At 32.1% G+C, this 72,089-nt stretch overlaps 5 protein-coding genes and 1 pseudogene across 5 annotated transcripts; 1 reads left to right on the top strand and 5 right to left on the bottom strand.

The window, feature by feature from the left end:
- Positions 1-5,131: 5,131 nt before the first annotated feature.
- LOC133198143 (uncharacterized) lies at positions 5,132-5,970 on the bottom strand. Its single transcript, XM_061334285.1, has 2 exons — positions 5,553-5,970; positions 5,132-5,502 (listed from the first exon to the last, which is right to left on the bottom strand). Exons 1-2 carry the CDS (start codon positions 5,968-5,970, stop codon positions 5,132-5,134), a joined length of 789 nt encoding a protein of 262 aa, XP_061190269.1.
- A 30-nt stretch (positions 5,971-6,000) lies between these two features.
- LOC133198142 (E3 ubiquitin-protein ligase TRIM17-like) lies at positions 6,001-6,786 on the bottom strand. Its single transcript, XM_061334284.1, has one exon. It carries the CDS (start codon positions 6,784-6,786, stop codon positions 6,001-6,003), a length of 786 nt encoding a protein of 261 aa, XP_061190268.1.
- A 1,996-nt stretch (positions 6,787-8,782) lies between these two features.
- LOC133198141 (3-oxoacyl-[acyl-carrier-protein] reductase FabG-like) lies at positions 8,783-19,774 on the bottom strand (annotated as a pseudogene).
- A 16,858-nt stretch (positions 19,775-36,632) lies between these two features.
- LOC133198140 (acid-sensing ion channel 4-A-like) lies at positions 36,633-52,773 on the bottom strand. Its single transcript, XM_061334283.1, has 8 exons — positions 52,532-52,773; positions 45,293-45,854; positions 40,241-40,339; positions 38,971-39,151; positions 38,225-38,281; positions 37,875-38,025; positions 37,310-37,401; positions 36,633-36,792 (listed from the first exon to the last, which is right to left on the bottom strand). Exons 1-8 carry the CDS (start codon positions 52,771-52,773, stop codon positions 36,662-36,664), a joined length of 1,515 nt encoding a protein of 504 aa, XP_061190267.1. The 3' UTR covers positions 36,633-36,661.
- Positions 52,774-52,900: 127 nt separating this feature from the next.
- On the bottom strand, positions 52,901-62,314 carry LOC133198139 (gastrula zinc finger protein xLCGF3.1-like). Its single transcript, XM_061334282.1, has 3 exons — positions 62,185-62,314; positions 61,870-62,039; positions 52,901-52,909 (listed from the first exon to the last, which is right to left on the bottom strand). Exons 1-3 carry the CDS (start codon positions 62,312-62,314, stop codon positions 52,901-52,903), a joined length of 309 nt encoding a protein of 102 aa, XP_061190266.1.
- A 3,904-nt stretch (positions 62,315-66,218) lies between these two features.
- On the top strand, positions 66,219-70,411 carry LOC133198673 (rRNA 2'-O-methyltransferase fibrillarin-like). The gene is made up of 3 exons (XM_061334709.1): positions 66,219-66,246; positions 68,230-68,343; positions 70,106-70,411. The coding sequence occupies exons 2-3, from the start codon at positions 68,230-68,232 to the stop codon at positions 70,319-70,321; spliced, it is 330 nt and encodes a 109-aa protein (XP_061190693.1). The 5' UTR covers positions 66,219-66,246; the 3' UTR covers positions 70,322-70,411.
- Positions 70,412-72,089: the final 1,678 nt, after the last annotated feature.

The raw sequence follows: 72,089 nt of genomic DNA, 5'->3' as shown, positions 1-72,089 counted from the left end.
ATCCATTTTCTGTATCATAGCTTTCAGTTCGTCCATCTGTGGATTACTGGCTATAGTTTGGATTGTTGTTTTCTTGATGTCCTTTTTTCTTAGTTTGTCTTGTTCCACTTTCCTTATTGCTCGTCTTAATTCATCAAAATCTGTTGACTCCTTGAAGATATGACCAGTAATGTCCTTCAAGTTTTCAGATAAACCATTCCAGAACATGTTTCGCAGCATCTGATCTGTGTTGGTTGGAATGATTTTATCATTCTGGATGACTTTATTTAGGAGATCTTCTAATCGACAACTCCACTCTGACACATCTTCATTATCTCTTTGAGCTGCACTGTAGAACTGAGAAAGCAGGTTTTCATTGTCATCTACAGTTCCATAAACACTTTCAAATCTGTGCATTATTTCCTCTAATGATGCATCAGGTCCAAGTCTCATAAGCACTCTGGCTGCATTTCCACGCAATGACCTCCTCATGCTCTGCAGAAGTATGGCTGGTTTTACATCACTCTTCTTTAAACACTCTACTTCGTACCGCCATAAATCATATGAGGTGTCACTTTTCTTATCTCCAGAGAAGGCTGGGAGTTTTGGAAGATGAGATGAAATGGTCGCAAATTCCGGTGAACTATTGCTTGCACCTGAAGTTGTGTCTCCTTGAGATAATCTTGGTGCTGTCCAGTGTGTATAACTTGTCATCCAAACTTTTAGTTCCTTGGCAGACTTTGCCTTAGGTTTTACTCCTAACTCCTTGAAAGCTTTTGCTAGTTGTTGAAGTTCCTCAGAAGACATATCTTCTGTTGTTTCTGGATCTACACTCATGATGATGATTGAGTTGTGAGATTATCTCTAATTTCTGAGTACTTCACTTAACTAAATGTATACTTACTATCTATATTACACTAGTACTATATTACTGTCTATTGCTAGCTAACTACTCCTAATCTAATCTTAAGTTAATTGAACTACATGCTGATCATCAATATTTCAAATAATTTCTGAAATGAAGAGATAATGAGAGGCTGAAAAAAAAAACTGATTAAATTTTTAATTCCCTGAAAAAAAATAATAATTAACAGATTCTGAAATATATACTACTACCAGCAGTTTATAAACTATTTTTCAAATGCTATTTAAGAAGACAAAATTATACTGAATAAATGAACTAAATAACTTAAATAAACTTGACTTCAATAAATAATCTAACTTGTACTCTATAAATTGACTGTAAGTTCAACTAATCAATATCTAGTACTTAAAGAAATACTCTAAGTCTAAATCTAAATTAACTAAACTAAGTCTAATTAAAGCTAACTTAAAAAAAAAATAAAAATGACGCGTAATTCAAGAAAAGAAGAAACCGAAGCGCTGAGTTACAGAAAAAGAAACCGACACGTTGACCTATTGGTCAATGAACCTGAAAAAAAAATTAATATATATATCACCAAATTAATCAACACATGATTTCAGAATGTTTGTTCAACAAGTGAAGGGAAATACCAATACTATATTGGAGTATAATGACAACAGACAATATGCCTCAGAAAAGCTCACTTGAAAATTTCAATCTACAAGAAGTGGAATATTTCTTACACCTTTACCTGTAGTCGCTTATAGCCTAGTTACATGTATAATTCAGCAGTAAACTGACAAATCAGCAAGTCTGTATAAGACTGAAAACTCAAATGCAGTTGTAATATAAAATTACTTCTTACTAATTGATGATGATGAAATGAATGATGTGTTGTCGCTGCAAGCAAAGCGCAGTGTAAGTAAACATAAATATCTAAATGGGGAATTGAATTGAATATTGACCTACATTTTACTTGTAAGCTGAAATGAAGAATTTATCTTGATATTAAATTATTACCAAATGCAAGATGGTCAGGTCGCTTCCAAGAAATGAATAAACGAACCAAATACAAAACACCAGCAACTCTAGTTTATGAATACCAGCTGAAAATAAACCAACAACTCCTTTTGCTAAAACGTGGTATTGTTTACCGGATGTTGTTATCTGGATGTCAAGGTCAATGGAACTGGTTTAGTTTAATTTAGAAAATACCTTCCGGATATTTCCGGATGTGCTTTTAGCGCGTTATTTAGTAAACTTTTAAGTTTTAAGCACACTCAAATGTCTCTTTTTCACTGACTATGTAAATACTAAATGACGCAAAAATATGAATTCATACAGAATAAACAAAACAAAATGAGATGACCTACTGTACAAAATAGAACAGCTGATATCGATCACGTGATCAAAAATTTAGGCCAAGTCTAAATATAGTTTTTGCATTCACAGAACATGAGAAACTAATGGTAAAACAATCTTACCGTTCCATGCATGGTAGTAAATAGTCCAAATACACAAATACAACACAACACAATTTCACAAATATAGTGTCACAAAGCACAACACAAACACAGCACATCACAAACACAAATAGACATGTACATGGCACTTGCGCAATCCCTGGAAAGATACTTCCGGTGACGTCACAAAGCGCGGAATACGAATGATGAATAGGAATTGAAGTTCAAGTTAGTGCACCTCTGGAGCGCGTGGGAAAAACCACCAGTTCTTATCTCCAATTCACGTTGGGCGCCATTTTTGTAACCGGTTCTTGTAGAAATTAAAAAATGACTGCAAGATGGTATATAGGGTTGGATTCTTAGTATTTATTCCGTGGAGATATATAGTTGATTTCAAGATGAATTAAATGTTTTAAATCAACCCTAAAATAACAATAACAACATATAAATACATAGACAACATATAAACAAGCACATTCACTTTACAACACAAAACGATCACAATTTAAACACATAAAACATTTATTTTGGCCATTACTTTACACTTTATACAGACGCATTCAAAGGGCGATAACTCTTTGAAACTCTTACTGAATTAATGATGTAAATTATATTTCTCTATACTGAAATATTTACAATACTTTAAAAATATGAGTTTAACATACCAGTGTATGGAACTGAGTGATTTATCTCTTGATCAGGATGACTTTAAAGAGTTATTACATGATGACCTAATGGATCAATAAATTATAAAATCATAATAGTTCAAACCCAGATCTTAATCCAAAGATCTACATGAATTAGATTAAAACATATAACTTGCTCTTACTTTACAATATCAATCTTAACTTTAATAACTTTAGAACTTTCACTCTGGCACATTCATACTCATTTAGCAAGTTTATATTAAAATACTTTATTTTCATTCATTATCTTTAATTTTAGTTTATAATCATTAGATGTGTTTATAAAGGGTTTACTTACAGTTTATGGGTGTTTAATATACTCCAAAATATCAAATATTAAATTTTAAGCAATCACAAATCTCTAGCTACACCCTTCTCAGACAGTATCTTTGAATGGAATATTAAAACAAAGGTTTCCCGCCTGAATGGACAACTTTGACCAAACAATACCAACTGACCAATAGAATGTAGGAAAACAGACAATACCCTTATTTATAAATGGACTAATCCTTATATCTACCTTAACCCATAGTCTTTGGGTTAAACCATTATTTAAATAGGGATGTTTATGATTTAAACATATAAATAAATAATATATTATTAATGCAGGCGCAGCGCTTGGATAGATGTATGGATGAATGAATGAATGATATTCCTGAAATAAAATATATAGCATTAATTAAAATAAAATAAAACTAAGTACAACTACCACATTATTATTATTCATTTATTTATAATTTATGAAATTGGGTATTAGAAATTAACTTTAGCTTTATTCGAACTTCGGGGGTCCTGTAAATCTAGCAAGTGACGTGCAACTGTTACGAATTGGGCATTCTCCACTATCATCTATGGTTATGAACAAGTAAACAAATGACAAGTTATTTCTTGTGGAATGAGTCATTAAAATAATGATTGGATGAATAACATATATACTGATGTTTTATTTTCATTTAGTAATTTTTATTATTAATGAAAGCCAGTACCTTTAAAAAGAAAATGTCGTATAGTGTACATCCCATTCCGAATTTCCTGAAATTGATATTATAACTCCTGACATTATTATTATTAACAGATGCATGGTGCATTGTACTGAATTTTACTGAGAAATTAGCATAACTGTTTGTCCCTATACAAATAGTTGTTTGCTATAACCTCTGGTATTTCATATTTTATACTCACTAGTGAAGAAATCACTGATTCAATCTTTTAACTAAGACCTGAAGGTATATAAGTCTATTTGTGTTTACTAAAGGGTTTGTTTAAGGGTTGTGTAAGAATTAACATTCGGTGGAAAGGGTGGTTGGTTTATTTTTATTTCAGATGCAGAGAGCCAAAGAAAAGTTTTGTGTATATTTATTTGAATAAAATCTAATAAAATAATAAAAACAATTTATATCCTGTTGTCTTTCGTACAACATTCAGATTAAGGAGCCCCACAATGTTACGCTGCTAAACATAGGCAGGCGTAAGTCGTAAAACAACGATATATGTAAATATATACTGTTGTTGATTTTGTTATCTATAATAAATTTTTGAATAACAGAATATAATTTTTGAAAACTTTATTATCTTTTGTTGATTTCTTTCGTAAAAACCGCTACCAGGTTTATTCATAATTATATTCGCTACCAGAAATTATGAGACCGGATCTTAGCCGCAAACAAACTTAACCATACCATATTTAGTAATTATTATATTTATCCTATCTTACGAACTCATAACGGCGAAAACTTTACACTACTATACACGTCAGCCAAGAGTTACTGTTGTGTATTCGGGTATAAAGAATGCGAAGGGTACATATATCCTAGTGCTTATGTCGGAGAGGCGTATGGCCTTTTTTAATTCTGTTCAGCTTTAAAATTTGTTAATGGCTTAATTACAGTTGTATGTTATGCATTGTAATGGTATATGACAAAGACATTCTCAATCATAAATACTTGTCTAAAATAAAACAGAAAAGAATAAAGTGGTCCATATGTAGAGTTTATGAATAAAATTACAATTTTTCTAATTTTCTAAATGATTTCCATTAGTTTTCAAAAATGTATTCCATGAACTCAATCACGTAATGAATCCTTTGTTCGTTACTTTCCTCTGGTGACAAGAATTTCTGAATCAAACTCTTCTTCTAATTAATTCTTTTTTAACATATATCTGATTTTCTTCACTTTACCATTGCAACACTCAACAACAAAGAGATTGTCTCTAGTGTCTATACATAAATCCCATGGAAGCTTTACAACACCATTATCAATGCAACTGAGGAACTCTCCATCCTGGTCCAGGATGTGGATACAGTTGTTGTCACAGTCTGCTGTCAGGATCTGACTCTGATTGTCTGTTGTGATGCCGACTGGACCAAATGATCCCTTAGTAGTAGAGGGAGGACCATCATATCCAAATCGGAGTTTTCCTGCCTGATTGACCACCACATCTGCCTTTGCTGTATTGTCAGCAACACAGATATCCAGGTTTCTGTTCTCACTAATGCATTTACAGTACCCTAGTGAGAACAGAGATTTATGGTTTGTATCTTTGTAGAGGCAGAGTAACGGACAACTTTAGCTTGTTCTCCATCTTCACTGACCATGGAAACCAAGATGTCACCAGAGGAGGTAATACAGACATTATAAGGTATCCACCATTGTAGTCTGATCACTTCCAGTATCTGTTCATTCTTCACTATGTTCACAGTTCTTGTATCAGGGTCAGAATAAACAAGATCTCCCTTCCTTGTCACCGCTATGTCACGTGGTGTCTTTCCTGACTGGGTTCTGATTGATTTAAGTAGTTTGCCCTGGAGGTTGTAGAGTTTCATGACTTTGTCAGCTCCACCTGTCCAGATTTCATCATCACTGAGACAGGTAACACTATGTAGTAAGTATTCATTCCAAGTGTCTATACTGGTGATCAGCTCTGGTTCTTCAAGCAGTGGTTTCAATGGAGGACAGGATACAGCTTCTGTCTTCATTGTGTGGCCATGATCTTCTGTTGAAATCGATCATGGCGATGAAGAACCAAATAAATGAGAAAATTGATCTTGATTAATATTTTCAGTAAACACCGGAATCTCAACTTTCGGATGGGAAGGAAGTTTGGTGAATTTTTCTGATTTTATCTCATATGAAAGTGATTTGGAAACTTCCTTGGATTGTAAAATGTCCTCAATTTTTGGAAAATAGAGTTTGACGCCAGTAATGAGTTTCTTTGTATCGTCTAGATTTTTATTCAGTGTGTCCCTGTGTTGGATTTTCATCTCATTAATTTCGTCTTTGTTTTTCTGTATAGCAATGTCAACTTTTCTTTGCCATTCCTCTCCATGTTGTGTGACCTTCGATGTAAGTTTTTCATATTTTCCGTCTATTTCATCTATCTGAGTTTCTATTTCAGTAACTGTTTCCTTCAACTTTGAATAAACCGTTTCCTGCAATCTTTTTCTTTCCTTTTCAATGCTTTCATTCTTTGCGTATACTAAATCCTGTAAGCTTTTAATATGATGTCTTTTATGTTTCTCAGACATAACACATTTGGGACACGTTGGGATGTTGCAATCATCACAATGCATTTCGCAATTCTCTTCAGAATGGGTTTGGCACTGAGGGTACACAAGTCTGGATCTTCTCAAATCAAAAGGCACCACATCATGCTTTTTAGAGGTATCAAAGACATGCTTTCCAACACAATCCATGCACAAATTCATTGGACACAAATTACAGAACATTTGTACAACACTGTTTTCACAGATATTGCATCGAATGATTTCCTGGGCACGATTTTCTGGATCCATTTTGTAAATTTTGGCTTTGAATCTGTTGCATAATATGTAAATGTATTAGTAAAAGGACTATAGAAATTCACCAAAAACTGAGAAGTATATAAGGTATACAAGTTAGAAAAAAAAATAAGAAAGAACATTGTACAGTATAAATATGTAATGTAATTTTACCTGCTTTAACAGTGGAACTCCTCGCAATTGAAAATAAAACAACAATTTAATCTTATCATCATTATTATCTATCTTAAATATAAAATTATACCAGTGATTTAATTAATCATTGTACAAGGTTTATAGGGACACTGTGTACTTTGAAGTTGGTGTCAACTCAATTGTGAATTGATAAAAAATGATATTGCACTTTTTAACATTTCAAACTGTTAATATCGATACATTATTACTGTATTGACATCAGCTTTAAATATAGGATACCCGGTTCCCATAATCAGAAGACCACACAAAAATTTTATGAAAGTGGCAAAAACATTGTCATACTGTATGTGTAATATAAAAAAAAGCGTGCTTCATGTTTTAGAGCTTTTGCTGCAGACAATGTCACGCCAATTCATGATTACCGTTAATAAATGAATACAATATACGATCTTTGTCAAATCATGCGTCCGACTATATCCAATCGGCCATTTTTAGGAGTTCAAAATCGATCCCGATTCATGTAGCTTATATTCACCTTAATACATGTGTATGATTCTACATTGTATGTAATATTAAATTTGTTTTAAATTCAATTCAAAAAATGAAAATTGTTATTTATAAAACAAATCCACCTATCATTTACCTTGCAATGTAGTAGCTACAAAACGCTAGTAAAACGTAGTAAAAACATGATTCATCCTTCTTCATTAAATGTTCGTAACATACGGTAAATACAAAAATATATTGCTTGGTCGCCTTTTAAAAAAGATAGAGAATTTAAAAAAAAAAATGGAAACTTGGATTCATTGCAGAAATATATAATTGCTGCTTGTGTACACATCGTGCCTTGATTTTCTCACGAATTTCATCAAAAGTTAGACAACTCTTACGATCAACTGCACGTGACACCTGTAAACAATGTATAATACACTTCCGATGTTAACTTACTTAGATAAATAACACTTTGAGTGATAACGAGCCTTTTTTGTCGTGATTGCTTTAATTAAGGTTGCTAAAATTGCCAATCGATTTCATCTTACCCAATGCTAAATTCGACGAAGTGGACAAGCTTTATTAAACAGTGATATTTATACCCGAATGCTTGAAATATTCGTATAGATTATCTTCAAAAAATTAAAAAAAAAATAAATAAATAAATAAAACCCTTTTTCTATTTATTTAAGCGGTGCATTAGTAGCGCTAAATCATGATTACACTGACCACTCAAAACCTGGTGACTACGCTAAATTTTGAATACGTCAATTTAAGAAGACGTACAGTACTATATCAATGTACATGTATCTTATTTTAGTTGAATGTTAAGAAATGTATTTTAAATTCCAAGTTTGAACCAGTTATTCCTTGTTGTTACATGATTTATTTTTATGCAGTTTTGATTAAAGAGTTGTGAGCTACATCCGATGTTTCACCTTGTGTTCTTTGTTAATGTACAAAAGGAAATTTATGTAATCCAGTTGAATCGTAGCCCACTTTTTTATGGAAAATAATATTGATAGTATTAATTGTATAGCAAAGTAAGATAAAATATTAAATTTTGTTATACAGTTGAACTTCGGTATCTCGAACACGGATATCTCGAGTATCATGGATATGTCGAAGTGATTATTTTGACGTCCAAAGCGCTTACTTCTTAGATGTTTTACCCTGGATATCTCGAAAAATTTTCTTGGTCCCTTGAAGTTCGAGATATCATTCGAAAAGTGCTTAAGCAATTTAATATCTACCCTAGAAAGAACACTGGAAGAGCTGGACATTGACCGATTCCAGGTACAAAAAGTCATGCAATGTGGAGAACTTATTGGAGAGGATCAGAAAGTTCTCTTTCTCTTTGATCCTAGAATGCAACACCTTCCTCTGGGGTTCCTGTCAGAATCATTAGCTCCTGGCTAGAAATCAGACATCACAGGTATGGATAATAATGAGATTGTAAGAAATATTTATCATAAAATCGCACTTCATCTGGTACACAGGCCTTTAGATCGTTTTAATCTGACTGACAAAACGGGGTATAAAAAAAATTAAGCTGGGAAGCTCCTCAGAGTACTCACTTTCGCTAATAAAATACTGAAGAATCAAATGATTTAAAACTATACTTTCTATTCTTATCTATTTATATATAATCCGTCTACATTACTACCTGCTGATGGTTGCTGAATTATAAAGAAAATGTAAATTATGTTATAATAGAGGGATAATTTTACTTATACTCCGACCAAAGAACATATTATAGTACCTAACCCATGACTTCATAATTGTTGATCAAATATTGGCCGAGTGAAAAGGAAACATAACGAGAATCCATGTAAACAAATGTATAAAATGGTTCAAAAGCATATACTGTGAATATTGTGTATGAATTACAAGGAAATAAAGATTAAGAATCAGGTACGCTGATTTCTTTCTATCACTTTCCTGTTATATATAAGGCAGACAACGATTTGAAATCCCGATCAGCCTTTCCTCTGTCGTTTTTAACAACAAAGATGGTAATATGGGGGCGCAATTGGTACCCATGAGAATTGCAACAGGTTGTTGGAAGACCTGACCCCAAGATCATAAACTGCGAACAGACTTAAGTCAAAATTTTGATCTTTAATATCTTGAGTTTTATTTCATGCTTTTGCTTAAAAATTGCAATTTTGTATAACATTTTAATTCAAACATATACATGTATTGAAAATTATGTCTGATCATCTAAATTATTTCAAAAGTTATATTGGTTTGAAATTTTGACCTAAGTCTGTTCTCAGTTTATGGTCTTGGAGCCTGATCTCCAAAAACTACATACTAGATATTGTCATTCAAAATAATTTTGCAAATGACCAATGAAAATGTAAGTATATCATGAGTTCCATTTTTATTGAAAAAGAAGCTGTATATGATATCAAAAAGCCTGGACTTTAATTTATCGTAAGGAATGATTGTATAAAGTGTTGAAAAGTCGTACGTTTTGATGTTATTGATTTTGGCAAAATTTTGTGACATTAAACTTTCCAAAGGTTCCTTGGAGTTTTAGAAGTTTCCACATCTGATTTACACCACTTCTCGGAAATACGGTTGTACAACACTCCTGAAGTTTCTCATTAACCGCTGTAAATATTTTAGTGAGGAGTAAAGAAAGAGGCTCAGTAGAACATTTAATGGAACCCGCTATGTATCGTTGTTTGTAATGATTTTTATGGAGTTTTGGAATCCAGTATAGGTATGCTATTTCAAATTCATTTTGATTGTTGGAAATCTTTGAAATGTTTAAAACTGACATATGGTTTAGAAGAATTTTTCCTTAGAAAGGGAGCTATGGGTACAAGTTGGATTATCATGTAATTGAATCAAATATGTCTCTGGACAACTTTTGTATTGTTTTTCGATGAATTACTTGTAAACATTTTTCGTATGAAATGAATATTTGTTTCAACAAATTAGTTTTTCATATACATGTAGTCAAAATGGATTTTGTTTTCTGCATTAGATACATCATTCGTCTACTAAAGAAGCGGATCCAGCAAAATAAGGATGTTATATGTATTAGAAATATTAATGGGAAACACATTAGGAATAGGAGGATGGTTTTCCAGATGTCATTTGTGAGACATTGCTTTGCAGCTGCTTGGGTTTCATTGATCTTCGTATCTTTTTAATGCATGTGATAACCTGATGTTATTTGCTTCATTGTCACACATATCTGTAGATACAATGATTGCCCTACAATATATTTAAACTTTAATAAATTACGGTTTTTTGTACACACCTGTAAGAGGTAATTCACCACTTATAAACATGTTCACCACTTATAAACAATGGCTCCGAACAAAATACATCGTCCATGTAGACGGTGAAAAATAAAATACTCTTTGGAAGGCATAAGACAATGTAGCCACGCGTTTTACATGACATATCATTAAAATGATGCCACGCCTATTTCACGGTATATCCTTAATCCTTAAAATGTCACACCTATTTCATGTGGCATTCTCACAATGTAGCCATGCCTACTTTGCTGAATATCCTCCATCTACGGGGATAACTGTTCCCGTCATGTTGTCTGCAGCTGGTGAGCAAAGGAAAGTTACTAATTCAGCAACCTGTGAAAAAAAAATTAAAAACTTAGGAACATAGGAAATCAACATCATAGGCAGTAATCAGCACCTAGCTAATTAACTGAAAATGAAAAAAAAATGCCATAATTCACAACCTGTCTAATGTATTACGAAAAATATCGCATGCCAAAAAATCGTATACAGCAAAACAGCAAAAAAATACTTTGGCTCTCGGGGGTATGTAGATATGCACATGTTTATGCTGCCAGGCAAGCCATTTGATCTCGTATAGACAAAGCAACATCATTTTTTTGGTGATTAAATCATCAGAAAAATATGCATTTTATTTTGAACAATATAGAAAATCGATCTAATACCACAAAGAATGTTAATAAACATATACCTTCGATGGAATGTGAAGATGAAAACAGTGATCATGCACAAAAGTTGAATTCCAGAAAACAAATTGAGATCAAAGAAAAGAAAGATCTCTGAAAAAATAGAGCTGGTATCAGGTGCCTTGGAGGAGTAAGCTTTCCCAGTGGACCGGACAACCGGCCCCGAGACCATGTTGTAGTCCATAGCCACTCCATACCCACTCAGTATGAAAAAAAATGTTCTAGCAATTTAAATTTAATACATCAGTCAACTTTCGACCTGACCATAGGCTATAATTGCAACACAGTCTTTGCATCAACCATATTACTTGCGAAATATTGACTTTAAACGACAATTTCAAACCCTTATAGTATCAACTTATTTGAGAGTAGCTTGCCCCAGTTTTGTAGTTGTTCATAGCAGATCATGCTTTTGTTGATCGAATCATTTGGAAGACATAAAACCATGAGTATATGCTAAAAGTATATTGTTTCATTATTCAGGAAAGTTGAAATTAGAAAACTTAAAGTCGTCAACTTAAGTTGTTAGTTTGCCATCATTGCCAATCAATAAAATATGCCTTATCAACAGCTATAAGCAGTAGGAGTTTATGGTTTGCATAATAGATACATGCATGTAAGGGATACAAAACGAAGATGGTCTAATATGTCAGATACGGGACTGGGATGAAGTGCGAAGCACCGAGTCTCAGTCCCGTATCTGACATAATAGAAAATCTTTCAATGCACTTTTGTATTGGCTATTGTCATAATACGATACTGGAGACGGTGACCAAACCAGATGAATGAGGCGCTAAGGGGTTTAACGTGTTTTTTTTTTTTTCAGAGGAATGAATAGTTTTTGATTAAAAGAAAACCCTTACTGAACCCCAATCATATATTATTTACCGTTTTGGCACTCTAGAGATGCGGTAAAAAGAGCTGAGCAACTTCATGACATTAAACGATTATAAGAATATTGAGAAGGATCCATCACAGATGAAGATTATAAGTGAGCAGTAGGCAAATATTCCAGGAGAGTGCCGATTTGTCCCTTGGATATCGAAAGCGGCACATCTTTACGTAAATTAATTTGGAAATACATACTGAAATTAAATTTTCCGGGAAAAAAATCGGAGTTGTATGGGTTATATTTACAGATCGGGTGTAAAATTGTCCGCATTTCGCTTTTTCTTCCCCCCGAATGCTAACATTCTTCAGTGGACCACTTTACGTGGATTTATTTGGATGTGTTTTCGAAAAAATCATACATGTAATATTAAGTGTTAACTCGACCATATGATGTGCTTCTATACCGGTAGTTTCACAATCAGTGACCTGAGTGTAAATTCCAAGGGATTTCTGGGATATTCCTACTCTGGAAGTTCTTTCCTTGAATTGAATATCGAGATGTTGATTTCTATATAACTTGAATAGGATTCTATAAAGCTTGATTTGATTACGAGATGTTGATTTCTATATAGTTTGAATTGGATTACGAGATGCTGATTTCTAAATAAAATGTATTTTTGTCGATTTGTGGCCTTATTCATCTGTTGTGTAAAAGCTAGATGACGTCATCCTTTGTTTCACAAAGTCCAGTATTATTTTGGAGTACAATATTAGATATAATACTGTACTACTGAAAATAATATTGGACTAGACTAGTACATTCTTTGAAATATGAGACTTTAGAAACAACAAAAAAAATGACGTCAGAAAAAATGTTTTAATAGGAACTAGAATGTGTCTCTTTACAAAATAAGATATTGTTTTCATCATCACACAAAACGTACAAATAGATTTAATTAAGCAAAAACTTTGTAATTTAGTGTACTTGTGCACGAAAGCTCTTTTATCCAAATACCTGAGTTGTCGATGTATTCTTTTTTGTGGGGTTTAGTTCTGCGAGTTTCTCCTGAAATTAAAATTAAACACACTTAAGATAACATATTAACGAAACCTGACAATGGTTAAAATTTCAATGCAAAATCTGTAAAGGGTTTATTTTGCATACTAGATGCTAAATACTGCCTCATTATGAATATAAAAAATGTGAAATTTCTTAATCCTTTCTTTATTTTCTCAAAATAGAATCACTGCATAACTTAGTGTGATCTGCATAATGATTCCCTCAGTTTTCATTATGCTTAGAAAAAAAAACAGAAATTAAATAAAATGATATAAGTTTGACATTAAGATCGTGTTTGCTTCGAGTATAATATTATTTACTATACCTCTATTGAGAATACTCAAAATTGATTGGCTTGTCAGAAGGCTTTTAAACTCAATAATGATCGACTCCAAAAAGTGATGTTTACAGCAAAAATGGTCTAGGAATTAATGCACGCGGAAGATAATGTCCCAGTCATAATAAATAATGACCGCTAATTTTTGAAAAACCTAATCAATTCAACGAAAAGACACTCTGTATAATTTAAAATTCATAAATAATAGTGAAGGTATGGAAATAAAGCCTAGACATAAGGACTGACGAGTTTTGCCCCTTGGCTAGTTATGTGGTACTACGTCAGCAGTTACTGTGCACAATGCGTCCTTTTATACGTAGTACGTCGTCTGTAGCCACTGTTCACAGGATGATCGAGAGCATGTTTCAAAATTTATTGTCACGAGATTTGTAGAAAATTTTAGAAAATAGAGATAGCGCTAATACTAAAATCCGTATTTTTGCGGCGGTGAAAATTCTCTCAGACTATTGAGAAGTGAAAGGCTTGGAGAGTAATGAGTTGTTGGAAAAATCAGAAGATGAACTTGCTGAAATTCTCATAAGTTTCTATGCCGAAATAAAGAAGAAGAATATCTGTAGTCAAGAACGTCAATGATACAGTAACTATAAGATTCGGTGTACAAAGACATTTTTGACACAGAGGAAGTTTTACATTGTTGATGATGCTGACTTTCGTTTGGCCAAAGAAATGTTTAAATATGTGTTGACTGAGACAAAAAGATCGGAAACGGTACAGCATAAAAAGGTGATAAGCGCTGCAGGTTTTAAAAAGCCATGCACATAGAGAACTGTCAATATAACTAAACCCCCGGGATTGCAGTTTAAAGTGTTTCTGGCCCCAGGATCATGAAACATCTTAAACTAAAGTCAAAAAATGTATATTGGGCTGAAATGATTTAGAAATGAAGCAGTCCACAATTAATTTTTTTTTTCATTTTGCATAAATAAACTGCTGTTGCATGCAAATTAAGAGTTTCAGTTCACAAGAATAAACTCTTTATAGACTATTGTAATTTTGATTTAAGTTAAAGTTTGTTTCCTGATCCCAGGGCCTGGACATTATGTTCTAAACGTGTCGCAGAGGACAGAAAACCTAAAGTATATGAATTTATATTTCTTAAAAGCCAAATTAAATATTAACATGTAGTCAAAATTAATGCTAAGACGATTCACACGCATAAAATTAGAATGTTTGTGGTTAAATGCTTGTTACTAAATAAAATTTAGTGCTGAATATATTTTGTTTCATTTTATATCTGTATAATAAAACAATTAATCACTTTTCATCAGGTCAATATGGTAAAATGAGGTCCCTCGACTAGATCCACTCGGTGAATCCAATGTTTCTGGTGTTATTAATATCCCTTGTTAGAGTAAATAAACGGAAAACTGCAAAAGATATATCTTTTTGAAAAGGACCTAAAATAAATTGGACATCAAAACGGACCACCATGCATCAGTTGATTATTTTTCAATTTTGTTAAAATGCCTTCATAGATGACAAAAATTCTGAATTATCGGAGAACTATCGGAATATTTCCAGCTTATTGATGTACCAGTGACATTAACGGTTTTAAGACGGTTTGTACAATGTGTAATAGCATAAGAAATGCAAGACAAGTGTTTTGTTTTAGATATACAAAAACCTCGTATTCAGAATATTATAGTTATTCTGACTTAATGTCGGAATGGACCGCCCATCCTGTATATTTAAATTTTTATGCTTATTATGTTTCTTAAAAATTTTTCATTGCTCTAAATTTTACATATTTACAAAATCTTTTTCAAAATAAAATCGCAACACTTGGCAGTGACGTTATAATAATAAAATTTCATGTGTCAACGAAGTTAATGAAAAAATTTGCCGTATTTTGTAAGTTTCCTTCGAAATTCAAAAAAATGCGTTATTCAAACACATACCTTAGAGCTTCTATGTATGCTATTCCCATACGTAATACATGTATAAAAATCTTTTTAAATATATATATATATATATATATATATCTGCTCTCTCCCGACTCCTCTTGCAATGAATCTAGTACTGGCTTAAGGACTACAAAATAGAGGAACAACAACATATATATATTCTGGTACCAGTGGAAAGAGAATCATTTTTCCTGCATTTACATTGCTAGGACTTTTGGTTTATTATGAAGAATATTACGTTATTTATTCATTTAATTTTACTCTTGCAAAATTAACATTGCAAATCGGGAGCAGAGCAAACACGGACCTCCAAAAACATCAGAGGTGGGATCAGGTGGCATAGAGGAGTGAGTATCCCCTGCCGACCGTTTACACCCGCCGTATGCTTCTTGTCATGATATGGGAAATAACGGAAAAATCCGTCGACAATTCAGTGTGTAAATAATAGCCTAACAATTAGATGAAAAACATCAGTCAAAATGAGATTTTATAGTTTGTATGCAATTTGTTTATGTATTTGATTAATACATTTAGGATAAATTACACTTATTTTTTCTTCCAAAATTAAAAATATATTTGCTTAATTAGGTGACCCCCTTGCTAAAGAAGTGATTACTGTTTAGTTAAACATTTTTTATTTGGTCTAGCCACATTATTTGGTGTAAAGTGGGAAAATGTAACTTTACAGTTCAGTATCATTTTTCAAAAGTTTTAGAAATAAGTTTATGAGAATATTTTCAAGAGATTATTTTCACATTTTACACACATAAAATTTTCAAATTAGATTTCTTTGAAAAAGAAACATCTAAAAATAGCAATGTAACTCTTCTGTATGGGAGATAAGAAAATTTATCTATGGTATGTATCTATAAGCTTCGTCAACAGTGGTTATGACTTTCTTCGAATCTGCCACACATGCATATGATTTTAAAACTCACTATTGGTATCCATTGCACAAGGACATACACTGTTACAAGTCACTCCATGTGGTGCAGCCTCTACAGCAAGGGCCTTTTTATAAAAAAAAAAAACAAAAAAAAACATTGTATTCTTCAATTGATTTTTGACATTATTCACTACGTTATCTCCATCTTTTACGCTCAGTATGAATTACGTTTTTCAATGTGAAAGAATGGATATATTGAACTGAAAATTTAGGAGAGAGACTCAATGCACTCAATGAATTTATGTTATTTTCTATCAATATTTAAACTTTTGTTTAAGGTTAAGAAAAAAAATACCCTCGTAAGCCCAATAAGTCCAGTCTTGGAGGCTGCATATCCTGTGGCATTAGGGTATCCTACCAGACCTATCTGAGACGATATGTTTACAATTCGCCCCCATCCTAAGGAAACATATATTTCTAAATTCTTCGATCTGCATTTAACATGTGTTTAACCGTAATGATATTTGACTTCCTAAATGGAGGGAAAAGTTTGAACTTCACAAAATTTTTTTCTTTCTTTTCAGTTTTTAACCGCTTATTTCTTTTTTCCCCTTATATTAGTATAAGGTTAAGCATTTTGAAAAAAAAGAAATAATACTAAATTATTTTTGCTTTTCATATATAACACTAAGCAGTGTGTTTATACGTTAGGGATTGTGAAGTCAGAATATAGTCAAAGCCATTTTACACACAAGTACTCTGACGTTGATATTAAGGAGGGATGATACAAACAAACGTTTTTCAAAACTCTTGAAAATAACAACCAGACTAGGTTTATATTAGTAAAATGAATAATTTTCAGCGCATAGATTTTTTTTTTCTTTCAAGCTATCACAATAATAGACTAAGGAATAAAAATGTATATATTTACAAGGGTGACGTCAAAAAGGTATAACTTTGAATAACATTTTAATATATCCTATTAATAGAATAAGCCTTCAAACTGACAATAAAACTATGATTAACATGATTATCCCATTTTTTACTGTCACCAACTTTCCTTTTATAAGTAGCAATATAGCATTATCACCTGCATAAGGAGTTTACATTTCCCAATTGATTCGATAGGCAAGAGCATGTTCGACGTTTAACCATTTCCATAACAAGGCAAGCTATTGACAAATACGTTGATGATACAAAGATAGCTAGAGTCTTGTTTAAAGTCAATATTTCGCAAATTCTATAATTGATACAATTACCTCGTTAGAAATACAAGCTATTGTTAAGTCGAATATTGACTGAAGTTTTTCATACAAATTGCTAGGCCATTATTTTCACTCTTAACTGTCTTCAGATATTTCTGTTTCCCCATCCATGAAAAAAGCACATGGCGGGTGTGAGTGGTCAACAGGGGATGCTTACTCCTCCATGACAAATGATCCCGCCACTATGTTTTTAGGGGTTCGTGTTTGCTCTGCTCCCAAATTTTATTGTTTCGATAGACTTTTGAGCTTGATCATTGTTCATTATCTTCAGTTTCATGCTTAAAAATAATTCCTTGTTCCTTAATAAATCAATGTCTATATATTTATTCATCATAACACCTTCAAACAGATCTAAAGACTAAACAGATTAAAAGCCGTATGGGTAATTGGTATGCCATATAAATTGTTATTTAAAAAAATATTTTTTTTACTTTTTGTATGTGTGCTTCATATTTAGGAATCTCAAATTTTTTGACCGCCTTTATTTTTAAGACCAACAGCATTTTCTATTTTTCCTACCTTCCCTTTTCATTGATCCATAGAAGTGTTTTGAAAGATGAAAAGGTGCCGTCAAATTGACAGTTATCTCTTCATCCCAGCCTTGTAGGGTTTTATTTTCAAGGGAGTCGAAGTATATTGCTCCTGTAACAAATACAATAGTTTGACAGTTTCTTCTATAGATACTAGGATTATGCCGAAAAAAGCAGGGAAACGACACTGTTTTGGGTCTTTCTTGGCATTGATTTTATTTGGAATGAAAGAATTATTTAGATGATTTATTATTTTGTATGTAATTGACCTGATTTCATAGATCGAATTGAAGACCTTGAACATTTTAGACTTTCACCTGAATGCCCAACAGTTTTCTTGGTTAGAGCTTAGTCATCATATAAGTAAAAAATTTTTATCTGTAATGTGACACAAATTTCTCACAAGATTTAATTAAGGTAAATATCATGTAAAAGAAAGAGATACCAACAGTTTTCTGAAAATTGAGACATGAATCCCGATTATTGTGCTAAATAACAATAGTTTGACCATCTATGGTGTATTATGGCATAATTACGAGGCCTCTGCTGGTGGAATGCTAGTCTACGAGGGTCTCTACAGCCCAGTAGCCAAGTACTTTGGTACAAGCTTGAAAATACGGATATATATTTAATTGCTTTGATAAAATTTAGAAATTTATTTCAAAATTAAGGATTATCTCCCTAATGTATAGCTCTGATCCTTTGCAGTATTTGGCACTAGTCTTTAGCATCTTTGTTCAGCTCTTCAAAGTCTTCTTTATTTAAATATTTTGGATTTCCAACATTTTGGCTTGAGCATCACTGAAGAGACATAATTTGTCGAAATGCGCACCCGATGCATAAAACTTGGTACCGTATATGATTTACTAGAACATACAACACCCCCCCCCCCCCAAAAAAAAAAAAAAATTGTAGTAAGTTTTTACCTTCTCTAAAAATGCTATATTTAATATTGATATCCTGAATTCTTTTCATGATTTTATATTTTATGCTATGAATACGCTTCCTTTCATACACAGTTTAATTATAGCACTTACAGACGGGAAAAGTAAATTTAATTACATCAAAATGATTCTAGCACAAAAAGGCAATGTAAAGTTATTGACTAAATCCTTGTCTTTACTTAGAATACAAATATTTTTGCTATAAATATGAAATATAATTTACCTGCATTGTTGATTAATATATTAATACCAGATGGAACGGAAGAATCAATTTTCTGACAAAGATCTGTTATGCTGTCTCTTTTTAGCAGATCGCACTCAAAATATCGAACTTCTTTTTTGCATCTAGAATAAAATGAATTCATTTTTAATATCATGCGTTTTGAACAATATATAAGACTTTTATCTTTATCATTTAAGGCTTCTACAATGGTGGGTAATAAAATTAAATATTACATCTGTGTGAGTTTTTCTATGCATTCTTTAACAGTCTCTCCGTCAAAACGGTCTGTTCCGAGAATGGTGCATCCAGATCGGCTAGGGATGCTGCAATATCAGACCCCAAGCCTCCACAAATGCCGGTCACCAGAGCAGTTTTCCCGTTTAATGACATATTCAAGTAAAATCTGAAATATTTCTTAAACATAAATATGTCCGAATAAAAATACAAAAAAAAAAATAGATAATGAATTGAAACTAAATCTTTAAAATTGTTTCAGTTTTTACATTTTTTGTAACGGTTTGATACAAAACTATATATATATAAGTGCTTAAATGTGTGTGAATGTTACCTCGAAGATCACGCTAAATATTTAAAATGACATAAAAGATTCTGATAGAGGATAGGCACATTTTATGCCGACTGGAGGTTCAGGTGTCAGTTACATTGAAAGGTAACGTTGCTCACGTGCAGTATAAGTCATCAACACAATATTGGTGTCAGTAAGTTTTTCTTACTAGGATTCTTCAAGAAAATTATTCTGTGTTAGAGGGAGCAGATACTGAGAAACAATAAGGACGCACTTGAACGTCATTAAACTGAACTGCGACGGGTGATCATATAATAATGTTTTATGATAATGATAAATTGGCAAATTATATTCAAGTATCAAACTAAAATTTTCAAAAATTCTTAAGGGGAAGAAGGACCTTGAGCTAAAAAAAATACTTGTCATTCATTTTTTTTTTTTTTTTTTTTTTTTTTTTTTTTACATATTATGTATATTTCTAAAATAATACGTACGTCCCACATATATTAAAGCAGTAATATCATTAGGTTTCTTACCTTATTTTAGAGATACTGATTGACAAATACTATGCCCTATAGTATCTAAGTGGAGTTTAAATTCTCCATGTTTCCGGGCCCATTGGGATTTTTTAAGCATAGATTTAATATATATATATATATATATATATATATATATATATATATATATATATATATATATATATATATATATATATATATATATATATATATATGTGTGTGTGTGTGTGTGTGTGTAAGTGGACATATACCTTTTAAAATATTTCGGAGTATGAATACGGTTTTAAATTCGAGAAAGCAAGTTTCTTCTATCACACTGCATCTGGATAGGGAAAATTACGTACTTTTTAAGACAACCTAAACAACAAGAAACTTAATTTGCAAAAAATCCTATCATTCATTTGTTTTTTTAATTTATGTTGAAATACAGGTCCATGATATTATTGATTAACTGTAAAAATTTCGAATGGTGAAGCTGACCTAAATATTGCTCAGGACTTCGTTAAAGAAGACATAAGAAGGACAAAAGCGTGTCATGTCCACATTTCTCAATTACAGGAAAAACCAACTATGACGTCACACGTAATTTTAATAAGCTAAATAAGATTTACCTTCATGAGATTTCCGTCATCAGCCGTGCAAAAATATTTTTTGTGTTTCCCGTTTCTCAAAATATTCCGTCATATACTGATTATAACCTGTCTTACATAATAATACCGCCCATGTATTCACCGAGTATGATCTTCCTGTACTAACAGATCGTGTATGACGTCACCGACTTGTTCGACGCGCAGTTTAAGAAACAGAGGAGTGGATCAATCTATTTCCTAATTTGATAATGTTTACAAGAATATTAAAACATTTTTTTATATGAGATGGTACTTAAAGTAAAAGAAATTTTCAAAAAATTATATAAGAAATGATGGTTTACACGTTTTGCACTATATAAACGGAGACTATGACGTAGTTAAATAGAGTCATGTGACCATGTGTCCTTCATCCCCTAAACTTTTCGTTGTTTAATGTTCCCGATAAATTCTCTAAGTACCGCTTACATAGTATAATTTTATTGCAGCGGTCCACAAAATTTTTATTACCCCTCGTACATCTTTTTTTTTTTTTTTTAAAAAATCGTCTTAATAATATTTTTGTATAAAATTTTTGCGATAATGAACAAATTCGGACAAAATTAATAACAGAGAAAAATCTGGAAATAAAATTAAAATAACCTATTTTCTCTGACTTATTGCATTAGTCTTTAGTATAATCATACCGAGTAATAAAAATCTGCAATGGAACGATTAAAATTTAATGCTTCATATGTACATCTAAGGATGTCAAGTGTCAAAAAGTGACCTTCAAATTCAATTTCTTTCATAAAAATCGGATTCTTTCTTTATTTTTTAATGTTTATAATAACAGATGTTGGAAACTTCTTCACATTGCATAAATATTTTTTTTAATCTACAATCTATCAATTGGATATTTCATTATTATTTTTTATATTCATTTATTTTGGGGGGAGTGGGGGTTACATGACTCCTATTAAAATAATCTTTTAAAAAAAACTGACAACTTTTATTTGCTTTCTAGAAAAAAAATGTTCTAGCTGTTACCATTTGGATCCCTCTTCAACTTTGATCAAGTCAATTTATATTAAAATAAACGTAAATTATTCAAATTACAATATGTATTCACATTGATGTAAATTCCATATCAATCTTTCACTTCTGGTTGGGGAAAGGCAAGATAAACCTCTTCAAAGCCTTTATACAATTGATAATTTTATTTTTCTTATACCTTTAAATTGGTAGAAAATGATAGGTCAAGGAAAAATTTAAAACAGAAATCTTCTTTAACTTATCGCCTGTATAAATCACTTCAGTCAAGGTGACAATTCATAGCATCGGGAGAAAATGTATAAATATTAGATTTATCAACTGTGCAAAAAATTTTCCTATGGACCTTGTGAAAATTCAAAATAACAATGTATATTTCATGGTTTGATGAGTATCATGTCTTGACTTCGGTTTCCTCTAGAAATGTCGCCCTTTAAACCATGAATTATTTTTATAGCTTTATTTCAGGTATCATTGACTTTTAAATACTCATACGTTTATTTAGAAGGAATTCCATTCCTTATATCTCAATGACCCGAATCAACGAATGTGTATCATTTACATAACTTTAGAAAATGAATGAAAGCTTACTACTGGCCTCAAGAAAATTATACATTTAAAGTTATTTTCCTGTTCGTCGCTATTCTTTGTAAATAAGAAATCTCTCAACAAGTGCCTACAAAATGCTTTGATTTAATACATTAATTTATGTTCTGGAAGGTCTTATTTTACCATATATGAATAATGATTTGCTTTTGACAAGCAGATTGATAACTGATGTATCTAAAAATGTCTCAAGGACAACAAAGCGAGTTTAAATAACAAGGGAAAATGTTGATACTTACCAGCGATAACTGTCAAGTAAATACAGCTCAAAAGTACGATCCTGTTCCTTTTCCTCAGAATAAATATGTGACAAAATAACAATAAAGAGACAAAAGAAGGGCATGCAAAACCTAGGGATACAGGACAATGAATTAGGCGAAACTAGTCTAAAAATTTAAACCAAATGTTATCATCAAAATATGTGCCTGATTTTGTAATGCCAACTGACAGATGAAGATATCTTTAAAAAAAAAAAATAGATCGTTCGTCATTTTCGATGAATGAATGATTTTCATGGACCGGTTAACTTGAAGAATTTTCCTTTTGCGTTTTGTAAATCTTCACAGTATGCATCGGTTGATTTCTCACAAAACCTCCGTAGTCCAAAAATGTAGGTGATTGAGCTTGATTAAGTAGCCTTGACCCATTAAGGTGTTCAATTCCAATAATATTTAAGGAAAAGGCGATCAGAACGAGACATAACCCCCCCCCCCCCCAAAAAAAAAAAATCAAACAAACAAACAAAAACAAAAACAAAGAAAAACAGACCAAAAAAAAAAAACACACACACAAATCCAGAAGAATCTCCGAAGATCTGGTATATTTTGTAATAAGTTAAACTTTGCCTTTTCATATTCGATGTTTATTAATACTTTTGTTTCAATATCTCCACGTTTTAACATCCAACAAAATTTTTATTTGTAATGTTTGTAAATTTTCAAAAAATCCCGAAAAAAATTATGATTATTTGGAATATGTTCTTTTTACGTGAATTTTCAATTAATTAATTCTTTTAATTAGAAAGAATTAAAAATATTTATTCAGGCACATTAATTATGAAAGTATATTAAATCACATGCGATCGAATGTACAACATGTTAAGAAATGTAATGGGTTGTACATGTAAGTTTTGGTTCTTCTTGTTGAGGCCCATTACCGAGTCTATAAAGGGGAATTTTAAGATTTTTTTTTTTTTTTTTTTTTTTTTTTTTTTTTTTGGACATGTATCCCAGAGTCTTCAAATATTTTACAATATGAATTGAGTTTAACATTCTTTATACAAAATTTTTATTCGAAACTTCATATGGATTAGATAAATAACGCAATTTTTCAAAACAATTTTCACGACAAAAAATCATTTGTAAAAAATTCTGACAATCAATATGTGTTAAATTTACAAGTAAACGGAAGTTCTTTATTTTAATAAATATCGAAAGGGGAAGCCAAATAGACAGTGTGATTAAAACGCTGCATGTTCACATTTTCCAAGTACGGGAAAAACAACTATGACAACACACGAAAGCCTTTGCAAGCGATATTAATTAATACAAAAAACAGAATCTGTCAACATCCAAGAAAAAAATTAAGGTTGTGTTTCCTGTTTCACCTTATACCTGAAGAATGGACTAACACTCACCTGTTTCATATAAAAATTAACTTGACCATGTAATCCACGTGTACTTGATCTTGTTGCACTAACAAATTATGTATGATGTCACTGACTTGTTAGACGCGCAGTGTAGAAGAAACAGTGGTGTGGATCAATCTTTTTCACGATGTGTAAATATTGATATGAATTGTAAGAAATTGGATACTTTCATATAAGATGATAAAGCAAACAATTATACAGAAATTACACAACTATTAGTGATTTTGATAATGTTTTAGCATGTATATTAATAGGGAATTATGATGTAGTCAATTGTGTAGTGAGATATGTCTCCTGCATCCCCTTAAAGCCTTAATTAAGAAGATATGAAAATAAACAATTGATACAAGTATATATTGCATTTTATGGTTGTAAAAATGTCAGAGTGCTCTGAATAAAATACAAAATCTCCTGTTTTTATCGATGTTAACTTTTTTTCTTTTTTCCGAACATTGCAGTTTATTGTTTTTATCGATGTTAAATTCTTTTCTTTTTTTCCGAACATTGCAGTTTATTACCAAGACTTTTTTAAAAATATGTCATGATTGCAATGATTTAAATGAATAAATAAATTAATGACAATAAATTATTTAAATCTTCCAATTTAATTTAAATCTCAGTGTTTAGTACATAAAAGTAAGAAGAAAATTAAGGTAAGAAGAATCAAAAACAATAAAATGAAAAATACAGCTCCAAAGTTTTCATTTAATTGTAAGATTATATTTAAAACACTAAATAATACTTTATACAAATATTATGAACAAGAACAAAACAAAACAGCTGTCTATCAGTTACGAGTCTTATGTGTCAAATAATATTCTTTTACAGATACAGTTATTATATTTTGATCAAGTATATATATTATATAATGATTTATGGAGATAAACTTTGTGTTAATTTAGGGAAGAGAGGATAATAAAACGCAAAGTTTCTAATTGTACACCTGTAGAACATCAAAAATCTAGATATATTTTTTTCGGTTTGATGACGTCACTTCCGGTTCCGGGATTTTCGCATTTAAGTTAATTTAAGAGGATTAGTTTCTGATTTAAACATATTTTATTGAACACAATCATTAGGATTGGACACAAGTTATGCCAACTTAGATTGTCCTCTCCAACACAAACAAAATAACAAAATTATATGCACGTGATGTACAAGCAACAAATACACAATACAAAAAAGAAGAAGAAGAAGAAAGACAAGGGTGCAGAGAAATAAGAAAGGAAGGGAATGGGAGTGCAAGGAGAGAATCGAAGAAAGAAGGAGGGGGTTGTAAAAGATACAGAATGGTTACGCTGGTTATTCATAAAAATCTTTTCGATTTTTTTAATATATTTATGTACGGCTTTAACAATGTTGATATTATTTTGTTGACCCAAATTTGGGTCCCCAAATAGAATTATGTCAAGGTCTATTGCTCCTTTGTTATTTTGTACGGTGTGAAATAATTCTGGTTAGTTTCTCCGCCAGTTTTCTCAGAAACGGCTTAAAATAGAAATTTGAGATTTTCAATGATAGGGCAATATATGTTTGAAGAACGTTTTTCATTTTCACCTGAAGTGCTGCACGCCGACGCTCGCTATGGCCCGAAAAATGTCGGGAATTTCAAAATTTCTAACACTTTCTCTACAATACATTATGTATCTCTTTACCTAAAAATATTATGTTAAAACATATAGAACAAAAGTAGTGCAGAATTACAAGATCTTTCAAATGATGTCATGAAAATGGGACTGGCTCCTAAAAAAAGGGGTCTAGAGGGGCCGAATTTTTTTTCTCAATATCTCAAGAAGTATTTAGAATTTATAATACATCAAAAAGCAAAGTTGTTCAAAATGACAAGTAGCAGCTATTAAGATCGTCAAAATACGTCGAATGACGTCACTTCCAACTAAACAGATAGTAGTCAAAAATTAAATTATTTCATAGATATTGTCATAGAATTGAATTATACATGTCACAGAGGACGTCAGACCGTATTTCCGGTCTAGTAAGGTCACTTTCGATCACTTCCGGTTAAACCGGAAGCAGCCAGAATTGACTTATTTATCCAGATAGAATAACATAAAATTAAATGATTTACTTAACCCAAGACTTCTGACCTAATTTTTTTTCCATTGGTGTTACTCCCGGTTAAACCGGAAGTAGTCATAAATTGCATTACTTCACGAAAATCAGAGTAGATTTCATTCAGAAAGATATCCTTAAGTCAGATTGACATCATTTGTTTAGAGGCCTTCTTTTTAATCGTTTACCTTAAACCTTCTTACAAGCAATAATACTTAAAATCAGACGGAAGACCTACTTGTTGCTTTGCAACGAACTTTGCTCTAGTATTTTTATTATTGTTATTTTGTTTGAAAAATCTGTTTGTATTTATTTATATTTGCATACTCTCCGTTTCCTCCCACTATGAACCTACACTCACCAGTTGCGTTCATAGCACCTTGAACGCAACTTCTTCTGCTATAAGTGCATTTTTGTTTCTTACATGGGTGCAGTACAATGAAATATATGGAGATAACGAACAGTATTCAAGCTCAAAAGTCCATTATACAATACAAAATAGGAGCAGAGCAAACACGGACCTCCAAACATCAGAGGTGGGATCAGGTGCCATGGAGGAGTGAGCATCCCCTGCCGACCAGTCACAACCGCCGTGTGCTCCTTGTCATGATCGGGGAATAACGGAAAAATCCCTCGACAATTCAAGCTCAAAAGTCCATTATACAATACAAAATAGGAGCAGAGCAAACACGGACCTCCAAACATCAGAGGTGGGATCAGGTGCCATGGAGGAGTGAGCATCCCCTGCCGACCAGTCACAACCGCCGTGTGCTCCTTGTCATGATCGGGGAATAACGGAAAAATCCCTCGACAATTCAGTGTGTAAATAATGGCCTAACAATTAGTATGAAAAACGTCAGTCAGCATTTGACTCAATGATAAATTGTATTTGCTGACAAGGTCATTGTATCGACCATAGAACTTACAAAATGATGACTTTAAACGAGACAGCTGATATTCTTGTTTCATCAACTTATTTGTCAATAATTTACCTCGTTTTAGAAATTGTACATACGTAGAGCATGCTCTTGCGTATCGAATCAACTGAGAGATATATACCCCGTATGCAGGTGATGAAGGTATATTGCTGCATAAGTAAGGGAAGTTGACGATTGAAAAGTTAAAGTCATCACGTTTATCATAAAGTTTGGTTGTTAGATTACCATTAACGTCTTTTTCAAGTAAAATATCCAAATATGAAACAGATGTGTCAGACTCTGTGGTATCTTTTATCTCAAGTTCACCAGGATATATCGTATTGACATAAGAATGGAAATAGCCATTGTTAATTGACAATACGTCGTGGATATATCTAAATGTCGAGTTGAAGGCCACAGCAAGTGTTTTCTTCTTTTCACGTACAAGATCTTGGACAAATTCTGCTTCATCTGAATACAAAAAAGGTCTGCTAATAACGGGGCGCAAATGGTACCCATGGGAATTCCAATAGATTGTTGGAAGACCTGGTCTCCAAAAACCACATAGATATTGATATTATATACAAGCTACTCCATTTATACAACATGTTCAGAAGTATATATATAGAATGTTGAGCAAAAGGAATAAAATTTAGTTTTTAATGGAATCATCCGGGAAAAAGAAATTTAAAATGATTAAGATTACTGATTGACGTGTTTTTAATTTTGAAAAAATAATAATATTAGTCAACGTGTTTAATTGTAAAATAAAACTTTCTACAAATTAAACAAAACTTTATATATTTAATTTATTTGTTCATTTTTACGCATATTGTTGCAAAGAACGATAACTCTTCACGCTAGGGTTTTTTACGTTCACACAAAGCGAAATTTCTGTAATTAGTGTATCTATTCCAAGAACGATTTTAACTCTTAAAAAGAATTTTAACAACTTAAGAAACAGAAGAAAAGCATTCTTAAGTTAAAATCAATGTAAAAACATTCTTTTTTTCATAATATTGTTATTTATAATTTTTCTCAGGGGGTTTTGATGACGATGACGTCATGGCGTGTCACAACAGCATCAAAACAAAAAATTAAGAATTTGAAGACGGCGCGATTTGTATCCAGATAACTGGTTAGTAAGAATATATCATATCTATTGTATGTGATTTATTTGAGATAAAGTGGATAAATTATTATTAATCAGGTTTACTAATTCTATTGTCATGTTTTTCTTCACTAGAGACAAGCATGCAATCGTGCCCTTATGCAGGCCAGGATTTCCTGAGATATTCTTGATATCACAGAATGTAAATATAAGTAATAAACAACGATTAGTGAACATGGCGTTGTGCATCATGGAATATATCAGCAGAGCTATTGCTATTCATAACGCCATGTTCACTGCATAACGTTGTTTATTTCTTAAATATTCACTTATAATTAATTTAATCTTGTGAAAAGTCAATACTATTGATCTGTACATATGTACCGAATGTATGTATTTTTTTTAGATGACATGAATGCACAAGGGTTGCCCATAAAGTTCGTGGACAAACCGATTTTGTCAGACTGAATGGTTCTAGATATACGTATTGTATACCACAACAGTTGTTATGAAAATCCAGGTCAGGATAGTTTTGTTTTAGTTATAAGAACTTAATGTTTTTATAAAAATCGAAGTCATTAAAGATAGTGAAAATCGTTGAAAAGTTAACACAATTTTCTTTTAATATAGTTGTTTTAGACTCGTATACAGGGAACATTGGATATTCTTTTGCACGCTTACATCTTTCAGGGCTATATATATAGATGATTTTAATGTTGAACAGCGGTAAATACAACTACGGCCACATTGTGACTTTGTAACTTTATTTCCATTGTTACATTTATTTGTAAATAAATTTAAGTTTTAATTTGTGGTATTTTTATTACTGGTTTTGGGGGCTAATCTAATCCACAATACTATGTGTCATAACATGGTCATCAATATATTTACTGTACATCAACGTGCATGTAAGTAGATGAGCATTTTTTTTTTGTCTTATGTGATAAAGTGTCCTTGTCGCATTAAAAGAAAATTGTGTTAACTTTTCAACGATTTTCCTGCAAAATTGAAGTTGAATTGTGATTAAAAACAATTCTCTTCACTCTAGACTTACACTAGAAGTAATGGTGATTAACTTTAAATGCCTTTACATTCCAATTAATTTTCAATTCTAATAATAAACAAGAGCCCCAGGGGCCACATCGCTCACCTGAGCACTATGGCTAGGAAAAAGCAGAAATCACTTCAATCTTGAAAGGTTGAAAAGTTTAAATATAAAAGTGGTTGGGGGGGGGGGGGGTGTCAGGAATTGAACAAATTTGAATCTACATTATCTGAGGATGCTTCAATTTAAATATGACCAATCATGGCTTTGCTGTTCTTGAGTAGAAGATTTTTAAAGATTTAACCTATGTATTCCTATGTAAAACTTTGATCACCCATTGTGGCCCCACCCGACCCACAGGGGTCATGTTTGAACAAACTTGAATGTACACTATCTAAGAATGCTTCCATATAAATATGACCAATCATGGCTTTGCTATTCTTAACAAATAGTTTTTTTTAAAGATTTTTACTATGTGTTCCAATGTAAAACTTTGATGGCCCATTGTGGCCCCACCCGACTCCCGGGGGTCATGATTCGAGCACATTTGTATGTACACTATCTGAGGATGCTACCATATAAATATGACCAATCATGGCTTTGCTATTCTTAATAAATTGTTTTTTTTTTTAGAATTTTTACTATGTGTTCCTATGTAAAACTTTGATCGCCCATTGTGGCCCCACCCGACCCCCGGGGGTCATGATTTGAACAAATTTGAATGTACACTATCTGAGGATGCTACCATATAAATATGACCAATCATGGCTTTGCTGTTCTTGAGAAGAAGATTTTTACTATGTGTTCCTATGTAAAACTTTGATCGCCCATTGTGGCCCCACCCGACCCCCGGGGGTCATGAGTTGAATAAATTTGAATGTACACTACCTGAGGATGCTTCCATGTAAATATGAGCAATCATGGCTTTGCTGTTCTTGAGAAGAAGATTTTTAAAGATTTTTCCTATATATTCCTATGTAAAACTCTGATCGCCCATTGTGGTCCCACCCGACCCCCGGGGGTCATGATTTGAACAAACTTGAATCTACACTACCTGAGGATGCTACCATATAAATATGACCAATGATGGCTTTGTTGTTCTTGAGAAGAAGATTTTTAAAGATTTTTCCTATATATTCCTATGCAAAACTTTGATCGCCCATTGTGGCCCCACCCGACCCCCGGGGGTCATGATTTGAACAAATTTGAATCTACACAACCTGAGGATGCTTCCATGTAAATATGACCAATCATGGCTTTGCTGTTCTTGAGAAGAAGATTTTTAAAGATTTTTCCTATATATTCCTATGTAAAACTTTGATCACCCATTGTGGCCCCACCCTACCCCCGGGGGTCATGATTTGAACAAACTTGAATCTACACTACCTGAGGATGCTTCCAAGTAAATATGACCAATCATGGCTTTGCTGTTCTTGAGAAGAAGATTTTTCCTATATATTCCTATGTAAAACTTTGATCACCCATTGTGGCCCCACCCGACCCCCGGGGGTCAAGATTTGAACAAACTTGAATGTACACTATCTGAGGATGCTACCATATAAATATGACCAAGTATGGCTTTGCTGTTCTTGAGAAGAAGATTTTTAAAGATTTTTCCTGTATATTTCCTATGTAAAACTTTGATCGCCCATTGTGGCCCCACCCTACCCCCGGGGGTCATGATTTGAACAAACTTGAATCTACACTACCTGAGGATGCTTCCACATAAGTTTCATGTTTTCAAGCACAGTGGTTCTTGAGAAGAAGATTTTTTAATGATGCCATTAATTTTTCACGAATTCTTAATTATCTCCCCTTGGAAGAGGGCGTGGCCCTTCATTTGAACAAACTTGAATCCCCTTTACCCAAGGATACTTTGTGGCAAGTTTGATTGAAATTGGCCCAGTGGTTCTTGAGAAGAAGTCGAAAATGTGAAAAGTTTACAGACGGACAGACGGACAGACAGACGGACAGACGGACAGACGGACTACAGACAAAATGTGATCAGAAAAGCTCACTTGAGCCTTCGGCTCAGGTGAGCTAAAAACTTCTATAATCTTTCTTTTGTAACTGTATGAGCTCAGTATTGGTTTCCAAATCATTTTAGTTATATGTAGTTACGTTCCCGATAAAGTTCAATTTATACTGTTTTATTATTTACTCCTTCTTCTCCTAAAATACGCCCTTTTTTTGGTTGCTCGTTAATAGTTAAAGACACATGGAGATTTCCGATTACGGAATCTGTATAAGATACAATAATTATATATAACATGCATGCATATTTATTGCATTCCATGCCAACTATGCACCCTTAAGATAGCTGATGGAAAAGTTTTATTTTCAAATATTACATGTATGTGTATTCTATTCTCAATATAAAACCACAAGAGTAGAGAAAGCAATGACATGCAGTGGAAAACTGGTTTCACGCGTATTTAAAGTCAAACACAAGTGAAACAGCTGCCGCAGCACAAGTGATCATACTGGCAACAATGAAAACATAAGAGAAATGTAGGTGTTCGGACAAAGCTATATCCCCTAAGGATAACATATCCTCCATCTTTGATCCTCCAAAGGTCAATATTGTGATGCATATGAAGATAGCTGTAAGAGAAAAAAATATATAAGTTGTAAGACATCATATCATATAGTGTATTTTCAGTTACTTACACATATGATAACACAATTTTCATATTATTTAAATGTTCAAGCTTTCGGGGTCGTTCTTTTTTCATCTTAAGAATGTATACTGAATGGCTCCTACTAATAGTCAATATATATTTAACATATGATGAAAACATGCTAAATATATGCTGTTCGTTTATATTGTAAACATATTGAGCACATGCATCATCCTTATATCTAACACAAGAACATTTCCTCCATTTAAATATGTACATAAATTAACTAGCTTTTTTTATGCTTAGATTAGCATTATTTTTCCCTTTGTAAACAGAAACCACAATGTCAGATCAAATGTGGATTACAACATAAACGCAGACCTAGATTAATCCAAGGTTTGTCTTCATATATAAGGAAAAGACATCTTATGTCTGAAAAAATTTCACATTTTAAAACGTCATTATGGGGGGAGAGTCATTATTTTGTCAGTTTAATTTGTTTGTGTTCCCGTGTTTGTTGTAATATACATGTATAAGAAATATAATTTGACAAATATATATTTTCATGAAAATTGCACGAGTCGCGTGGTTTTAATAATTACCAAACAATCATTTTCTTTGCTTTTGTAATTTGACACTGATTTCAACTTTTGATAATTAAACATTATCCATTTTTTATAATGATTGAAAGTTATGACTTCGATTTACATTTTATTTAAAAGTCTGAATTCTTCACTTTCTGATAAGTGATTTTATCGACCACTTTTCAAAACTTTAATACAGCGCTAAATCTAACATAGTATAGGTTATTGAATATCTTTACTTTTAAGTAGAAGCAACACCGTAAAAATCGGTGAACAAATATGTTTCATTGATTGGCTTTTTCAATTCTATTTATAAATTTTACGTCTTATCCTAAATAAATGCTAAGCATAGGTAGATGTCTACTTTACGCTACAGAAAATTGTTCACTCAATGTATTTGTATATTTTTCTCCTTGCCCATTTATTTCTATTTATTCAATTCTTAATACTTAAAGGATCTTTAAAGTTTTGTTTGTTTGTTTATTGTTTAACGTCCCTTGCGAGAATTTTTCACTCATATGGAAACGCCACCATTTGCCGGTGGAGAGCTGCAAATTTTGACATATACTTTGCACTCGGGGCCATTGAGCAGTGAGGGATCTTTTTTGTGCCAGCACCTACTGCGACATAGGACTTCAGTTTATATGGTCTCGTGAGAAGGACCGGTCTCCATGTCCCACAGTGTGATTCGAACCCGCGACATAAAGATCAACTCCCTACTACGCGACGCTAGAGCGAACGCTCTTGAACCATGCGCCACGCGGGCGACGATCTTTTAAGTAAACTAATGTATAATATATATTAATTAAGTAAGGACTGTAATTGCTAATGGATTCTCTCCTCTCATATGCGGAGAAGTCGCTGGTTTCGAAGTTAAATTAAATGAAATATGTTTAATAATAACCCTTGTATGAATATTTATCAATTTTATAAGCAAAGATAATCACTAAACAATCTATGAACTAGGGTATATTCCATTACACTAGATAAACAATAATTAGAATATCAGAGTATTTGCTAAATTAAAAGTAGATCTTTGCAACAGGGGAATTTGAAATAAATTGAAAATGTTAAAACTTACCGGCAATAACTGTCAAGCAAATGCAGCTCAAAAGAATTATCTTGTTTCGCTTCCTCAGAATAAAAATATGAATGAATAAAAGTAATGAGACGATAAGGAGGCATCCGAAACCTATGGATCCTGTTCCCTGAATTATACGAAACCAGTCTGAAATGAAATCAATTAAAGAATTTATTTTCATTAGATTGTGAACAATTTTACTTGATAATTTTATCAAAAGAAATGGAAAAATTTTCCCTTATCATTTTTGATTATTTATGATAGAAAAAGCTTATGAAGTAAAAAGCATTTACCTTTTGCATTTTGTAAATCTTCACAAACCGTTCCATCTGTTGATTTCTTACACAACCGCCAAAGTCCAAAAATATAGGTCACAGAGCTTGATGACGTAGCCTTGACCCAGTAAGGGGTCGCAAATCCAATGAGATTCAAGGAGAAAGCAATGAAATCGAGGCCGAATCCCAAAACCAGAAACCCCGAAGAATCCCCAAAGATCTTGTATATATTGTAATTATTTGAATTGTGTCCTTTCATTCCCGATGTCTCAGTAATTATTCTTTTTGTTTAAATCATTCACAAGATTTAACGCTGAAAGAGATGTCTTTTGTTATATCATTAAATTACAACTAAATCCTTGGAATATATCTTGCATACAAAATTTCAACTTTATGGAAAACAATTAGAATTACTTGTATTTTTTATGTTTACACAGTAATTTCATCACACGTATCTCCGTCCACTCGTTTTCGATGGTAAAGTAAGTCAAAGAATCATAGGAGTGAGCCATTCAATTCAATGTCACCATGACATCGCTTCTAACATTTTTATCACCGAAGAAAAGACATAAAAAATGAACAAGGATATGCCCTATTTGAAATATGAACCAAATCAATAAAATATAAATGAAAATGAGAGACACTAATATCCATGCACTTTTAGGAGTCTATGGAAGTTGGTCAAGCATCAGAGTGTAACCGATCTTGACAGAAATGTATAACCCTAATAATCGAACGTGCCATTAAAACGGTTTTATTATTAGCTAATTGGTGATTTGTCTACATAAGGAAACTGAGTTAAAAAAAACTGGAGTTCAAAAAAGCAGAAATTAAAGATAGTGGTAAAAAAAAAAAGAATTATTACGTTATGTGGGAAAGGTGCCACTTTCAATTTATAAGTAAGAAATCCATTGTTCTCGTCTGTAAGAATATAAATACTACTGGTAATTTATATATATTAAAAAGTACTGCTTTAACGGGAAAACCATTTAATTTCTATAGCTCATTTTGATTTGACTAAAATTATCGGTATCTTAATGATTTATTTAACAATTCCAATGATCACCGAGTAATCATAATTACATGTAGAATGACGTATTGTAAATATAGCTGTGATTTATTTTTGGACATTGTTATTAAAGATATCTTATGAAGGGAGAGATTCATTTTTAGATATCTCTATAATACACCTGTGAATAATGCAAAATTATCCTGAAAAGGATTTGTACCATGTGCATAAAATTTCGTGTTGCATCTATTGGATGTACAAACATCATACCGGTAGTTCACTTCATATTACAAAAACTTCCATCAAAATGTTTGAAACTTTATTGTTTTTTCGATCTTTCTTGTTATGTCGTTTTTCACATTTTTAAGAGAAGGGTGATTATATTAAAGGGTACCATTGCTAAGTACTTCCATTTGATTTGTTTTTGTTTACTTACTTCCCTTTCGAGAATTTTTTACTCATATTGAGACGCCACCACTTGCCGGTGGAGGGCTGAAAATTTTAGACCTATATTGGGCTTTCGGGTCCATTGAGCAGTGAGGAATCTTTTTCATGCCAGTGCCCACTGCGACCCAGGACCTCAATTTATACGGTCTCATCCGAAGAACCGGTCTCCACGTCCCACAGTGGGATTCGAACCCACGATGTAAGGATCAAGTCTTTACTCCGCGACTCTAGAGCAAACACTCTAACTACTGCGACACGCGGGCGAGTACTTTCATTTGAAAAGATATAGAAAACTCATAAATAGTACTACAAGAAGGGCTCAAAAACAACATTTTATTTCAAAGCAATACAAATTAAATACTTCAGGGAAAATGAAATACATTTACATTATGATAAATCAATAGGAGATTTCAATATTGTTAAGAGGTCTGAGATTCCGAGTACGAATTCTCTCAGTCTTCCCACTACCACCGATATTTTTACACGGAACATGGCTGGCCACCTATGTTCAGACATCTTTTGCCTTGGTTTAAAAAAATGCTAAAAATACCTTTTAAACCCGATCAATTTTTTCTGAAAATTTTCTTTAAAATTTTTTTCGATATCCTATGCAAAGATTCCTCTAGTATTTGAACACAATCAATAGATGCAGTGCCAATTCTAAGACAGTCCTTTAAAGATTTGTTTTGATCTGTTGTTCTGTAAACAAGATTTTTTTTCATTTAATTTGTTCATTTGAATATATTCATTTTTTTAACTAAAACACATCGACAGCATATTTTCTCGAAAATTGTAAGCATATGGTTTATAATGATAATCTGTATTTGTCATCAATTGCTATTCATGCTGTATACAAATGATTTGTTTTCAAAAAAGCATGTTTTTTAAGGTAAATGTGTTTAACTTTTGATTAAAACATTTCAAGAAAAATCTGAATTATTGCTAGAACGTTTACTTATGTTCTTTTTGAAAAACACATATTAAAGCATCATTCAAATTATTATTATTATTATTGCAAAGTTCGGTTGCCTTTCCAGATGATACTTATTAAGAACTTTAACCAAGGCAGAAAAATAAAATCTCATGGAAATGAGAACCTAAACAAGATACAAATAACACTGTTTATCATTAACACTCTTTGTCTATTTTTTTTTAATAAAAAGTCGATATATTGTTATTTACTGATCATACATGATCAATTCATTTCTTAGAAACTCTTTTATAAACTCGTTTGCTGACAACCAAAGATGACAGTAGAATGAACTCCATTAGTTCCGTTAGAGTCAGCAGACTAGCGCCGAGAAATATGCCCATTTGACCACCCAAAATACCTGAAAACGTATGAAAAGAATTAGAAAGATATGTTTATATGCACAAAATATCTACATAAGAGAAGTAACAATGGATGGATGGTTGAAGAATGATAGATTCTACATCATTTATCTGTAAGCAATTCTTTTTCTTAATAATATATATGATTTTATGTCGTAGAGCTACTCTTAGGCAAGATTGGTTCCTTGTTTTAACCCTTACACAAACATTCAATTGATGAATCAAATATCGATTTATTATCGACTCAATTTTTTTACTGCAATATCAAAATCGATGAAAAATGATATACTACATTAAATTTATTATTTTACATCATAAACATATCAAAAGCAATCTCTCCTTTGATTTTTTTTATTCCCGAGCTTAAAAGTAGTAACAGCAGTTGCCTATTGGTTTTTGACATTTAAGACCAGAGTAAAATCCAGGACTTCAATTCAGAAAGCAAACTCCCTAATGACCAAACCACCCAGACATTTTATTGTTGTAGTGTAATCCATAATAGAATAGTTTACATACCCACGATATCTCCAAAGCTGTATTCAGGTACCTGTTCAACTTTCAAGTATCCCAGTGACTCAAAGTAAACTGCTAGTTCCATAAAGGTGTCCCTATGAATTCAAGTTTATGAAAGGTGAACGGAAATCTACTATATGTCAGCGGTTTCTGACCATCAGTAAATATCAGACTTAATAAATTATCAAAATTTACCAGACTTCAGAGTTTAATTAGGAGTATGCTTTACTAGAAAATCAGACTTAACTAGATATTTAGATCATACTAGATACAGACCGTTATACATTGTAAATGTAAGAATTTCATTAATATTAAAAATTGCAAAAAAATAATTAGCTTTATTAGTATATCAAACCTTATTTGTTATCAGACTTTAAATATATCTGTATATTACACAACCACTCTTCAAAATAAATTAGAAGATTTATTTTTTTCTTCTATATTTACTAGTTTCTGCATTGTATTTCTTTTTTTTTAAGAAGACCATTCCAAAACAAAATACTTCCACAGTGTCTATACGTAAATTTTAAGAATTGTTCAAAACATGTTATTAGAATTATGCACATACCGAAAGTTAGTAAATCCCATTTGGGAAAGCACGAGCTGGTAATTCATGGCGGGAAAATATCCGGTTGATAATCGTGCGTAGTATTCGCTGTATTCACATTCTATGGGGCATGTGCAAAGATGTTGGGCGGTGCTATTTTTGTCAAATTTCTCTGGCAAGACAAAACAATACCAAGCTATTTTATCCCTTCGATAAAGAGTTCATTTAATAGCAAGTAACAATTTATCCATTCTGTTAAAAAAGTTTTTTTATAAACAATTAAAATTAAAACGCCCTTCATTATTTGAATATGTTGTAGTTCTTGATACAGATAAAAAGACTTTTGGTTGAAGACAAATCTTTTCTCATACCACTTTCAACATCGTAGCACGTTGACATTTGGGCAAGCGAACATATGGTTTCGTTTGCTGAAAAGACAAGCATTTAAGAAGTATTACTTCCTAAACACAAATACAGATAATTTTGCTAAGTTGTTGAATAAAGACCAAGCTTGGTGATGATTAGAGTGAAACATATTTTTATGAATAATCAAAATGAGGATTTCTAATAAAGTGCACATTAAATCACAGAGAAAGATTTTATTTTTTTTCCAATTTATTATCAGATGAACCTGATATTTCAAGTAACATCAAATCATTTTCAAAACTTGAGGATTACAGCCATCTCACTAACAAGTAATAGAAATGTATTAGTGTGTTTTCTTTGAGTATGTTCCCACAATATACATGATTAATATCTTTCTCTTTTTTCAAATGGAACAGGTTGAAATCTTTACATAAATAACAGATGTTCAATAATCAATGCATCCAATAAGTGTATGCTTTCCTATATTATACAAATCCTTTGTCTATCTGAGGATATTTACAGCACTTGATATTTTCTTTTTTAAAGCGTTGGATAATACGAAATGCATTTATAGAAATTGTCTGCTGTACCTCACGGTAAAAATTAACAAACCAAATGCATATACACAGACACACACATTCGCGCAAAGCATGCAGATACACGAAAACTACACATACACACCACACCTAAGCAAATTCTAACATATAAAAATAGAGTTGTTTGAATTAAACAATTTCTATACGTTCAATACCTTTATCAAATGGCGACCTGCATCCACATAATTTGATCACGTGGTTTTGTTTACACTCCATCATGCACGCACTTTTGCTGTATACGTCATAGAGCGTCAGTGGATTTGTAAAACCTGTGGATTTTGTGTCCAGGCAGAACTGGTCTCCGTTTATCTTATATGGACTGGGCAAATAGTGATACTGGAAAAACCAAAGAAAAAAATATACAGAATCTTTCATCACAATTAAATGTTTTATTGACGAAAAAATTAAATGATTATTGACGAAGAAACCGGAAATATATGAAACTAATATACATTTACACGTTCGCTGATTTTATCCTCATGTAAGCTAACATACATATCATACAACATTAAATGAGGTAGATACCTAAATTCATATTTTTCAATGAATGGGGATTAATACCTGTTTAAATAACAATGACAAGCAGTATCATCATAGACAATGAACCCCATTTATAATGGGGGTTTAAACTACTTCTTTAAAAGTTTGCGTCATTCTATGAATGGAAGCTATGTCCTTTTTTGTGTTGAAATTGACATGATTTTTATCTCGAAATGTATACTGAGAATTAAAAAATGTATTTTTTCTTAACAAACGGCGGTGTTTTTGATCATTACAAAAATTTAAAACATAAGAAAAATGGTTATAACGTGTATGATAATGTATGTTACAAGCTCATCAGCCCTGGCTACAGAAGAGGAAAAAAAAACCTTAGTTGGAATTTAAACTGAATATTGTTTATAGAAGTAGATTTGGCAGTGAATAGATTTTTGAAATAAAAAATCGTAGTCCTTCAGAAGATTTCACGTATTAATTATCACGTCATTATTCAGGGTCTTGCAATGATAAATATTTTATAAAAATCTTCTCATACATGAAGCAAGTTGTTAACTTCAAGTACATAATAAAGATTTCTTTTATTATTGACCAGATCATTTCAATTTCGCTTCACTCCTTGAAGAGTGATCTCTCTTCTAACTGTTTAAGTAGAAACAGTTTAGTCTGCTGAGACTTACTTTCCTAAGCAAGATTCTTCTGTATTCGATTTAATCTCTGTTAGAAGTTCGCTGTTATTTAATTTTGTCGAATAAACTTTTGACAAAATAACGGTTAGCACTACGTTATAATTCTTTTTGTTTCAGAAATATGTTATGTTTGTAGTTCTTTATTTCAGAGAATTTCAAATGTGCATTGTATCAGATTCTGTCTGTACTGAAAAAGTCGTTGTCAGTTGATTCCTTATGTTTTTGTGTAGATAAGACTAACCTCTGTTTTATGAATGGACGCAAAGGTAGAGAAGCCAGGGGAGATCATGAATCCTTTGTCAACAACATCCGGCTCTTCATTCTGGTCATGGATCACAACCTAAATATAAGAAAGATGTTAAAATGCATATTTTGTGTGTCAACCAAATAATTCTTCCTCCAACCGTGGGTATTTTAAACGCTTGCGTAGACTTATATTTCCGTTTGTTTCTAGAACAGTGTGGTCGTCTGGAAGTAAAAGACAACTTCATATTAGTTATAGTATGGTTGAATAATTCCTAGCTTTCTGAGTAGCTAAAATCAAACATTCTATTTGATTGGATAGAAAATTATGTCGTATAACCTGTGTTCCCTACGTCACAATATAACATACGTTCAACACTTAACAATCCGCCTGACGTCACAAATACATATTTATATAATTTTTAGTCATTTTTGAAGGAAATTATCTTATTAAGTACATCTGATGATAGAAAATTAAATTATAAGAAATGATAAGGAATAATTAAATAGATACCCAAGTTTTACTCGTAAAACTTGGGTTGGAACAGGTCACGGTTTATATAGCATAAACTGACCGAACCCTGGTCATACAGTGTATCTTGTAGTTTTTTTTTTTTTTTTTTTTTTTTTTTTTTTAATTTATTCCTTAATTGTACTTCTCAGAAACCTCAGTCATCATTTTGCCCTAAAAGCGTATATGAAACGGTTTCAAATGATTATACAGACATGAAATATCAATGCAATAACTATCGATACTATTAAGGTCAGCCGTGCATTAACCTGTATGAATAGTATTGGTACACAAGAAGTGTTTGAAAGATGAAACTTCAAGAACAGTCTTTAATTCATTTAAATTTGCATTTTGTTTTATCTTTTTTATTCGGATATATTCAAATGTTTGCCTTTGTAAAAAAAAAAATACACAATCACCCATGACTAAGTATCATCTTCTTCTTCAAAGGGAAAGAGACGTACATATTGATTTACTTAGTGTTTAAATTAATGAATCTAGTGATTTTTAATTGAACATTTAAGTACTTAATAGCGATTCTCTGTAACCACTTAAACTTCTTTGCCACGCAAGGTCACCGATTTTGATGAAACTTTGCCCATTATTACAACTTGACACCAGAAACATATATCAAACAAAATTTCGTTGCTATGTGTCTTGGTTGCCATGGTAACAGCCAGAAAAGTTGAAAAAATTGAGATTTTCAGCTACTTTGAATCTTTATTAAGCCTTAATAAAGACTAAGAAAAACAAACAAACCATTCTCACAAAAACATGACACCTTGTTGCCACTTATACTATAAAGAAACTATTTAGAATTTATCTCTAAGTAAGTGGTAACCATGGGTACATTTGGAATACATTTTAGATGCTGAAAAATGCTGAAAAACGCTTAATATACACAAATGATAGATGTTACATGATCAAACTCAATCAACAACTTAAAAAAACAATAAAAAATACTTGACCTTAAGTAATTAGGTATTGGCAGTATTATTCTAAAAATAACTGTCATTGTTGCCATGGTAACACAGTGTTACCAGGCAAAATCTGTTGCTATGATTGGGTTAATGCTATTATCTTGAGGAAAAACAATAAAAATCATGACTGGCACATATACATCCTTAGGACCTCGCAACACCAGCAACATAAGAAAAATTGGAATTAATTGTTTTTCTGCAGTGTAACCATGGAAACAACGTACTAGTTGTTTAAAGTGATATATTTTTTGCTGCTTTAGGAATTTACTTACCTTTTAATCAAGAAACATATTATTTGACTAACCTTGAATAGTACTTATCTGGTAGAACTAAAGTTGAATATCATATATTGATAAAGTTTGTTGAAAAATACAACACTGTTGCCATGGTTACCAAGAAGTGAAAATGTTCAATTTTGTTAATTTCATATCAATACTAAACCCTATGTGCCAGCTTTTTGCATCCAGTTAGAGATTGGGTGGTAGTCAAAATTGAAAGTCAGGTTAGTTATTCATAAATATCAATCATAAAAGTTTTGGGAATCTACATACAAGGGTACGTATCCAAGGAAACATAATATTTTTCACATTTCTAAGCATATTTTTTCGGCTAATTTCCATAGCAACGCTCTATTTTAAGAATTAAATTTGAAATTTTTGAAATGTGAAAATTAGGGTCACACCAACGCCTTTAAAAATTGATCATCAGTTATTTAGAAATATGTTTTTTAAAAAGATAGGATAAGTTTGAAACACTAAAAGAACAAATTAAAAATCCCTTCGTGGTATTAAAACCATGGCAACCATTGCCAACCCATAAGAAATATCATATTTCGTCCTTGGCATATGTTTCAAGGATCTTTTGTCTATTATTTGCTTGCTTTTCAACCTATAATTGTTTTTATTCTTATGTGTATGACTTTTTAAAATTAAATGAACAAAATTATTACTTTTGAATACTTTGTTTCCATAGTAACGTATATAATAGTTGGTTTACCAAACATGTTTATCAAATATTTAAGACACCAGACCTTCAACTTTCAGAAACAGTCATTACCACTTGTTTGCTTTGCCGCAAACGTTAATTGTGGGACTCTGAACATGAAAAATGCCATTTTTCAAACTTTAGGACGTGTTGCTATGGAAACCATGACACGTAGCAACCAATTTTTGCATGATTTGAGTTTAAGGTATCAAAGACTTTTATCATAGAGAGTTTGGAGAAATTCTGAGGCTATGCGTGCCACAGCTCCTATATAAAATTTCAAGTCATTACAGAGAATGGCTCTTAAGATGGAAATGCCCTACAAGAAAAATAAATACCATTATTATTCATACATGTAGGACATCAAGTCTTTATTGATAATTTGAGCTATTCTGTTGATAAATGTTATTATAAGCAATTAATATCCTAGTTCGTTGTGACAATAGACGGCGATACTGCAATTATGTCAATATTTTATATATTATTCAGGTCAGGAGCGTGTTAATGAAAGTTGACTATACATTTATTAATAATTAGTGTCAGAGCAGAACTGATCGATACCACTTCTATTTATAGACTAACTTCATATATGTCTTCTTCTGTACCTTTAAAAAAGGGAAGAAATAAAACATATTAATGAATAAAAGATTAAGAAATAAATCATTTTGAAATCAGATTGTCTTTCCACATAAATGATTATGTATGATTCCAAAATACCAACATCACTAGTCTTTCAAAAATTCCATACTTATGCTTTCTGGTATTTGTTAATAAATAGGGTTAAATTTTGACTGAATACGGAACATAGAACGATAATATAATACAAACGTTCTCTCTCTAGTTTTGGTATGTTTTTTTTTTTTTTTTTTTTTTTTTTTTTTTTTTTGCATCTTTTTTTTCTTGTTTGTTTTTGTTTATATGTGTTTTTGTTTGTTTGTGTTTTGTTTGTTTGTTTGTTTCTTCATATGCAGACGAATGGTATTTTATTATTTGAAGAAGTGTGGTATCTATTTATAACAAATCAAGTTATATTGAAGTCTTGTATCAGAGTTTTCATCAGTACAATATTAAGGCTATTGATGTTAATATTTGCATAATTATCCTTTAAAGTTATCCCATTGATGTTGTGCGGACAAACACAAAACCCGATAATAGGTTTAACAGGTGAATATCCTCGTTAATCTTATTTATTAACTCATCCAATTCATTCTACCAATAAAACTCAAAGACTGTACCGGAAGACTTTTAATTGGACATTTTTAGTTTCTGAAAAAATATTATTAGTTAATGCGGCAATGGTTATTTTTTCTGAAGGTCTTCCAAATGATTAACTGTAGATAATCAAAAATTCTTTTATATCATTGTTAGGCTGGACAGTTGAATACATTTCTATAAGTTGTTTATCACAGGATATTGGAAATTTATTATAAAGGGGAAACTATTATATTAAACAGGACGTAGTTTCTGTTTATTTAAACTTCAGAAACTCTATTTCTCTGTATTCTGTTTGTGTAAAGGAAACTGACATATTAATATTCCGGGAATTGTGTTTACAACTATAAACATTAAATCCCTTTAACTGTTGTCACATTAAAGGTGAAAATGTTGTGATTGAGAAATGGATATGTATATTTACTACAAGGCATGATATTATTATCGATTATCCAAGCAAAAATGTTTTCTTGGTGAGTTGTATAGACTTTGGACAGATTCTACATAAAAGCAAGCTTAAAGAGAATTAAATGTTCAGTGGATCATTTCAGCTATCATTAGTGACATTAACATTAGCATAAAAAAAATATTACTTCTCCCTACTACTTTTGTCAAGCTGGACACGCCATTTCTGGCGACGTGAAAATAGTTAATAATGAGGATCTTACATCACTTATATGAAAAGGTCCAAAATTTAGGTTACCCCAATCTATCAACCAGCGACAAAATTTCTTTAATACAAATAAAAATCATCTATTCTTCTGTTTTAAAATATTAAAAATAGATGCAATAAAAATAAATATGATGCATGATCAATATGTACTAATCCAAGCTGACAAAGCGGGTAACAGCATAGACTTTGATCGCAAGGCTTAACATTTGAATTGTATTTTAGAGGAACTTGGATTTAATTCAAATGGTAGTCCAACTTATACGAATAGTTCCCTTTCCAAGGGAGGAATTCTTCAAAATGATGTGTCATTTTTAAATATTTTAATATGTCCAACACTCAAACTGAATTTGAATTACCGTATCTATACTGGATTCCAAACCTACAAAAAATTCTTTACAAACAAATATATATAGCGGGTTCTAGGAATTGATCTACCAGGCCTCTTTCTTTACTCTTCATGAAAATATTTACATCAGTAAAGGAGATACTTCAGGAAAACGTTAAAACAACATATTCCAGAAGTGGTGTTTATCGGTAGTTATTGATGGTTGTATTTAAGCATGCACAGAAAAGAATCTGAGTGCAAGAATTTAAATGAAAACAGCTAACGAATTATGCAATTTCATTCTGGTGGGAAATATTTTTAAAAATGATCATTTTAAATAAACACATTATATATAGGAATTTTACCTTAATTCCTGCCGCCATGATATCGTTGAAGACAAAGTTGTGTTGATCAACCTTAAGATACAACTGCAAACCAGAAGAGCTTCCAGTTCGTGACGTCACAATGTGGTTATTTTCTTCAACATACTCCCTACTATTAAATGTGTAACAAACTCCTAGTTTTGTCACAATTGGTTTCATGACTTCCTGGCACTCTTTTTGCTCTCCCTCGAAGAAGCAGTAAAGAAATAAATCTTCTACCTTGTTCGATGTTTCATTTACCCATGATGCATTTCTTGGAAGATGGTAGTCCGAATATTCTGATTGGCTCAAATTTAATCTCGGAAAAAAATCACCAATCACACTCTCAGTTAGAAGAAAGTATTCAAGATTGAGGATCTTAGGAAGAGCTTCTCTCTTTAATGATGAAGCGCTGCACAGAGTAACGGCCGGAAATTTTACACTGCTCTGGGTCTGCACATGCGTGTTGCTGATGGTGGGATACTTGAAGTAGTTGGTAAATTGCTGATACGTTGTGTACACCAGAAATGACCCCATAGCAAGCAATGCAATGGCCCAAATAGCACTGTTGAGAAAATCACATTTCTTGTAAAGTTAATGTTGTATATACATGTATAGTAAAACTCTTCTTGTGTGAAATCGAATATTGTAAATTACGGATACATTGAAGTTTTCATAGATCCCCAGATATATACCTTTCATTGAATTCCATATACAGAAATAAAAAATGCGGATATAGTGAAAGTAATTAACAGGTCCAAATGACTTCGTTTTAACCAAGTTTTACTATAATCACAATATATTCACATTCCTCTTTTAACCGCCGATATATGGCTGAAATATTGACGACTCGGCGTTAAACAATATCATTCAATCCATCAACATTCCTCTTTAAATTCCTTAAAATATGTGAAATTAAATTTAGCTCTTCAGACTTTCAAAAAGTTTTGAAAAGTTGAAAGATCAAGTCTAGTGGCTTTTCCAAATGATATTATTTCAACATCTTTCAAATATACAGCATAATACAAGTGTGCTTTTGATTTTTAAAGTATTGAAAAGAAAATCCATCATTCTAAAAATATCAGAAAACATGTACAAATATGACATATTTTTACAAGCGAAAATGTCCTACAGTATTATTTTATATGCGCACTTTCTAAATTAACAAGAGTCCCATGGGCCACATCGCTCACCTGAGCACTTTGGCTAGGGAAAAGAAGAAATCAGTTCAGTATTGAAAAGTTTAAATATAAATGTGGTTCCAATATTTAATCTTCTATTGAGGCCTTGCCATAACTCCAGAGACATGAATGGAACACATTTGAAACTTCTCTACATGAGGATGCTTATAAATTAATAAGACTGACTTTGATGTTCTTGAGAAAATTTTTTTTCATTGATATATCCATTATATTCTTTTTTATAACTTTGAAAACTTTGGTCCACTGTTGTGGCCAAAGCCAACCCCAGGGGTCATGATTTGAATAAACCTGAATCTAACCTACCTGAGGATACTTCCACATTAATATGACTAATCATGACTTTGCTGTTGCTTGAGAAGACAATTTTTCAAGATTTTTTTTACCTGAGGATGCTTCCATGTCAATATGACTACAGAAGACTTTGCTGTCCTTGAGAAGAAGGTTTTTCAAGATTTTTTTCCTTTATATTCCAATGAAAAACTTTAATCGCCTATTGTGACCCCACCCAATCCACAGGGGTCATAATTTGAACAAACCTGAATTTACACTACCTGAGGATGCTTCCATAATAATATGACTAATCACGACTTTCCTGTTCTTGAGAAAAAAAATTTTCAAGTTTTTTCCCCTATATATTCCTATATAAAAGTTTGATCCCATTGTGGCCTCACCCTTCCCCGGGGTTCATGATTTGAACTAAGCTAAATCCACAATACATGAGGATGCTTCAATATTAAAACGACACAACAAGATTTTGCTATTCTTAAGAAGAAAATTTTAGAGATTTTTTCCTATGTATTCCTATGTAAAACTTTGATCCCCCATTGTGGCCCCACCTACCCCGGGAGTCATGATTTGAACAAACTTGAATCTACACTACCTGAGGATGTCTCCATATAAATATGACTAATCATGACTTTGCTGTTCTTGGGAGGAAGATTCTCAAAGATTTTTCCTCTGTATTCCTATGTAAAAACTTTGATCCCCAAATGTGGCCCCACCTTACCCCCGGGGGTCATGATTTGAAGAAATTTGAATTAGCACTACATAAAAAATGTTTCACATAAGTTTCAACTTTTTTGGCCCAGTGGTTCTTGAGAAGATTTTTTAAAGATATCACCAAATTTTTCACTATTTCTAAATAATCTCCCCTAGGTAGATGGAGTGGCCCTTCATTTGAACAAACGTGAATACCCGTTACCCAAAGATACTTTGTGCCAAGTTTGGTTGAAATTAGTTCAGTGGTTCTGGAGAAGAAGATGAAAATGTGAAAAGTTTACGACGACGACAACAACAACGACAGACAACGAACAAATTCCGATCAGAAAAGCTCACCTGAGCCTTCGGTTCAGGTGAGCTAATAAAAATACTTAAGCTCGGGCTTTCAAATTTCAATAATGTATATTCCTTGTGGCAACACCTTGTCTTAAGTCCCGATATTACTTTTACCTCTTGACCTTGGGCTTAGAGTTTCACCTACTTTGGAAAACCTTTAACTTGACCATTATTTCATTATTTTGCTGAAAGTGCTTTCACATTTCACAAGTGTACCATGATAAAAAAACTTTCTTTGGGTAACAACTTATTTTTTTTTTTTTTTTGGCCTTGATCTTTGAGATTGACTTCCCGTTGAGAAACTTAACCATGAGTTGCCTTATGGTGGCATCAGTGTTTCACAAACTCATCATCTATATTCCAACAATGTCTGGAATGTCCATCCATCTGTAGAATATTACCTCACTCCCTTTGTACTTTGTTCAATAGTTCACTTACCTAGTATTCTAGCCAAATTATTCAATTATAAAGTAGTTTTAAAGATTACAACTGGTCCCATTTCAGACGAGACAACGGTTGCCATTTAGGTAATAAAGATATTAATAAAATATGAGATGAACGTTTCATATGGTCATAAATATTGTAGTGATCTGAGAGCGGTTGGAGGGATAAAATTATTTGGTCTAAGGCTAAGAAGTGTTACAAATCAGGCAAATGCATTAGTGAGAAAGTTAGTAAATTTCATTTCAAAATATAAAATTTAAATAAGCGAATATACCCAGCTCATTTCTCAATTTCTAAACTGGAAATTTAATCTAGATTTTGAAAGGATTTTATACATGCCAAAACCTTAAGACGTTCTTAAAAATGAGATTTCTAATTTAAATAGATATCAAAGTCGGCCCATTTAATAAAAATCAGGGGGGAAAAATTACTTACTGTAGACGTATTTTTACGCGTGTGGTCAGTTTACATTATGTATGCCGTCACAAATTTTCTGCAGAAATTTGTCACAGCGTATTTAAATTCTTTTTAAAGTATATTTGGGCATTTTTAAGAAATCCGCATTATCTTTAACTTCGGATTGAACATAAATAGTGATGTCGCTGGATTATAACCCCGTGAAAAATTACTTTTAAAATATTTAAACGTATTCAAAATTTAGCTCACCTGTTTATCCTCATTTATGTTTTGCCATATCGTGTAAAATTTTGTCAGACTTAATGGTTTTTTTCTTACTATAATAGTGAAATCATATTTTAGTACCAACAGGAATTGTTGCACTATAGATAGCGCGTTATACACTATTTATTTTTTTGTCTCTTATACAAATGCTACAGGTAAAATGTCCAAAAATTCAAATCTTGAGAGGAACTTCTAATAAGAAGTTGATATATTCAAACATGAATGAAATACCTAAGCAAATGTGCATTCATCATATTCTGAATAAACTGATAATTGTTAAATAATTGTTAAACAAGTTTAATTAAACAGTCTCAAAGCTCATAATTTCTTAATTTTTATTGTGAAAACAGTCACTTTCTTTACCATGTCATTGGATAAAATGTGTGCACGTAGTTATAGGTCTCCTGCAGGCAGTGGGAATAATGAAATGAAAACGAACAGTAATCATGCTGAATAGTCCAATGAAATAATTCAAATTGTGTGCAGAGCAACACTGACCTCTGAAAACAGAGGTGGGATCAGGTGCCATGGAGGATTAAGCATCCCCCATCGACCAGTCAAACCCGCAGTGTGCTCCTTTTGATGAGCAGGCAAACCGAAAAATATGTAGATAATTCAATGAAAAAAATAATGGCAAGGAATTTGTATGAAAGACATCAGTCAACATTCGACCATCGATTGGTTGTATTTGCAAGCAAAGAAATTGTATCGACCATAGAATTTGTGAAACGAGATTGTTGACATCCTTGTATCATCAACTCATTTCTAAATATCTTGCGTCGTTTTAGAAATTATTCTAAGTAGAGCATGATCTTGGGTACCCCATATGCAGGTAAAAATGGTATATTGCCACATAAATATGAAAAGTTGACAATACAAAAGTTGAAGTCATCACGTTATTTTAAAGTTTATTGGTTACTTTACCATCTACTTTTTCTAGTAAATCATCCAAATATGAAACAGAAATGTCGGACACTATGGTGTCTTTTATTTCGAGATCAAAGGGATATATCAAATCAACGTAGGAATGAAAATCAATATTATTATTATTTGGAAAAAAAAAACATCCTCGATATATCTAAAAGTCGAATTGAAGGCCAAAAAAATTGACTTTCTCTTTTTATATAGAAGTTTTTGAAGAAATTCTGCTTCATAAGAATACAAAAACAGGACTGTACTATTAGTATCCATGGGAATTCAAAACACATTGTTGGAAAACCTAGTTTCCTAACTAAAGCATCTTTTTAATATTAACCTTGGATTACTTGTGTGTTGAACAGGAACTTTTGTTTGCCAATTACCAATGACAATTAAGGAATGCAAACCTACGCGTTCCAAAGTAAAGAAGGTACGGTTCCAATACAATTCTGGACCAGTATTTTATTTTCAATATGTTTGTTTGTTTCGCAGCATTGTTAAGGCGTACTTCGAAGAAATCAACACAATATAAACGTGCATATTATAAATACATACCTTTTTAAAATTAATTTTAATTTTGTAAAGGTTCTATATTATCTTATGACTTTAACATTCTTTGAAATAACATTGTATACCCCGCTCTGTACTGAATTTGGTTTGGTCACGTTATTTGATAGTCACGTGATAAATGCATGTAATGTATATTGTATGTAGGTCACAAACAAATTTCAATATCGCAAGGGCATACCCTAGTTAAAATTAAAAATTAAAGTAATAGATTGTTTCTACATAACTTGTAGTTTATGGAAAGTGCTGCTGCTTTAAATAGAATTCGCATTTTTTTAGTTTAAATTTCAAGTTATCTAGCTAATGTCGAAATATGTGTGACCTTTACCAAGTATTTTATGCATTTGTAAAGTTATGCTATCGATTCCAGGAAAGCAGCAGCACTTTTCAAGTTAAGGAATATGTCCATTATGTGTATTAAAAAAATGGTCAAGATCTATTAAGTGTATGCCCTTGCGAAAAGGCGATTTAATGAGGCACCTCGGCGTGAAACATGCACACCCTGTAGACAAAAACACGGTAGAATTAATTCAATACATTCTCTCGATATTTTCTAAATAATGGCACTAAACAAACGTTTCAGATTTGTATTAATGGTCTACCTAAGATTTTCAAATAATATTCTGTTTAATAATAAAATGCATTTTTCACTGTGAAAAAATTACTTGATCCGCCTCTCACTGCACATAAAATGCGTCAAACTTTACCTTGATGACATCATGTCAACAACTGCATTGCGATCAGTGATTTGTTTATATCTTGCTGTCTGGGATTTAACTAGCGACAAAAATGAATGCAGTGGTAAGTTTTGATGTAGGTCATTACTCTTATGCAGTTTAGATTCGCAAATTATTTCATTTTCTGTTATTGTGAGGAATTGCTATATTTGTGTGATGTCACAGTAAACTTTTCCCATATAAATTAGGCCCCGCCCCCTTTATGCAGCCTTAACAGAGCTGCGTTCTATGTTGTTTAACGTCCCTCTCGAGAAATTTTCACTCATATAGAGACACCACCTCTTGCCGGTGGAGGGCTACAAATTTATATCTATATTCGGCAGTTAGGGCCATTGAGCAGAGGGATCTTTTTCATGCCAACACCTACACGGGACCTCGGTTTATACGATCTCATCCGAAGGCTGGTCTCCACGTTCCACAGTGGATTCGAACCTACGACCTAAGGATCGAGTCCCTACTACGCGACTCTAAAGCAGATGCTCTTAGCACTGCGCCACGCGGGCGACTATTTGAACTATGAAATAGTGAGAAATTAAAACACATCCATTATGAATTGTTCAAAGACCCTGCAGTAAGATCATAGAAATTAGTTCTCTTACATGTATATGGCCTCCTAAATGTTTATTATGACGTCATGAACTTGTGCATTTTATGTTCTTTAAAAATTGCAAAATAAGTGAATTTTCATTGGAATTATCTTTCAGACAACATAGACCATATGCATCACCTACAAAGATTTTTAGATATGTGATTTCTAGAAGATTTCTACACAACATACTCAGAATTGAGGTGGATGACCGCTGTGGACACTAATTTCTGAAGGCAAATAACCCCTTTAATGAGTCATTTTGATGTCTGTTTTGTTAAAACTTAGAAATAAAACAATTTATTTCCAGAACGGCATTCAGTACTTCATTTTCTTTCTTCATTTCTCATATTCATAAATTTTACACATATTTCAGCAAATTCCAGAACATTTTGAAAACATCTAAACATCAATTTTTAGGGCATAATGAAGGCAAACTCCTACTTACTACGCTAAAAACCAAATCTGCTTGACTGAATACAAGGTCAACATATTATTAGTTGTATTTGGCTCCAGTCTTTGGCACCCCCTTTTTTTATTTAAATATTTCTGATTTCCAACGTGTCGGCATGAGCATCACTGAAGAGACATGATTTGTCGAAATGCGCTATTGGTGCATCAAAATTGGTACCGTATAAGATTAACATTGTACCCTAAGACAAAGAAGCTGACCCTATCCTTCAGCTTCGGGCAACATGTACGTTTTTAGGTCCGACAAATAACATTTTGCCCTCGCACTTTATTAATAATGGTGAGTAATGTCCACTCTTACCATCGTAATCTGTGCCGCTGTCTGAGATTGGCGTTCTTCAGACCATGCATCGTCGTATTGTCCCGGAAGTCATTCCAAAGTTCCTGTATGTTTCCATCATCCGGACAGATCTTCTTTTCGTCCACATTAACCATGGGAACATCAACTATTTCCGGTTCTGGCAGCGCTTCATTCTTTTTCTCCGAGACATGAAACACATGAGGACTAATTTTCCTAACATCCTGCTTTCTTTTATTGTTCATGCTTGTAAAAGGTTGGACCAAGACAGTCTTCATTTTGATTCACTCCTTAAATAAAGTTAATTGTCAAGTAATGTGTATTTGAAATATAATGAAATATTAATGTCAGAAAAAAATCATAATGGTTGAATTATATTTCCTACAAACAGATAAGAAAAAAAATGAAACTTCTGTCACAACTAGAAAGCACGATAATAAAAGAATAATCATTACAATTTATTCCCTAAACTTATCTCATATTCTTATTTCGAATGCCATTGTATCTGTAAGTTCAAACAAATGGCAATATGCAGTTTTGTTAACAAAAATAAAAAGCATAAAAAAAAATAACTATTTTAATCATCTTTTTTCAAACATATTAGTTTTAAAATAAAGAAAATATGCACTTCTTTTTCTATGATACTTTATCTAAAAAAAATATTTTTTTATTAAATTAACTTTTTTATTTATTTCTTTATGTTTTTTTTTTTATTATTATTTTATTTATTTATATATTTATTTATTATATTATGTGTTTATTTATTTAACACTTTAGAATACTGAAATTACCTGTATTTCCATTGTATACAGAAAACTGTTTAGTTCCAAAGGATGTGAAGGTATGAAAAGATCTGCTCGAATTCCGGGATTTAAAAGCATGGCATTTTAAAGCTAACCTTTATTGATTAACGGGTTTAGCGAGAGACGAAATTAATTAATATAAACAGAGTTTGATTGTTGTTTCAAATATTTGCTTCCGACTTAATTTATTGGTTAATTATGTCAATCCTAAAGAATAAACATCTGAAATCAATCTTTAAAGGAAAATATTTTTGATGACACAATAATACCTTTTGTATATGCATTACATTAAGAGTAAAATGTTTGCTTAGTTTTAGAATTACATTTTTGATGTTGCAATAATACCTTTGTGTTTCATTAACAGTAAAAATGTTTGCTTGGTTTTGGAATTATATTTTCACTCTCCTCTCTTACAGAAAAAAAAACGATGAATTGATTGATTTGAATATAGAAATACGAGTAGGTAACAATACAAGTACAGTGCATTTGTTCTATTAATTGATTAAGGTGCATATATATACTAACAGTAAGGTATGCCGTTTAATTTTCATGCCGATTTAGAAATGCTGAATCACAATATATAAATATTACATGTAGTTGAGTGTAACATTGAAAATTTTCACCCCAAGAAAATCATTGTCAATCGAGGCGCAGCCGAGGTTGACCATGGTTTTCGAGGGGTAAAAATTTTTAATCTTACACTCAACTACATGCAATATTTATTATATTATACTGAATGTCTATACAAATAAACATAACAGTGAACTTTGCGCGCATAAATTCTGCGCAGTCACTTATTTTGGAATATCACCCGTCGTAAAGCAATGTTGACTGTTGCTACGCTGGAGGGCGTGGTTTCATCATTCAGCGGGTAATACTGTTTTTTAACAAACCTTTCTCGTCGAATCAGATTCAACTAATTTACATGAAAGTATAATATAAGCAAAATATCAATAGTTTTAAAAATTATTTGATAGTAGACTGAATTCATTAATGTGTTTATGACCTGAAACTGTGCAAAATACATTATGTATGCTACAAAATGACCCTAAAAATTTTACGTATTGTAAAATTGTATGTATTTTTCAAAATGATTATCAAATGTGTAAAGGTGCAACATTCAAATAATTATTTATTGATTATATACAAAGTATTATTTATAAAAATGTTTAATCTCATTTTATTTCCGATTTTATTTTTCATAGAATAGTATGCTTCCTAATTTGTATAATAAAGTAATGCTCACATATTTTTTTCTATGCAAGTGTAGTCACCATCATAGAATTTATAGTTACTTTGGAACTGACCTCGACATAAAACTTTAACCTGTTAAAATAAGATGGAAGATCAAGCATATGAAGCAAGTCCTAATAAGTGCATTCCTCGTTTGCTTCATAATTTTTCACATGCATAGTTACTTATTCGGATAATATCCATCTGATCCGGCATCGAAAGCAAGTCTGGTAATGTTCGGCTGAATTGCATTAACGATGATTTTGAAAACTGGTTTTCTCATTACCGAAAATTGTTTTCTTTCTCGTTTCTGAAAGAATATTATTTATCACATGTTTACCCATTTATCCCATGGATATCACTCATTGGATATTTTTTTCATATCCACAGTGTAAAACATTGATAGTAATGCATAGAACATATGATAAAGGCTCGGGGATACAAAACACACAACTCGTTGGATAAAAATCATATCCAACAACAAATCATTGGACATCCTACATGTATATATATCATACAATAAATTTTAAATGAAGCATTTCACTCTTAAGTTCAATGTCCAGTTCTATATTACCCATCTAATACCTTTCTGTTAATGAACATCACCAGATACGGACAAAAACAACACGATACGAGCATTAGACTGCAAAGCTTTAATGTGGTATTACCGTATACCGAATTGAGGTTGGAAAAAAGTTCGTCGCCACTGCATCCAGAAATATAGTGACTTTGTTTATGAAGATTGGACATAACCCCAGTATTATATTTCCACCTCAGGTTTCAAGTAGTTTATGAAAACCAATTTATGAATTTTATGTTGACAATTAAATTAAGCGTTTTAATACAGTTTAAAATCGACTGTTGATATCTATTATATTCATAAAAATTATCCATCTCAAAGTCAACTTCCAATTCCCGGTGGGCAGGTTGGAACAATACAAACTGGTTTATGGAAGAAATTTTGGAAATGCTTTACATTAATTTGCCGATTAACTAATGATATTTCGGTAAAATTTTGGTAATGGTATATAAATATTTTCATTTTTTTTTTTTTTTTGAAAAAAAAAAATAATAATTCGGTAGTGCAATATCGATTTTCAGTAAGAAAAACCCTATAGTGTTCATCCCTACATGAATTATGTGTTCAAGTTTGATCTATGTAGCATAAGCCTATCTTACAGGCAGTGATACTGAAAACCGGGGGGAAGACCTACTCATTGCTTTGCAACGAGCTTTGCTCTAGTTATTATTTTCGTTGTTTTCTTGGTATGAAAAGACCCATGAATTCAAATTCAACACTACACTTCTACAACGAAATCAGATTCCCTCGAACATACATACATTTTTCCTCAAAACACAAAAAATTGACCCCACGATAAAAAGTGATTTTACAGTAGATGTGTGTTCACTAGATACATCGTACATTGTACATGCAAGTTGGGTCATGAGACAAAGACTCTTCAGCACACATATTTTCACTTTATTTATTCATACTTATTTTCTTATTTAGGAGAGACTATTTCTATCCTAAAGCATTGGATGTATGCTGAATAAAATTATGAATTTTCATTTCATATAGCAATTTCTAAATGTAATAGCTCAATTCTTTATATGTCCGATTCTCTATGCATTTCTGTTTATACAACTAAAATACCTGCAACAAAAAAACATCCAATGTACGAAGCGAGATTTCGAAATGTGTTCTTGATACTGATTGGATCTAAACCGGAAACACATAAAACACAAACATTTAATATTTGACTCTAAATTCCTGGATAACTCTATTAAGACCTCATTTTTCACTATCAGTTGTCATATTTTAGCAGGAATCATCTTTAACGTTTTCTCTCGGAAAAATAAATGCAGTCTTTAAGAAGGCTGGGGGGTTGTGGCCATTTTCAGACTATATTGATCTCCTTTAGAAGAAGAGCTCCATATAAAGATACTAGTATATAAAAATGATAAAATTTTAAAACTAAAATTTATGATTTTTTTCTTTGCCAAACGAAAGTTGACAGCTTAAGATATCATACCTAAAAAATTAAGTTATATCTGATGGTTAATTTGTTGACCCACCAGCCTCCTTAAGAAAGGGACTTGTTTGCTTCTATACTGCATATATTTTAACCATTTTTTCGATTAATACCTGTAAATCAGTCTGTGTATTCAACTATATGTATTTTTATGAAAATAAAAGCAGCAAAACCTTTAAAAACCTTTTAAAGTAAAATTTTAATGTAGCATACATTCATCTAAAATATGAATTATGATCACTAACAACTCTCTGTACGCATCGTAGGCAAAAGCAAACTTATAAGGTCGTATATAAATAAAAAAAAATATCTATGAAAAGCTCTTACATTGGATTAAAAAAAGCGAACAAAGTATAGAAAAAAAGTATGAGAAAACACTATTACTATGAGTTTGTGAAAAATTACCGTATTTATCGCAATGAGCACATCAAGGTAGCTAATATCAATTAAAAAAATTCAGCTAAATGGAAAAAAGAGATTATATAAAAATTTCATTTAAATGTAATTATAACGTCTTTTTGAGGAAACAGTTTTTTAAATTCATTTTTTTTCTTCTGGGAAAAGGGAGGAGGCACCCATGGACACATGCACTTAAAAAGACAAGGATTTTCCCCCGCAGGATTTATCTGTAACTTTTTTAAAGATAAGTTAAAGATTAAGTGGACAATAGGGTGTTTGAACTTTCAGATTAAAATTACTGGTCGGGGCTTATAGTGCATGGGCACTTATTGAGAAAAATATGGCAATAGTTTACCTAATACACACTATTTTACGGTACAATCGCAACACAAGCAAAACTAGTAGTTAATGAGAGGGATTTATGTCCAAAAAAACTTATGTGAAAGGAGAATGTTAACCTCACAAAGTTATAATATCTTTATCAACATCAGTCAAAAGGGCTTACTGATCATGAGTGAATGATTTCATCTCCTCTTTTAATGAAATATTTTTAGGGACTACGTATATATGACTACATTAATGTATAATAAAAAGCAACTGGACTACATAAACAAAATATCTAAACTCACTATACGTAGAATATGTTCTACATAAACTTAAACACAAAAAAGTGTGTTTCAAAAGAGGCATTTACTACCTATTTCATTATAACATTTTTGTAATATTGGCAAAAACATAAACGTGATTATTCAGGAATTTAATGCAATTCGATCTCTAAAAATAGTCATGAAGGTCTTCTACTAAAAAATGATAGAAGGTGGAAAACATTGATTGTATCTAATAAAATTCTATCTATAAGTAAGGTGTAATAAAGGAATGTGTCTGATTTGTAACTGAAATAAATCTATAATACCTGTAAACAAAAAAGCATCATATTCTCAGTCATGAAGAGAGTTGATGTTACACAAAACCGGTAATTCACACTCACTAACTTTCATGAGACACTCAAGAACATACAATAAACTACTATAAATCTATGGCACAAAAACACTTCAGACAATGTCTATATTGACTTCAAAATGTGGCTTGAATACAAAAAAGGCCTTTCATTATTGGATTTTTTAAAAAAAATTTCTTTCAAGAATAATACTCACTGATGATGAAAATCAATCAAATGTCTCAATATGAATTTTTGTGTGTATGGGCAACAACACAAAATCAATCTCCATTGGCTCCGATGGTTTGTTAAAATTATACAGAGAATAGTTAATTGATATTTGAAGGTTTGAAAAAATCTTCAAAACAGCACAGAACAAGCATTTTAAACACCAAAAGAAAGTCATAAATAACATACACAAAAAGAGGTCATTACATGACAGAAATAGTCAAAGCCCTCCTTATAGGAAAATGTATGACTGATAAATTATTTGCTTTTTTAATGCAGTATTTCAATTCCATATAAACAACAGAGACTTAAGACATGCAATGAATTCTGAATGACTAGAAAAAAGAAAATGACTAGCAAAAAATCATATGTTAACATCATATATTTAAGTTAACAGATAATAAGATTCAGTCAGAATGGTTTTGTTACTGCCAACATCTAACATATTTGTATACTGTAATATTCATTAAACTGAAATACTTTTTGGGAACAAGCTTACTACATTGCCGCAAAACAATGGACTAAATTACTGGCATTTGATACATTTAAATAATATTCTAAATGATGATGTTTTGATACAAATTTGCTGCCCAAACAGTTTTCTCTTGAAAGTTCTTAATGAAGGCTTCCGTAATTACGGAATATAAATAACTGGCGACAACCAAAAAATTATCTGGCAGCAGCCAAAAATTATATGGCAGCCGCCAGATCTTTTTATTTGGTGGCCGCCAGATAACTTTCTGGTGGCCTTCAGAAATTATATGGTGGCCACCAGATAACTAATCTGGCGGCTGCCAGATAAAATATTTTTTTTCTGCCTGGCACCTACCGTAATAATCTAATGCTAGTGTTCAACATTTAAAATATAATGAAGTTGTTTTCAAAAATAAGACACAATTATTTCCAAATAATAAATGTAGAAGAGACAAATAACAAGCAGCTTCGCTCCAGAAAATTTAAATGCAAAGACAAATCCTAGAAAAATAAATATTATGCTGATGTACAAACAATAATACATATATTTTCTAATGTATTTAAGTTTAAAAAATTCAATAAAAAGATGTCCAACATGTCCAATCACAACCTCCCAAATATATAAAATCTTTGTATATTTGCACTTATACAAATTCAATTTTAAAAAGCAATTCATAAAATACTGAGAAAATGTCAAAATATGAGTATTCTAGCTTGTTTCAGTGGTTACACCAAATCTATATCATTTGACATTTTTCTATACAAAATCTCAGAGCATTTGTTTTAAACAAATAAATATACTAATACTCCAAGCACAGAAAAATCCATAGACAAATAATCACAGTAGAAAATAAGAAAGCAAACAAACACTTCACTTTTTATATCTATAAGTTCAAATTCATTAAGTAGTTTTGTTTAGTTGCAAAATATGACCCCATTTTACACGGGTGTTTGCTAAGAACATGCTTACTGTTAATATGTTGGTACAATATAACTGCTGTATCAAGGCTCAACAGAAAAATGTATGTTCTGAATTAGCCTGTAGTACAGGAAAATTATAAATTCTTATGAATTTTAAACCTGTCTTGACACAGGAAAAAAAGCTCCATTAAGCTTGTAATTAACCATTGAATGTATTCTATGTACAATGTAAACCAGACTTTTGTGCCATTAACTTTTCAAAGTTTGAAGAAATTGTCAATATTTATGTATCAGTAAAAAATGTATGACATTTGCATGTGTTCAACTGGAAAATTTGTTGCAATGTTTGAAAAATAGCAAACTTATCTGACAACAATTGCAAATAGAAATTTCACAGTATAACTCTGTTGTAATTAAATAATTTATGGATTAACATTTTGAATGATAAGCAATGAAAAATGACTTGGTGAGATTCTGAAACTGAACATGTACCAAAACAAAGTTTATTACAGTTGACTATCATAGCAAGACAGTAAATATGTTGGTCATTTAGCTAGGATATGTTAAAGTAAGGGGGTTGTCCTGGCCATTAATTCAACATCCATACTTAGGACACTTGGATAAGTGAAAGATTTTTCTAAGTTGTGCTTAGTTCAGTATGGCATTGCATGAATTTCTATGAAACTTTTATAAAAAATGATTTCAGTTTTACTAAGTATACCATCTGACATCTCAAGACACTTGTTCTAATGTGCTCCCACTTTTACAAATGCATGGCTCCATCATAAAGAATATTATCACTCTGATGAATATCATACAGAACAGCTGAACAACCAGATCATCTATTGAACAACTGACGAACCAGAGCACACACTGGTGGAATTCAAATTTTCAGGTGTTTAAATATGTAATGCAATTATGCATAAGGCCAAATAAAAAAATATGTGTGGTTCCAGTTACCCGACCATCCCTATTTTATACCCCCAACCCTAAACTTTTTTTTGACAATTTTCAAATTTCCAGAATTTTCCCTGATTTCCCTCATTGGCTCCGGTATTAATTTTAGTTTCAGCAATGGTGGCCTTCTTTGACAACATCGTTTCAACACGCAGTATAAGTGTTTTGTCAGTTACAAATATCACCACTTGAAAGAAAGCAATAGTATTATCTCACCAATAGTTAATTCAAGAACATTCAATGATATTTTCGACGTTTATTATATTCAAAAAAAAAAAAAAAAAAAAAACCTACCTACCTACCCTAATTTGTTTGGAGGTGTAACCAGAACCACACATATTTCTTTATTTAGCCTAACACCTCTTTAAAACATAATACTTAATAAATAGAACACTGCTGTATATCACTTTTTATTCAAGAAAACTTAATTTGAATGTAACTTTGCTTAACTGTCTACTCAGGAAAATTTTATTCTCATATATTTTTGTATTATTTTAAATATACCACAATAAAGAAAGTCTGTGAAAAAAAATTTTCACTTATAAAAACCAAATAAATCTCTAGATAAAGGTTGTTACAAAAATTTGTATTTTAATACAAGTGGTCTTATATAAAAAAAATTATTAAATTAGTTAAAGTTATTGCATCATTATATCTAGATATTTATCCAAATATTCATGAAAATTAAATAATTTTAACTGATGGAGCCAGAACTTTGTAAGAGTGGGAGCAAATTAAAAATCTTTGGTGGCAAAACTAAAACTGGAAATGAACAAAACTACATAAATAGTCCTCTACAGTTTTTCTTTACATGAGTTCCTAGGGAAGAGAGCTGCGTGAATTTACTCCCACAGTGTTGACATTGGTAAGGTTTACTGTGTGTGTGCGTTCTTTGGTGGGCCTTCAGATAGAACATACAACTAAAACGTTTGTCACATTCACTGCAGCTAAATGGCTTTTCTCCTGTATGCTTTCGTATATGGACCTGAAATGAAGCATTTCACTCTTAATTTCTAATGGATGGACAAAAAAAATAGCCTTATTGTTCTGGAGATTTTTTTCCAACAGGTACATCACATGCATTATGTAAAATTTGCAACAATGATAAAGAAATAAAACACTACATGTAACCAAGGACAACAATAAAAAAAAGATTTTTTCTACATACTCTGACCAACCCGTCTACGTTGCCCTCACAAGATCATTTTTTCAATACTTTAAATTTTATCTTTTTTTTTAAGTAAAGTTAAGCCTATCTTTTCCATATTCTAAAGAAAGAATCAATTTATCTCAAGAATTAATCTCCAAAAAGATACATCATCAACAAAAATATTTACAAAAGTTAAAAATATTTACCTTCAGAGCTCCATTTTGAGAGAAACCTTTGTTGCAATAACTACACATAAATGGTTTTATCCCCATGTGTGATGGAAGATGAAGATTCAGTCCCTGTTTTGTTAGATATTCTTTTCCACACATATTGCAGCGGTACCTCTTTCTCTCCTCTTTATTTCCATTTTCCATCTCTACAACATATAAAACAAAATATTAATCAAATATCCATTATACAAATAACATATGTGTATGAATTCAGGAATATTCAAAACACATAGAAATATATTCTAGTTCTAAGTAATCAAATGGCATAAGGCTAAAAAATATAATCCATACTTAAATGAAACTCTTGACCAGGCTCAAGAAAATGGTTGTTTTTGATTCCTTGGTTGACGGAATGATCAAAATAGTTGAGCATTGAATTCTTATTTTTGGATGTCATCTGTCCTATACAGCACCTGGCCATGCCAACAAATAGCATTCTCTAATTTTCTCTCTTCATAATTGTTAATTTCATTAATCTTTATTATGAATTTAGTGCCTTTCAAAGGTGGTATGCTTAATAAATGTAAGAGCCATTGTGACATGGAAAGTTAAATAATCCAAATGAATATTGCCAGGGAAATAATAACAAATTTATTTTAAACATACAATTGTAATACTTTTACAGTAATTTAATAGGGTATTTTTTTTAAATCAAATTGAGCCAAAACAATATACATTTTGGTGTTCCTATAGTATTGAAAATACATATATTTCCTACTGTGCATTCTACCTCACAGTGACAAGATTTCATGTGTTTTACAGAGTATTGAATGTTGTAGTATTCCAATGGATTTAATAAAGAAAATTAAACTGTATGTAAATATTTAAGAAATAAGGTATCATTTTTAAACATCTGTCGGGATATAAATACGGGTTGGTTATGAGATCAAATACCATGAAGCCCGAAGGGCGTGAAATGTAACCTCAACAGCATGAGTTTGATCTACTGATTGCACATAGGCCATTTATGATGTCACTGAGAAATTATGTCGAACATTTATGACGTGAGGAACCTGTGTTTATATGGATATATATACACGTTGCTTTCAATAGTGTTATATAAGAGAAAACATTTGGAAATGTAAATATAAAGTAATAAACACTATTGACTGGTGCAACAAGAGTTTGAGAAAGAGAAAGGTAACTTGATAAATGAAAGGACAGAAATGCTGTTCTTGTTAGTATAGATGACAATTTTGTCAAATACTTGAACGACACCGCTCAAAAAGTTCCATGTTAAATTTCCATTTTTTTTTCTTTCAAAGAACCAAGTAATGTCTATAATTTATCATTGTTCTTCGTTCTACTACTATTTCCTATAGAAATGAACCATAGTAAGAAGTATTGAAGCAGATTATTGCTGGAACGCTTCAGCATCGGAGGTTTAACCGAATAGCTTATTGCTATGAAATATCAAAAACTTTATATTTTGATGGATTTAAACCTTTCAGAGGTAAGAAACGAAAGTTTTATGGTGATAGGGAATTAAAAGGATGTCCAAAGCAAAAAGTTGAAGTGGACAGCTAATTCATTTCAGCCCATATAAATCGAAACAAGCGGTCGAAGTACTGGCACGAAACCCCGAATGAGATTACGTGACACTGGTCTGCGATCCATAGCGACACCAGACCAAAATTTTTAGTCTCTACGGATCTCGCTGATATTATAGAACATGTAGAATAATGTAACACAGAATATGAATCTTTTTGAAGACCAAAATGTTGGTCACCAACTCCAACCCCTTATTTTTTATTTATAATCTAGCCAAAGTAAAAAAAAAAAACAGACATGACAGGGCTCGACATTAATGCTTGTCCGCTTGTCCGGTACCAGTGAAAATAAATACGGACAAGTGAATATTGCTGGGCACTTGTCCGATTGGACAAGTGCATTTTAATGTAAAGAAGTCTTCAAATAATAAAAAGAACGACTGTTGAAAGTTCATTAGTAAAAGAAGGAAGCGGTACATAAAAAATGAACTTCGATCCTGATATGGATCGCTATGTAATTGAGTTCACACTCGATCAGGATTGAAGTTCATTAATTGCATTCTACTACAAAGGCGAGTTACGAAGTCTAGATTCTGTTTGATGTTGACAGTTTCATTTGTGAACATTTATGTTGTTGTCAGGATAGAAAGTCTAGATAAAATTTTGTTTTTAGGTGTTTGTTGTATTTATCAATAACATCACGAATCAATCACATGTAATGGACTTTATCTTAGTTTTCAAATTGACAGTATTGTATCTTTATTGAACAATTTTCGGACAAGTGAAGTTGAAGTTCGGACAAGTAAATGTCTTGGTCACTTGTCCGAATGGACAAGTAGGGAAAAAAGTTAATGTCGAGCCCTGCATGAAATGGTTAGCAGAATCTTCCTTCTTCAACCTCATATGTACTTTCTTACTTTACCTGCGGGAACCTGGATACTGAAGGATTAGGATTGTGACCTATATTTTGGTCTAGAAAATGGATACTTTGTGTTATTATATAAGTATTAAACTAGCATACTGTATGAAACAAGCGCCTGTGGATGAGAGTTGTCAGTATTTCATATTCGACTTCCTGACACCGTATGAAGAATGGGGTATTAAACAAATAGAAGATATCGTAGTCATATACTTACTGCAACTGTATATTTTTTTTTTCAAATGCAATGAAAATAGGAATTACAAGTAATGTAAAAAATGTAGCAATGATAATAATTCCGCCAAATCAAGCCAAATTCTTAAAACTGGAAATGCGAGGAGCCCTGTAAATAATAAAAAAAAATTAGAACGGCTTAAAAAATCCCGGAGGAAGTTGCTCGATTTACATGTACCACGTACTCAGCCTGTAGTGATTGTTACTATAAAAATATGTGTGAGCTGGGTGAGGTTAGAATGCTTTTATATATTTTTCCTGTAGGTAAAATTATTTTTCAGTACATCACACTTTTGGGGGTGGGGGCAATCTCCTATGCAGAGTTGTCGTTCGTTCCTTTTTCAGACATGTATGCGCCGATGGTAGAGAGTGGGTGGGTGGGGGTGAAAAACGGGGGAAGGGGGTGACTTAAATACAAGTTAAAATCACTATTATTCAGAGGCTTTAAGGGAGTTTCACCCTGGACCCACAGGGGGTCTCATGGCGGCCCCTGACCCCCTGCCTCTGAAAAACAAAACAGGTGCTTGAGAACAGTATCCCTAGCCCCACTGCCATCCCCCCGATATACCCCCGGGCAGTTTCAACTTTTTTTCTCAAAAAATATCTTTCAATGTCATATTTGTGATAAAAACCATCAATTCAAAAAATTACCTAAACACATTTTATAAAAATGTCTACAAAATGTTAGTTTTAGATAATTTTTCAAATTGATGGTATGGAATAATTCACAAATATGACACTGAAAGATAATTTATGAGGAAAAAGTAGAAAGGGCCCGGGGGTCAATATCGGGGGGGGGGGGGTCCTTTTCTTAACAAAATGACTCTATGCTAACTTGGTACGAACTTATTCCCTATATATAGATCAATTAATATTGAAAAGATTCTTTAAAGGTCCCTAATATATTATCACGTCGGGGCATCAATGTCACTGCGATATTTTTTTCATAAATCGAGAAAATTTACCGAAATCCCAATGATATTGCTTTTTTGTTATTCTGCTAACATAATCATGAATATGTGACGAAATTACGAAAAATGTTACGAAACGAAAAAGTTACTCTGTGAAAATATCACAAGGATTCTACTAGTTGTATTGCTGAAAATGTTTCGCCAAAAAAATGCGTGCAACATATTGGGATGACACAGAATTAAACGTAGAATTAATTCTAAGTAGAAAAAACAATGAATAAAACGAATTTCTCTCTCTCTCTCTCTCTCTCTCTCTCTCTCTCTCTCTCTCTCTCTCTCTCGTGTGTGTATGTGGTTTTCATTTTGAAATATAAAATTGTACCCAAAATTTTATCATTTATATTGTGTAAAAATACATAAGCCCTTTATATGCATATGATCCTATTGATCTATGATTGAATTCGTTTCTATAACCACAAAACTCAATGCTAATTAGTGCTTGTCACTGATAATCGCTCCCATCAATTTAATTGACAGGCTGATCTTTATGAAATATGCAACAGCACATATCATACTTGTATCTACGTAACAAATATTTTAATAAGAAATAATAAATCACTATTCAATTCTAACCCATTTATTGATCATTAGTCATCGATAAATATGACTGGCTTTGATATTAATTAAAAAAATAGATTTGTGCCCCTTTTCACCTCTATACGAAATCTACATATTATTATAAAAACAGCCCATTTATTCAATGTAGTTTCACTTGGTGTAAGCTGTCCCAACAGACAAAGTAAGTATATAAACTTTATATATATACAATCTGGTTTAATGTAGGGATGTCAACGAATAATCGACTGTCAGTCGAATGGACCGACGATCGAATAATGAAACGACATTCGAATATAAAAGAAATGCAAGAAAAGGGGGTGATAAAGAGAAGGAATTCTCGTCTTAAAATTGAAAAAGCGTCCTTCCTTAAACTATATAATATACGTCCTCAGACGATTTAGAGCTCAAACGCAATCACAGTTGATAAATATTTTTCCACAACAAAATCTGTTGACTTTCAATGTACATATGGAAAGTACCGTAATGACAAATGCTTCACTACAGCGATAATTATTTCTCAATTACTGTCCTTTTAGTTTTTGTAATGAATTATGCAACTTGTTTGTAAAACTATTAATTGAACTTGATCTCAAACCATTGTACCAATTATATGTTAATACCTCTAAGAATGTTCCAACGCTGGGAACACACCATAGCCGTGAAGTTTGGAAACTTCGATAATTATTAAAACAATATACATTATAAGGAAAGTTTGATAGCTGGGGCAACCATTAATTGAACAAACAGTATTTAACAATATCACCTGACGTGTGGATAGTGTATGTTTACCCATCCCTCTTCCCCAATTTATTCTATAAGCTTTAAAAATACCATGCTTACAATTCTCTAAGCTTACTAGAATAAAAACTGACTGTACAGACCAATTTATGAATGTGATTTACGGAAAATCATCATATGCATGATCATACATTTTGGAGAATTGCCAGACGGGTGTATATCTATTTCGATCATTTCAAAATCGTATCCCTACGTTAGGTGCCTCTGAATATCTATGCGTAATATAGACATTTCTGATGTTACTTTTATATAAATTTAAGTAAAAGGGTTTTTGAGTCATAAATACGCTATATACCATTGAGATTGTATTTTCAGAAAATATTCCGAATAGTCGACTATCGTTCGAACAATGCAATCGAATGTTCGAGTGAGGAAAATAAATATTTTGACATCCCTAGTTTAATGTTTATTTTGCACATACATAAACATGTACAAATGTAGGAACTTTATTTGTAAAATAAAAAAGAACTTTTTCTTGCTAGCTATAGAAAAGGTAAAGCACTTGTTAATACGCTTTTTAAAACGAATAATTTCATTTTTCCTTTTAATAATATAAATTGGGGAAAACCCTACGTACATTTTATAGCTACATTGTTTTATTATTTGATTGTTCGCTGCTTAACGTCCCTTACGAGTTTAATTCACTCAAATGAGACGCCGACGTTTGCTGGTGAAGGGATTCGAATTTAGACATTTGCCCTGGGACTTAGGGCCATTGAACAGTGAGGGACCGTTATCATGACAACGCCTACCGTGACAGGACTACGGTTTTTAAGAACCCGACATTCACTTCAAAAGTACCAGGGCATAAAGTTTGATTTTCAGAAAAGGCCTTTGGATCGTTTTAATTCGATTGACAAAACTGGAGTTATAAAAACTGCCCCCCCCCCCCAAGTTTTGTCAGCTTATTTAAAGCGATACAAAGGCCTGTGATTTAGTCAAACCTTGCCATCTAGATCTCAATTGGTCACGAGTAAAAAAGTAACCTATGTAGCAACCGCTAACGATAATTAAATAAAACACCGCTTAATGATAGAAATACCATTAAGCGTTGCAATTGCCAAGCTTAATGTCATAAATTATTGCATAAATAGTAGACATTCTCAACCGCTAATGCTAAATCGACGCTTAATGAAAGAATTATATCATTAAGCGTTTGAGAATGTTACGTATTAATGCACTAATTTATGACATTATGATATTCATATCATTTAGCGGCGTTTTATCATTAGCGGTTGCTACAAACCTAGGATTCGAGATAATTGTAATTGAAAAGAAAAGGATTGAGACTTCAAACTCACTCAAACATATTCATGGTATTCTAGATTCTAGAAGTTTAATTGTATATTTTATACTTCTTCCATAGATGAGGACACAGCCGATCGTCTGTCTTATTTTCTGTCTCCTGTTGGTAACCCCAGTGACGTCACAAGGTGGGAGGCTTTTAGGTGGATTACTTGGAGGAGCACTCGGGCACCAGGTATTTTTGTTCTAATTGTTGTTGTTGTTGTTGTTTTTTTTTTTTTTTTTTTTTTTTTTGTTTGTTTGTTTGTTTGTTTGTTTTTTTTTTTCGTTTTTGTTTTTTGTTTTTTACCCCAACGGAACTTGGATACACCTTTGAAAATACATTTTATGTTCCAAAGATCGAAGGGGGGGGGGGGGTGAGTATCTGCTTACGGACAAAAACTTTTTATGCGAACACCTTCTTTTACTTGTCCAGCTGCCTTTTTGTCTATTTAAAGTAAGAATCGCAGAGACTATAAACTCCACAGTCGAAGGCCTTGTCAAAATTGTTAAAGAAAATCATGTCTCATTCATTATTTTGAAATGGAAAAAAAAAAGCTTTAGTAGCTGAAACAAAACTCCTTTATATGACTGTGTCCGCATTTAATTTGGGCAAGGTCAGGTTCACGGAAACAGGACTCGGAAGTCAAGGAATTATGTATGTCCGTGATATTGGAAATGAAAATACACGTAGTCAAGCTGTGTTTGTTTTGGAAAGAATAAAAAGGACTGAAGTATATTTGATGACCCTGAGTAAAAGTCTCATGCGTGGTTTGGGATACCTACTGGAATCGGAGCGTAGTAATTTCTGTGCCAATGAAATATAAGGTTTCCCTGTAGTTAAACATATTGAGAAAATTCTTATTTCATCATTTTATTCTTGAGTAAGTGTTAGCACACGATCCTCCTCTCAATGAAATATTTTTTTACTGTATATATGATTATGACAATTTTCTTGTAGGAAAAAAAGAAATTCAGTCATGTATAAGGTATATCATATGGAACAGCGTGAAAAACATGGTTGAACATTTAAAAAAGGGAAGCAATGATTATCTACTACATAGTAAACTCTATTAGAAGCGGGACATTCAAAAACCTTAACCGCGCCTCACCATTGTTCGGTCTCGGAACTCTACCAGATTTTGAATCTGGCGTAGCACTGCTAATAGGTCATTGATTGTGGAGATTGAACAATTTATAACTTATTGCGAAATAAAACAGAATGTAGACAATGTCCTATAGTTAGCCCTTAGTAAAATTCCTTTTTGTATTCTATAAAAAACGTTTTCCTCTCCATCAGATAGAAAAGTGCTATATACAGTTACACTTCTGTTGCCCCTTCTCAAAATTTAAAAAACAAAACAAAACAACAAACCTGTTTTTGTATTGCAAATGAATGTTTGAAATTATTTTTAAAATATTCAGTTCAATGACTGTGTTTAATATAACGGTTGTTTATGTACTCCGAATTATTTAATTGCTCATGTAAATTATAATTATGCGTAAATTGTGTGCATTATGTAAATATACGGGTACAGAAAGACGACAACATATATAAGAATAAATTTCTTTCATAACGAAGTCATTAAAATATACCAACTGTGTATTTCTCTTTCTTGCTTTTTTTCTTCTTCAGGTTTATAAACTGCATACAGGGAAATTAATTTTTCTTCCTTTTACCCTCTTCGAAAGGGGGGGGGGCGAATTAAAAATTGGGCGAGTTTAAAAAACGAAGGAAACAGTGTAACAATTTCTCTTTCAAACGCAACAGTGTTTTTGCGAATTTAAAACGTGTCAAAATCCTTTGCAAGTGGGCGTGATAGCTTGACAATAACAGGTGTGAAAAAAATCATCCTATTTAAAGTGTTTGTTTTGTTATTTTATTATGGTTTTGAGAGTATAATTTACTGTAGACTCGTAGTTTTGTAATTAGTCAAAATTTAATGTATTTATTTCAGTTGACCGGTGGTCATCCTTTGGGTGCTGTGATGGGCGGAGTCCTTGGTTCCAGTTTATTTGGAAGAGGTCGCGGTAGGTGGGGACGAGGTGGATGGAGGGGCCGAGACAGATGGGATAGGTGGGATAGATGGGGTGGATGGGGGCGTGGTCGACGAGGGCGCGGAGGATGGCGCGGGCGTGGGCGTGGCCGCGGAGGCAGAAGAGACTGGGATTGATGAATGTGAAATAATACTGAAGTCTGAAATCAAGGAAATGGTGTGCGATTGTTGATTAATTATTAAAGAATAAAAGATCTTTAAGAATTATTCTTCTTGACCTTGCCAAATATATTTGCTGCAATTACAGCATTCCATACATATTTTACACAAAGACGTTTTATCGCTTAGAATGCTTTTTCATTTTTAAGATCTATACACTATGCTGTCTTGTCGTTTCTGTGGCCGAAGACTTCATAATATCATGTTGTAAATTTTGAATTTACTAGGGGGAGGTAAATGCAAAATTTACAACATGATAACTAGTTATCATGTTGTAAATTTTGCATTTACCTCCCACTAGTAAATTCAAAATTTACAACATGATAATGATAATACGATGGTTATCCATTTGGGAAAGATGTCCAATTTTTACGTCTTTTTTGTTTTATTTTCCTTGCAGGGGTAAGAAGTGGTACATGTGTATTATATATTTTCTACTATCTATTTTTTTTTTAATGAAACCCTAGATTATTCGGAATTGTTATTACAACTGTAATTCACACTAAGGAGAACATGGCCCCGGCCCCGACCCCACCCCACCCCTTTAATTATTTTTCTCTTCTTCTGATTTTTTGAGTCATTTTATTTGCAAAGGACTTTTCACAATATCTCAAGAATAAGGCATGAAATTTTGATGAACACGATGATCAAGCCCTATGCTATTGTTTCCTTCATTTAAATGTCTATCAATGCACATGTACATTAGACTTGACAATTTTTTTTTCATTTTCTTTCAAATGAAACAGAATTTAAAAATAAATAAATAAATTAGATCCTGCATGGCTGTAGCGTCAGCATTTTTTTTTTAAATTTAAATAATACCTTTATGTTTAACTACAGTTCTGTAGCTCACAGGTCTAAAAGAAAATATAGGATAGACGACTAAATGATCGTCCTTACGATTTTTGAAGACCATTGAGCTACAGACCTGTAGCAATTAAGTACCTCATTCTTCGCGAATTCGTAGTAAACAAAATCATATTAAAGATATAAAAAAAGGTTAATGAACCAATATCATCAAATACCCGGTATACGAGGGTTGTCCGGTAAAATCGTGGAAAAGTTGTCTAGATTTAAAAATAATCACCACTGCGTTCTTAAATTTTCCCTACTCTTTACTACATTTTTCATCAATATACATAGCAAATTTCAATTACTAGATATATCCATAAATAAACAAATTATGAGATTTTATGTTATGTGTGGCATCGTCTTACGGCGCACGAATGATAACGTCAGTGTCTAAAGCAGCGTCACGTTTCCTCTTTGCTAAAAAAAAGTTGGATAAGCCTCACTTAAATTCGGGGATTTCATTGATGCACATACTTGAGTTTCCCTTTATTCCTCCACAAACAGTCGAGGAACCAATCTCGCACACACATGTGACCTTCTGAAGATTCATTGGTAGGTTAATTATGGACAGTACTCTCACTATCATTCAACTACAAAGGCAATCTTATATCGACGGTCTACAGTAACAGCGTCTTTCGCTATTGCCAGTAGCTGTTTGTCCGTATGTTTTGTTCTACCCGGGGACTCGATTAAAAAGATTTCGCTTAGAAAACTCCCATTTAACATGTATACTAAAGTTCTAGTGATTTTTACATTTTTTTTTTCTTCTGTAGTCATTCAAAGTCTCTAAGGGCGTCATTACTACATCTAAATCAAACTAAGCAGCTCTCCGGTGCGCCGTAACGTCATCAAACGTTGCCATTTTTCGTGTGTT

The sequence above is a fragment of the Saccostrea echinata genome, unplaced genomic scaffold (genome assembly GCF_033153115.1).
Source record: "Saccostrea echinata isolate AGI-Se365-2 ecotype Australia unplaced genomic scaffold, CSIRO_AGI_Sech_v1 ptg000033l, whole genome shotgun sequence".
Classification (NCBI taxonomy): domain Eukaryota; kingdom Metazoa; phylum Mollusca; class Bivalvia; order Ostreida; family Ostreidae; genus Saccostrea; species Saccostrea echinata.
Note: the sequence above shows the minus strand (reverse complement) of the source record. Positions and strands in the feature narration are given on the sequence as shown.

Coding starts and splice junctions, on each gene's coding strand:
- LOC133198143 (XM_061334285.1), bottom strand. CDS start 5,970: ATGAAGACAGAAGCTGTATCCTGTCCTCCATTGAAACCACTGCTTGAA. Junction 5,503..5,552: donor AGAACAAGCTAAAGTTGTCC/GTTACTCTGCCT, acceptor TGTTCTCACTAG/GGTACTGTAAATGCATTAGT.
- LOC133198142 (XM_061334284.1), bottom strand. CDS start 6,786: ATGGATCCAGAAAATCGTGCCCAGGAAATCATTCGATGCAATATCTGT.
- LOC133198140 (XM_061334283.1), bottom strand. CDS start 52,773: ATGAACAATAAAAGAAAGCAGGATGTTAGGAAAATTAGTCCTCATGTG. Junction 45,855..52,531: donor CAGCGGCACAGATTACGATG/GTAAGAGTGGAC, acceptor TTTTCTCAACAG/TGCTATTTGGGCCATTGCAT. Junction 37,402..37,874: donor ATGGGATTTACTAACTTTCG/GTATGTGCATAA, acceptor TTGAATTCATAG/GGACACCTTTATGGAACTAG.
- LOC133198139 (XM_061334282.1), bottom strand. CDS start 62,314: ATGGCCAGGTGCTGTATAGGACAGATGACATCCAAAAATAAGAATTCA. Junction 62,040..62,184: donor TGGTCAAGAGTTTCATTTAA/GTATGGATTATA, acceptor TATATGTTGTAG/AGATGGAAAATGGAAATAAA.
- LOC133198673 (XM_061334709.1), top strand. CDS start 68,230: ATGAGGACACAGCCGATCGTCTGTCTTATTTTCTGTCTCCTGTTGGTA. Junction 68,344..70,105: donor GAGGAGCACTCGGGCACCAG/GTATTTTTGTTC, acceptor TATTTATTTCAG/TTGACCGGTGGTCATCCTTT.